The 72,089-nt window shown below is 45.0% G+C and overlaps 3 protein-coding genes and 1 pseudogene across 3 annotated transcripts; 3 read left to right on the top strand and 1 right to left on the bottom strand.

Annotated features, from left to right (window-relative positions):
• The first annotated feature begins 31,505 nt into the window (after nucleotides 1-31,505).
• On the top strand, nucleotides 31,506-34,484 carry LOC125556237 (BTB/POZ domain-containing protein At1g55760-like). Its single transcript, XM_048719009.1, has 5 exons — nucleotides 31,506-31,689; nucleotides 31,820-31,965; nucleotides 32,508-32,608; nucleotides 33,487-34,137; nucleotides 34,267-34,484. The coding sequence occupies exons 1-5, from the start codon at nucleotides 31,568-31,570 to the stop codon at nucleotides 34,357-34,359; spliced, it is 1,113 nt and encodes a 370-aa protein (XP_048574966.1). The 5' UTR covers nucleotides 31,506-31,567; the 3' UTR covers nucleotides 34,360-34,484.
• Nucleotides 34,485-37,168: 2,684 nt separating this feature from the next.
• Nucleotides 37,169-51,203, top strand: LOC125507127 (annotated as a pseudogene).
• A 1,613-nt stretch (nucleotides 51,204-52,816) lies between these two features.
• On the top strand, nucleotides 52,817-54,662 carry LOC125556236 (zinc transporter 2-like). Its single transcript, XM_048719008.1, has 4 exons — nucleotides 52,817-53,318; nucleotides 53,616-53,677; nucleotides 53,789-53,912; nucleotides 54,077-54,662. The coding sequence occupies exons 1-4, from the start codon at nucleotides 52,856-52,858 to the stop codon at nucleotides 54,451-54,453; spliced, it is 1,026 nt and encodes a 341-aa protein (XP_048574965.1). The 5' UTR covers nucleotides 52,817-52,855; the 3' UTR covers nucleotides 54,454-54,662.
• A 1,627-nt stretch (nucleotides 54,663-56,289) lies between these two features.
• Nucleotides 56,290-57,630, bottom strand: LOC125507126 (ras-related protein RABB1c-like). The gene is made up of 6 exons (XM_048671811.1): nucleotides 57,585-57,630; nucleotides 57,085-57,224; nucleotides 56,908-56,990; nucleotides 56,599-56,809; nucleotides 56,450-56,515; nucleotides 56,290-56,361 (listed from the first exon to the last, which is right to left on the bottom strand). The coding sequence occupies exons 1-6, from the start codon at nucleotides 57,628-57,630 to the stop codon at nucleotides 56,290-56,292; spliced, it is 618 nt and encodes a 205-aa protein (XP_048527768.1).
• Between the last annotated feature and the right edge of the window lie 14,459 nt (nucleotides 57,631-72,089).

The raw sequence follows: 72,089 nt of genomic DNA, 5'->3' as shown, positions 1-72,089 counted from the left end.
CTAATCATATCCACAGAGAATGTTGGGTCTTCAAGCAGTCCGGCAAGCTCAACGCCGTACACAAGGGGGAGGATACACCAAGCGAAGACGAGGATGAGCCTCTCAAGCAAGACACTGGGGAACAAAAGAAATTTCCACCAGAAGTCAAAATAGTAAATGTGTTACACGTGATCAAGGGGAGAAACAAAGCGGCACTCCCAAAGAAATATGCCCAAGGGCCTATCGCCGCGGAGTCCTGCCACTTGTCGTCTCAACCGATCACTTTCGATCATCGGGATTACTCAGCAAGTATTCGGCGTGCAGGATGGGCTGCCTTGGTATTAGACCCAATAATTGACGGATACCACTTCACACGAGTCTTGATGGACGGTGGCAGCAGTCTAAACCTGATATATCAGGACACAATCCGCAAAATGGGGATAGACCCAACGAAAATTTGCCACATCAATACCACCTTTAAAGGAGTAACGCCAGGCCCAGGGGCTCATTGCACGGGCTCCCTGCTAGTAGAGGTTATATTCGGCTTCCCCGATAACTTCCGTAGCGAAAATTTAACCTTCCACATTGCTCCGTTCCAAAGTGGCTATCAAGCACTACTTGGACGCGAAGCTTTCGCTCGCTTTAATGCAATACCGCATTACGCTTCCCTCTCGCTTAAGATGCCCGGTCCACCTGGCATCATTATAGTAAATGGAAATATCAAGCGATCCCTGCGTGCCGAAGAGAGTGCAGCTGCCTCGGCAGCCGCACTCTAAAACGGCCTCACTAACTAAAGCATTCGACAGGTCGTCAAGACTACGGACACGGTTAGACGAGTCCGAAGCAGCTATATGTAATTCATACAGGTTTGATGGCCACACCCCCATTACAAATACAAGGGGCTCAACGCGTGCAGACAAGTGGCAATTTTTACTCATCTTGAATTATTCATGGTTTCTTTAAACCTACCTTTTTGCACGACAACTTTTCACCTAAGTTCCTCTCTTTTACAGATGACCATCGTGCTACACCTGTCCAGGATACGACACAATGGAGACACAGGCGCAGATGTGCAGCAGGGACCCGTTCCAAGGATTCTTTTTAGATTAAGACCCTGCGTAAACCTTTCTTACTGTCTCTTGTTGATACACATCCCTCGGATTCTTAGTACTATTGAGAAGGATGCTGGCGTCTTGGCATGTGGCCACGTCAGAATAATGCATGTACCTGGACACCAGGGGCTTCTTACAAAGGGCACTGTTTAGGCCCGGTTTATACCATAAAGACCGAATACCTTAGGGAGTGTTCGGCGTCGCGAGTTTGGCCTTATATGCATCAGCTCCGAATCATGTCTTTGGTCAAATGTTGGGTTTTCCCGGCTCCTGTGTTTTGCTGCCTTACGTTCCGCTCTATCGGCTAAGGCGGCACAAGGAGAACTACTGCGATTGTGCCGCGGGTCATCCGGATGAGCACCTCTGTAGAGAAAGCCGAAAATTGACTGTCATGATATAGCGCGAGACTGGTCAACCACTCAATGACCTATCGGAATGTTAGAATTCCTCCGCCTTAACGAAGGGTTGTTTCCCAGTCAGGCATGTACACACCCCGAATCCGGGAGAGTGCGGAGCCACCAGGGGCTATATAGTAGCCCCGCCTTAGTGAAAGTGTTAAAGCATTATAGTCCGGTTGCCTCGTTCACTGTGCTATCACCTCCTTAATAGGACTAAGACGTTAGGTTAAGTGTGAACACTCGTCTTCTGCGAACACCTCCACATTATATGCGTGGGGGTTGAAGCCGACGACTGCAATCTTTCAGGTTATATACATGTATACATAAACGGCCGCACAGGAGGCATCATATTACTTCCAGGCAAAAGTATAAATACAGCCTTAATAAATTTCATAAAAACATTGTGTTTACAATGGGAATACATGTCACTCAAACATAATATTCTTCGAGCACTGGGCCTCTATCAAACGAGCACCCTCGAGAACTTCTTCGAAATAGTGCTCAGCAGCCACTCGGCCTATGGCCGAACCCTGCGCTGCAACAGTGGTAGCATCCATCTCCGCCCAGTATGCTTTGACACGGGCAAGGGCCATCTGCGAGCCTTCTATACACGCCGACCTCTTCATCGCATTGATGCGCGGCACCGCTCCAAGGAACTGCTGCACTAAGCTGAAATAGCTATTCGGCTTCGGTTTTTCCGGGCACAGATGATCTACGACGGACCTCATGGCGAGTCCGGACAACCTATTGAGTTCTGCCCATTCGGCTAGCTGATCAGCCAATGGAAGCGGACGCTTTGGAACATTAAACTGCGACCAGAACAGCTTGTCCACTTCACGATCTGTTTGATCTCGGAAGTATTTGGCCGCATCGATAGCGCTCGCCGCCAAGTCCATATATGCGTCTGCCGAACTCCACAGCCGATCCAGAGGGGCATACCGCGGATCTCCGAACTTCCTCCGCAGCATAAAGGGCTTCCCAGCCGCAATATCCCCGGCTTCACGCAGCTCCTCCTTCTTCGCTCTCATAGCAGAGCGGGTGTCTTTGGTCGCCATCGTGGCCTTTTCAAGGTCCGTCGCCTTCACTCGGTTTTCTTCTTCAAGGAACTGGTAACGGTCAGCAGTGTCTTTTAACTTTACAGTCATCTTGGCCATTTTCTCTTTGCCCTCACAATGCGCGGCCTTGTCGGCTCTCAACTCTTCGGTCGCCTTCAAAGCAGCCGCATTACTACTCCTTGCTTGTTCTTTGGCTCGGGCAAGTTTCGCCCGAAGGGTCTCCACGGTGGCAGCTCCATCTGCAGTCACAACATATTAAAGATACTGGCATCATGCTGCTCTTATTATGTGACATTCACTAGAAAACATTACTTACCCTGTGCCTCGTCAAGCCGCTTGTTAACAAGCTCGATGTTGGCATCTGCCGCATCCAGTTGCCGCTTTAGTTCGGCAAACTCATTAGTCCGGCTAGCCACCGGAGCTTCAACCACCTGCACATAAAGGCGTTTTGGTTATTACCTGGGACTACGATCCTCTATTCGCCGCCATTCTCGACGACAACCAGAGTCTCAGGGGCTACTATCTACATAGGGCACACCTAAAAAATGTGCGGTACTATCAAAAAGTATATCATTTCACGTACCTCAAAGCCTGTCAGTAGACTCATAAAAGCTTCATGCAATCCGCTTTCGGCGGACGAAATTCTTTCCATCACCATACCCATCAACGTACGGTGTTCTTCTGAGATGGCCGGTCGCTCCAACAGCTCCCTCAGTACGTCCGACCGCATACCAGACGGTGTCGGACTCTTTTGTTTGCTCTCTTCAAGAGCCGGACGCTGGGGACTTCGGGTGACTATAGGATTATCTTCTGGCCTCACTGGATCCGGAGGGGCCTGACGACACTTCAAGGTCGCCCGCTTCTTGAGCGGGGGAGTCCGGGGGAGGCGTTTCACTCTCCATCATCTCCGGAAGAAGATCCCCTGAAGACGAGCTCTGCTGAGAAGGGCTAAGATCCAAACTGCAAGATAAATGCTTCGGTTATTTTCCTCAGAGGTAAGGTAGTATATCTTAACTATTAAAGTACTTTTTGATTACTTACAGCTCGTTAGAGGGCAGATCCCCGCGCGGACTTTGTGCGGTAAGAGCACCCTCCAAGGCAGGACCCTCTGGTGGAGATTTCTTCTCCCGTTTGGAAACCTTGGTTTCCGGATCTTCAGAGGTAGCCTCTTCCTTCCCGGGGTGAGAGAATGTCAGATTCCTCCCCTTGGTTATCCTCCCTCACGGAGGCGCCCGTTCCCTCGGTCGGAATAGGTAGCGGTGGAGGTCCGCTTTCGCCCTATTTATTCCCCCCTTTATCTTCCTTTGAGGGCTCCAGGCAAGGTGCTAGCTCGAGCATCTTTTCCAGTACTGGATTTTCCAAACCCTCGGGAAGGGGGGCCGAACACCAAATCATCTTTGCCTTTGTTAGCCAGTCCTGGTCAAAGAGCAATTTCTCAGAATGACGTCATGATAAATGAACGACGGTGTGTTCGGCTAGAGGATTACTTACTTGGTCGGCGGTACGGTTGCTGCTCAGGCCCACGTCCTCGGTAGTGTCCAGACACTCTATTTGGGGTCCGAAGAATGATTTATACATCTCCTCGTGCGTCAGGCCGAGGAAATTCTGAATAGTGCACGGTCCTTCTGGGTTGAACTCCCACATGCGGAGGGGTCGGCGTTTGCATGGCTGGATTCGTCGAACCAACATGACTTGCACCACCATAACCAGACCGAAATCTCCTTCAAAGAGATCTTGAATGCGGCTCTGCAGTACAGGCACGTCCTTGGCTGGACCCCAGCTCAGCCCTCTGCTAATCCATTACATCAGTCGTGGTGGAGGGCCCGAGCGGAAAGCAGGGGCAGCCGCCCACTTGGCACTTCTGGGAGCTATGATGTAAAACCACTCCCGTTGCCATAATCCAGACACCTCTGGAATGGAACCCTTTGGACATGGAGCTCCAGCGATCTTGCTTATTAATGCGCCTCCGCATGCTACATGTTGCCCCTCGACCATCTTTGGCTTCACGTCAAAGGTCTTGATCCACAGGCCGAAGTGAGGGGTAATGTGGAGGAAGGCCTCACATACGACAATAAATGCCGTCATGTGGAGAAAGGAGTCTGGGGCTAGATCGTGGAAATCTAGCCCGTAATAGAACATCAAACCCCTAACGAAGGGATCCAGAGTGAGGCCTAGACCTCGGAGGAAGTGGGAGACGAACACGACGCTCTCGTCGGGTTCGGGAGTAGGGATGACCTGCCCTCGGGTGGGCAGCCTATGCAAAATTTCAGCGGTCAGGTATCTGGCCTCCCTCAACTTCTTGATATCCTCTTCCGTAATGGAGGAGGGCATCCACCGGCCTTGAAGGCTAGATCCGGACATGATTGAAGGTCCGAAGCACCTGACCTAGGATTTGGGTGTTAGAACTCGAGGCGGGGGAAGGATTCGATTGAGCACGGGAAGGAAAAAAGTAAAAGCCTTGTCCCTTTATAAAGAGGGTGAATATCAAGTGTCCTCTCCGTAGCCGTTTTGGACTTGCCTATAATCTAGGAGTCCTAGACACGGTTGTGTTACCCACGACCGTATTGATGAGAACCCCGTAATTAGGGGAACATGATCTCTGCTTTGACAAGACGTGTCAGGAAACCGCCTCGCGTTGTGTGTGGAGCTAGTTATAAAAACGGTTCGAATAATCACCGAGCCATGGCATGATGTCAGGTTGCCAAAACGTGTCAGCAGATTAAGATTTGTGGAAATATTATTCTCTCTACGGTGGTATGTGGAACTTATTTTGCAGGGTCGGACACTATCCTTGTATTCAAATTCTTCTGTGATGTGTTCGGAGGAGGAACCCGCCTTGCAATGCCGAAGACAACACTGCCCGTCGGACTCATCATCATTGAAGCCTGGTTCAGGGGCTACTGAGGGAGTCCTAGATTAGGGGGTCTCCGGACAGACGGACTATATCCTTTGGCCGGACTGTTGGACTATGAAGATGAAAAATTGAAGACTTCGTCTCGTGTCCGGATGGGACTCTACTTGGCGTGGAAGGCAAGCTAGGCAATACGGATATGTGTATCTCCTCATTTGTAACCAACCTTGTGTAACCCTAACCCTTTCTGGTGTCTATATAAACCGGAGGGTTTTAGTCCGTAGAATAACATACAATCATACCATAGGCTAGCTTCTAGGGTTTAGCCTCTCCGATCTAGTGGTAGATCAACTCTTGTAATACTCATATCATCAAGAATAAATCAAGCAGGACGTAGGGTTTTACCTCCATCAAGAGGGCCCGAACCTGGGTAAAACATCGTGTCCCCTGCCTCCTGTTACCATCCACCTCAGACGCATAGTTCGGGACCTCCTACCCGAGATCCGCCGGTTTTGACACCGACAGTGATCGTGGTTGACGAGCTCCCCCCCCCCCCCCCCCCGCAAGGAGGAGGAGGTCCGGATCAAGGTCAAGTCCCTTGACTCATCCAGGCTTCGCGCACGGTTCGTGTGTTCTTCAACGACCAGGGCTTCGACCTCCGCATCTCCCCCGAGCCACCCTACCACATTGGCCGCCCCTGCATCCTCGGCAATAGCTTCTTGGGGGGAAGCCCAGATGGGGGCGGCGCTGGAGGCCACCGCAGCGACCGGGGCCCTCGCCACGGCCACCCCTCTGGCTAGGACGAGGACGAGGACGACTTCGAGGACAGCCCCCCACGACCAGCCTCCCGCTCTGGCTACCAGGGGCGGGGCTGGGGCCGGCCGTGCCCACGCTGCTGCTCCCCCGTCACCCAATGACCGCCTCGACGCCTCGGACGCAAGCCTTTCAGGTCCTCCCGGCGTCATCGCCCTGATCCTCTGACGGTTTCACCCCTGTCATCTTCGCCTCCTCCCCCACCCAGGTGATGACCCACAAGTATAGGGGATCTATCGTAGTCCTTTCGATAAGTAAGAGTGTCGAACCCAACGAGGAGCAGAAGGAAATGATAAGCGGTTTTCAGCGAGGTATTCTCTGCAAGTACTGAAATAAGTGGTAACAAATAGTTTTGTGATAAGATAAATTGTAACGAGAAACAAGTAACAAAAGTAAATAAAGTGCAGCAAGGTGGCCCAATCCTTTTGTAGCAAAGGACAAGCCGGAACAAACTCTTATAATAGGAAAAGCGCTCCCGAGGACACATGGGAATATCATCAAGCTAGTTTTCATCACGTTCATATGATTCGCGTTCGATACTTTGATAATTTGATATGTGGGTGGACCGGTGCTTGGGTGCTGTTCTTACTTGAACAAGCATCCCACTTATGATTAACCTCTATTGCAAGCATCCGCAACTACAACAAAAGTATTAAGGTAAACCTAACCATAGCATGAAACATATGGATCCAAATCAGCCCGTTACGAAGCAACGCATAAACTAGGGTTTAAGCTTCTGTCACTCTAGCAACCCATCATCTACTTATTACTTCCCAATGCCTTCCTCTAGGCCCAAATAATGGTGAAGTGTTATGTAGTCGACGTTCACATAACACCACTAGAGGCTAGACAACATACATCTTATCAAAATATCAAACGAATACCAAATTCACATGACTACTAATAGCAAGACTTCTCCCTTCTCCTCAAGAACAAACGTAATTACTCACAAAGCATAGTCATGTTCATAATCAGAGGGGTAATAATATGCATATAGGATCTAAACATATGATCTTCCACCAAATAAACCAACTAGCATCAACTACAAGTAGTAATCAACACTACTAGCAACAATCCCGGACTTTGAGACAAGAATTGGATACAAGGGATGAACTAGGGTTTGGAGATGAGATGGTGCTGGTGAAGATGTTGATCGAGATTGCCCTCTCCCGATGAGAGGAGAATTGGTGATGACGATGGTGATGATTTCCCCCTCCCGGAGGGAAGTATCCCCGGCAGGACAGCTCTCCCGGAGCTCTAGATTGGTTCCGCCAAGGTTCCGCCTCGTGGCGGCGGAGTCTCATCCCGAAAAGTTCATTCTGATTTTTTTCTCATCGAAAGACTTCATATAGGAGAAGATGGACGTTGGAGAGCCACCAGGGGGCCCACGAGGTAGGGGGGCACGCCCTAGGGGGGGGCGCCCCCCACCCTCGTGAGCAGGGTGTGGGCCCCCTGGCCTTCATCTTTGGCGAGGATTTTTCTTTATTTATTTTAAGATGTTCCGTGGAGTTTCAGGACTTTTGGAGTTGCGCAGAATAGGTCTCTAATATTTTCTCCTTTTCCAGCCCAGAATTCCAGCTGCCGGCATTCTCCCTCCTTATGTAAACCTTGTAAAATAAGAGAGAATAGCCATAAGTGTTGTGACATAAAGTGAAATAACATTCCATAATGCAATAAATATCGATATAAAAGCATGATGCAAAATGGATGTATCAACTCCGCCAAGCTTAGACATCGCTTGTCCTCAAGCGAAAAGCCGATAACAATAAATATGTCCTCATGTTTAGAGGTAGAGGTGTCGATAAAAATAAAATACGGACATGAAGGCATCATGATTATTCTCATAACAGCAACTTATATAGATTTTGTCGTATGATTACTTATGTTCAAGCGATGATCTATTCACAATGCAAAAGTATAAATCATAAACCTTATTGGGCTCCGACAAACTATAATCTCAGTCATTGAAGCAATTGCAATTTATCATAACATTGGAAAGAGTCTATGTCAGAGCTAAAAAGCAAGTCCACATACTCAACTATCATTTAGTCCTCCATAATTGCTAACACTCATGCAATACTTGTGGTTACTGAGTCTTAATCGGACACAGAGAAAGATAGGGGCTTATAGTTTTGCCCCACAACCTTTAACCTCAAGGGTAATGTCAACAATAATGTTTCATGCTCCCCTACATCCAATTAGATATATATATCATGTTCTTTCCAACATTCTGAGCTTGCCAAAGGATAAAATGAAAAAGAAAAGGTGAAGATCACCATGACTCTTGCATAAGGTAGAAGATAATAATAAAGGATAGGCCCTTCGCAGAGGGAAGCATAGGTTGCCATGCGCTTTTATGGTTGGATGCATAAAATCTCAATGCGAAAGAACGTCACTTTATATTGCCCCTTGTGATATGAACCTTTATTATGCAGTCCGTCGCTTTTATTACTTCCACATCACAAGATCGTATAGAGCTTATTTCTCCCACACCAATCAATCACACATATTTAGAGCAACTTTTATTGCTTTGCACCGATGACAACTTACTTGAAGGATCTTACTCAATCCATAGGTAGATATGGTGGACTCTCATGGCAAAACTGGTTTAAGGGTATTTGGAAGCACAAGTAGTATTTCTACTTGGTGCTGAGAATTTGGCTAGCATGAGGGGGAAAGGCAAGCTCAACAAGTTAGAGGATCCATGACAACATACTTTATCTCAGATATAAGAAAGACATAACTCATTACGTTGTCTTCCTTGTCCAACATCAACTCTTTAGCATGTCATATTTTAATGAGTGCTCCCAATCATAAAAGATGTCAATGATAATGTATCTATATGTGAAAACCTCTCTTTCCTTATTACTTCCTATTAATTGCAACAATGACCAAAGCTATGTTTGCCAACTCCCAACAACTTTTAATCATCATACTCTTTCTATGTGAAGTCATTACTCTCAATAAGATCAATATGAACTTTTCGTTTCTTTTTATTCTTTTTCTCTTTTATTTTATTCTCCCAAGATCATGGCAAAATAATCAAGCCTTTGACTCAACACTAATCTTTATTATATATAGCTTACGGACTCGATTACAAAGAGAGATCATAAAGCAAAGCTCAAAACTAGATCATGCCATAAACTTTATTCTACTAAATCAAGATACTACTAATAGGATCAAACTAAGAAAAACGGTAAAGATAGGAGTTGTGATTGTGATACGATACCAGGGCACCTCCCCCAAGCTTGGCAGTTGCCAAGGGGAGTGCCCATACCCATGTGATTATATCTCCTTTCTCGGTGAAGAAGGTGGTGATGATGTTGGCTTAGTTGATGCCTTAGGCTTCTCCCTTAATTTGCGCTTGAGGACGGCATTTTGATCCCTCAGATCATCAATCTCCCACTCCAGGTTTAATATCCTCTTGCATAGGTCCTGCTTATTTTCCTGCAAGAGACGAAAAGGGATAAACTCGAACTTGGGTTTCTTTACCCTATCAGGGAGACTTGACTTTTTGAATTCCACGTGCATGTCCCCAGGTTGAGGTAATGGTGCTTCATCTTCATCTGAGCTCGTCTCCTCCTTCCCCTTGGGTTCAAAGTCCTCTTCTTCCTTCATGGTCCATCCATCGTGTTCCACATCTCCATAGACCTTGGGATTTGCTAAGTAATCATCCACATAGCTTTCTCCTTCCGAATCCTAGGAAGACATGTTGATTTAATCTGCAACGGGACAACTCGAAACGAAAACAGAGGATATTTGTGTTATACGGGAGTCAAAACCTTCGGGAGAATATATAATGAATTTTTACCGACCAAAATATGTAACGTGCAAGAAAACGGAGTCCAGAAGGCACACGAGGTGTTCACGAGGTAGGGGGCGCGCCCACCACCCTCGTGGGGCCCTCATGTCCTTCCCGGAGTGCTACTTATTTTTCTATTTTTCTAAATATTCCAAAACGGAGAAATATTGCCTTAAAAATTGTTTTGGAGTCGGTTTACTTACCGTACCACATACCTATTCCTTTTCGGAGTCTGAAACGTTCCGGAAAGTGTCCCTTATGTATTCCTTCGGGGTTACGGTTTCAATAATATCAGTTTCAACATTTATGGGATTACCTGAGATATAATGTTTAATTCTTTGACTGTTTACCACCTTCGGATTTGTGCCCTCGAAGTTGTTGATCTTTATGGCACCGGAACGATAGACCTCTTCGATAACATAGGGGCCTTCCCATTTAGAGAGAAGTTTTCCTGCAAAAAATCTTAAACGAGAATTGTATAGAAATACATAATCACCTACATTAAACTCATGCTTTTGTATCCTTTTGTCATGCCATCTTTTAACTTTTTCTTTAAACAACTTGGCATTTTCATAAGCTTGGGTTCTCCATTCATCAAGTGAGCTAATATCAAATAACCTCTTCTCACCGGCAAGTTTAAAATCATAGTTAAGCTCTTTAATAGCCCAATATGCCTTATGTTCTAGTTCGAGAGGTAAGTGACATGCTTTTCCATAAACCATTTTATACGGAGACATACCCATAGGATTTTTATATGCAGTTCTATAAGCCCATAATGCATCATCAAGTTTCTTGAACCAATTCTTTCTTGACCTATTAACAGTCTTTTGCAAAATTAATTTGAGCTCTCTATTGCTCAACTCTACTTGACCACTAGACTGAGGGTGATAGGGAGATGCAATTCTATGATTAACATCATATTTAGCAAGCATTTTACAGAAAGCGCCATGAATAAAGTGTGAACCACCATCAGTCATTAAATATCTAGGGACTCCAAACCTCGGGAAAATAACTTCCTTAAGCATTTTAATAGAAGTGTTATGATCAGCACTACTAGTTGGAATAGCTTCTACCCACTTAGTAACGTAATCAACAACTACTAAAAAATGTGTGTATCCATTAGAGGCAGGAAAAAGTCCCATATAATCAAAGCCACAAACATCAAACGGTTCAATAACAAGAGAATAATTCATAGGCATTTCTTGACGTCTACTAATATTACCAATTCCTTGACATTCATCACAAGACAAGACAAACTTACGAGCATCCTTGAAGAGAGTAGGCCAATAAAAACCAGATTGCAATACCTTATGTGCAGTTCTATCTCCAGCATGGTGTCCTCCATAAGCCTCGGAGTGACACTTGCGTAGGATCTGTTCCTGTTCATGCTCAGGTACACAACGTCTAATAACACCATCTACTCCTTCTTTATAAAGATGTGGGTCATCCCAAAAGTAATGTCTTAAATCATAGAAAAACTTTTTCTTTTGCTGGTATGAGAAGCTAGGTGGTATAAACTTAGCAACAATATAATTAGCATAATCAGCATACCATGGAGTACTACGAGAAGTACTTATAACATTTAATTGTTCATCGGGAAAGCTATCATTAATAGGTAGTGGGTCATCGAGAATATTTTCTAACCTAGACAAGTTGTCTGCAACGAGGTTCTCAGCTCCCTTTCTATCAACAATATGCAAATCAAATTCTTGTAGCAAGAGAACCCATCTAATAAGTCTAGGTTTAGCATATTTCTTTTCCATAAGGTATTTAATAGCAGCATGATTAGTTTGAATAGTTACTTTAGAATCAACAATATAAGATCTGAACTTATCACAAGCAAATACAACTGCTAAAAGCTCTTTTTCAGCAGTAGCATAATTTCTTTGAGCATTGTCTAGAGTCTTACTAGCATAATGAATAACATTTAATTTCTTATCAACTCTTTGCCCTATAACAGCACCTATATCATAATCACTAGCATCACACATAATTTCAAAGGGTAAATTCCAATCAGGTGGCTGAACAATAGGTGCAGAGACTAATGCTTTCTTAAGTATGTCAAATGCTTCTACACAATCATCATCAAAGACAAATGGTGTATCTTTTTGCAGTAAATTAGTCAGAGGCCGGGAAATGTTTGAGAAGTCCTTAATGAACCTCCTGTAAAATCCGGCGTGACCAAGGAAACTTCTTATACCTTTGATGTCCTTGGGACATGGCATCTTTTCAATAGCATCAACCTTGGCTTTATCAACTTCAATACCTCTTTCAAAAACTTTATGCCCCAAGACAATACCTTCATTAACCATAAAGTGGCACTTTTCCCAATTCAAGACAACATTAGTTTCTTCACATCTCTGCAAAACTTGATCAAGATTGCTCAAGCAATCATCAAAAGAGGAACCATAGATGGAAAAGTCGTCCATGAAAACCTCACAAATCTTTTCACAAAAGTCAGAGAATATAGCCATCATGCATCTTCGAAAGGTAGCAGGTGCATTACATAAACCAAAAGGCATACGTCTATAAGAAAAAGGACCAAATGGGCATGTAAAAGTAGTCTTTGATTGATCTCTAGCCGACACAGGTATTTGAGAGAAACCAAAATAACGATCTAGAAAGCAATAGTGTCTATGTTTGCATAATCTTTCTAGCATTTGGTCAATAAAAGGTAAGGGGTAATGATCTTTCTTAGTAGCTTTATTTAATTTGAGGAAATCAATTACCATCCTAAACCTGTGATAATTCTTTGTGGAATCAATTCATCTTTATCATTAGGAACAACAGTAATACCTCCCTTCTTAGGGACACAATGGATAGGACTTACCCACTCACTATCAGCAACGGGATAGATTATACCTGCTTCTAGAAGCTTTAGTATTTCTTTTCTTACCACTTCTTTCATTTTAGGATTCAGACGTCGTTGAGGATCACGAACTGGTTTGGCATCTGCTTCCAAATTTATTTTATGTTGACATAGGGTGGGACTAATGCCCTTAAGATCATCAAGAGTATATCCAATAGCAGCACGATGCTTCTTCAGAGTTTTCAATAATCTTTCTTCTTCATGCTCTGAAAGGTTAGCACTAATAATAACAGGATATATCTTCTTTTCATCAAGATAAGCATATTTAAGATTATCAGGCAAAGGTTTAAGCTCAAACACGGGATCACCCTTGGGTGGAGGAGGATCCCCTAAAATTTCAACACGCAAATTGTGTTGCAGAATAGGTTCCTGTTTAAATAATACTTCATCTATTTCCCTTCTTTCATTCATGAACATATCATTTTCATGGTCTAGTGCTACGTCTTGAGCTTGTGTTGGTTTTCCCCGAAGAGGAAGGGATAATGCAGCAGAGTAGCGTAAGTATTTCTCTCAGTTTTTGAGAACCAAGGTATCAATCCAGTAGGAGGCCACGCTCAAGTCCCTCGTACCTGCACAAAACGATAGCTACTCGCAACCAACGCGATTAGGGGTTGTCAATCCCTTCACGGTCACTTACGAGAGTGAGATCTGATAGATATAATTAATATTTTTGGTATTTTTGTATAAAGATGCAAAGTAAAAAGTAAAGGCAAAGTAAAAGCAAAGCAAGATTAAAGTGATGGAGATTGATATGATGAGAATAGACCCGGGGCCATAGGTTTCACTAGTGGCTTCTCTCAAGAGCATAAGTATTCTACGGTGGGTGAACAAATTACTGTTGAGCAATTGACAGAATTGAGCATAGTTATGATGAGAATATCTAGGCATGATCATGTATATAGGCATCACGTCCGTGACAAGTAGATCGAAACGATTCTGCATCTACTACTATTACTCCACTCATCGACCGCTATCCAGCATGCATCTAGAGTATTAAGTTAAAAACAGAGTAACGCCTTAAGCAAGATGACATGATGTAGAGAGATAAATTCATGCAATATGAAATAAACCCCATCTTGTTATCCTCGATGGCAACGATGCAATATATGCCTTGCTGCCCCTTCTGTCACTGGGAAAGGACACCGCAAGATCGAACCCAAAGCTAAGCACTTCCCCCATGGCAAGAACTACCAATCTAGTTGGCCAAACCAAACGGACAATTCGAAAAGACTTGCAAAGATAACCAATCATACATAAAAGAATTCAGAGAAGATTCAAATATTATTCATAGATAGACTTGTTCATAAACCCACAATTCATCGGTCTCAACAAACACACCGCAAAAATAAGATTACATCGAATAGATCTCAACAAGAGAGGGGGAGAACTTTGTATTGAGATTCAAAGAGAGAGAAGAAGCCATCTAGCTACTAACTATGGACCCGAAGGTCTGAGGTAAACTACTCACACTTCATCGGAGAGGCTATGATGATGTAGAAGCCCTCCGTGATGACGTCCCTCTTCTGGCGGAGCTCCGGAATAGGCCCCAAGATGGGATCTCGTGGATACAGAAAGTTGCGGCGGTGGAATTATGTTTTTGGCTCATGTTCTTATCGTTTGGGGGTACGTGTGTATATATAGGAGGAAGGAGTACGCCGGAGGAGCACCGAGGGACCCACGAGGCAGGGGGCGCGCCCTAGGGGGGGTGCCCCCCACCCTCGTGACCGCCTCTTTTGTTCCTTGGAGCAGGGTCCAAGTCTCCTGGATCACGTTCGGTGAGAAAATCACGTTCCCGAAGGTTTTATTCCGTTTGGACTCCGTTTGATATTCCGTTTCTGCGAAACACTGAAATAGGCAAAAAAAACAGCAATTCTGGGCTGGGCCTCCGGTTAATAGGTTAGTCCCAAAAATAATATAAAAGTGGAAAATAAAGCCCAATATAGTCCAAAACAGTAGATAATATAGCATGGAGCAATCAAAAATTATAGATACGTCGGAGACGTATCAGGCATCCCCAAGCTTAATTCCTGCTCGTCCTCGAGTAGGTAAATGATAAAAAGAGAATTTTTGATGCGGAGTGCTACTTGGCATAATTTCAATGTAAATCTTCTTAATTGTGATATGAATATTCAGATTCGAAAGATTGAAGACAAAAGTTCATATTGACATAAAAATAATAATACTTCAAGCATACTAACAAAGCAATTATGTTTTCTCAAAATAACATGGCCAAAGAAAGTTATCCCTACAAAATCATATAGTCTGGCTATGCTCTATCTTCACCACACAAAGTATTTAAATCATGCGCAACCCCGATGACAAGCCAATCAATTGTTTCATACTCTAACTTTTTCAAAACTTTTTCAATCTTCACGCAATACATGAGCATGAGCCATGGATATAGCACTATAGGTGGAATAGAATGGTGGTTGTGGAGAAGACAAAAAGGAGAAGATAGTCTCACATCAACTAGGCATATCAACGGGCTATGGAGATGCCCATCAATAGATATCAATGTGAGTGAGTAGGGATTGCCATGCAACGGATGGACTAGAGCTATAAGTATATGAAAGCTCAAAAAGAAACTAAGTGGGTGTGCATCCAACTTGCTTGCTCATGAAGACCTAGGGCAATTTGAGGAAGCCCATCATTGGAATATACAAGCCAAGTTCTATAATGAAAAATTCCCACTAGTATATGAAAGTGATAACATGAGAGACTCTCTACTATGAAGTGGTGCTACTTTGAAGCACAAGTGTGGTAAAAGGATAGTAACATTGTCCCTTCTCTCTTTTTCTCTCATTTTTTTATTTGGGCCTTTTCTTTTTTTTATGGCCTCTTTTTTTATTTGGGCTTCTTTGGCCTCTTTTATTTATTTTTCGTCCGGAGTCTCATCCCGACTTATGGGGGAATCATAGTCTCCATCATTCTTTACTCACTGGGACAATGCTCTAATAATGATGATCATCACACTTTTATTTTTGTTATAACTCAACAATTACAACTCGATACTTAGAACAAAATATGACTCTATGTGAATGCATCCGGCGGTGTACCGGGATATGCAATATGACAATGGTGGAGTGTGTCATGATGAACTAGTTGGTGGAAAGTTGCATGGCAATATATCTCGGAATGGCTATGGAAATGCCATAATAGGTAGGTATGGTGGCTGTTTTGAGGAAGGTATATGGTAGGTGTATGATACCGGCGAAAGGTGCGCGGTATTAGAGAGGCTAGCAAAGGTAGAAGGGTGAGAGTGTGTATAATCCATGGACTCAACATTAGTCATAAAGAACTCATATACTTATTGCAAAAATCTAGAAGTTATCAAAGCAAAGTATTATGCGCATGCTCCTAGGGGGATAGATTGGTAGGAAAAGACCATCGCTCGTCCCCGACCGCCACTCATAAGGAAGACAATCAATAAATAAATCATGCTCCGACTTCATCACATAACGGTTCACCATACGTGCATGCTAAGGGAATCACAAACTTTAACACAAGTATTCTTTAAATTCACAACTACTCAACTAGCATGACTTTAATATTATCACCTCCATATCTCAAAACAATTATCATGCTTCAATCTTTTCTTAGTATTCAACACACTCAAAAGAAAGTTTCACAAATCTTGAATACCAAGCATATTATTATTAAGCAAATTACCATGCTATTAAGAGACTCTCAAAATAATTTAAGTGAAGCATGAGAGATCAATAGTTTCTTTAAAACAAATCCACAACCGTGCTCTAAAAGATCTAAGTGAAGCACATAGAGCAAAATTATAACGCTCAAAAGATATAAGTGAAGCACATAGAGCAAAATTACTTAGCTCAAAAGATATAAGTGAAGCACATAGAGCAAAACTACTTAGCTCAAAAGATATAAGTGAAGCACATAGAGTATTCTATCAAATTTTAATTCATGTATGGCTCTCTCAAAAGGTGTGTACAACAAGGTTGATTGTGGCATACTAAGACACAAAGACACAAATAATACAAGACGCTACAAGCAAAACACATATCATGTTGGTGAATAAAAATATAGCTCCAAGTAAATTACCGATGGAAGTGGACGAAAGAGGGGATGCCTTCCGGGGCATCCCCAAGCTTTGACTTCTTGGTGTCCTTGGATTATCTTGGGGGTGCCATGGGCATCCCCAAGCTTAGGCTCTTGCCACTCCTTGTTCCATGATCCATCAAAAGAATTCACCCAAAACTTGAAAACTTCACAACACAAAACTCAAAATAGAAAACTCGTGAGCTCCGTTAGCGAAAGAAAACAAAAGACCACTTCAAGGTACTGTAATGAACTCATTCTTTATTTATATTGGTGTTAAACCTACTGTATTCAAACTTCTCTATGGATTATAAACTATTTTACTAGCCATAGATTCATCAAAATAAGCAAACAACACACGAAAAACAGAATCTGTCAAAAACAGAACAGTCTGTAGTAATCTGTAGCTAGCGCAAGATCTGGAACCCCAAAAATTCTAAAATAAATTTATGGACGTTAGTAATTTATCTATTAATCATCTTCAAAAAGAATTAACTAAATAGAACTCTCCAAATAAAAATGATAGCAGTTCTCGTGAGCGCTAAAGTTTCTGTTTTTTTTACAGCAAGTTCAACAAGACTTTCCCCAAGTCTTCCCAACAGTTCTACTTGGCACAAACACTAATTAAACACAAAAAACACAACCAAAACATAGGCTTTTATTTATTACTAAGCAGGAGCAAAAGGCAAGGAATAAAAATAAAATTGGGTTGCCTCCTAACAAGCGCTATCGTTTAACGCCCCTAGCTAGGCATAAAAGCGAGGATAGATCTAGGTATTGCCATCTTTGGTAGGCAATCCATAAGTGGCTCTCATGATAGTTTCATATGGTATTTTGTTTCTAGGAAAGTGTTCCATGCCCTTTTTAATGGAAATTGAAATCTAAATATTCCCTTCCTTCATATCAATAATCGCACCAACCGTTCTAAGGAAAGGTCTACTAAGAATAATAGTGCAAGAAGGATTGCAATCTATATCAAGAACAATGAAATCTACGGGCACATAATTTCTATTTGCAACAATAAGAACATCATTAATCCTCCCCACAGGTTTCTTAATAGTGGAATCCGCAAGATGCAAGTTTAGAGAGCAATCATCAAAATTACGGAAATCTAGCAAATCACACAAAGTCTTGGGAATAGTAGAGGCACTAGCACCCAAATCACACAAAGCATAAAACTCATGATCTTTAATTTTAATTTTAATACTTGGTTCCCACTCATCATAGAGTTTTCTAGGGATAAAAACTTTCAACTCAAGTTTTTCTTCATAAGATTGCATCAAGGCATCAACAATATGTTCGGTGAAGGCTTTATTTTGACTATAAGCATGTGGAGAATTTAGCACGGATTGCAACAAGGAAATACAATCAATTAAAGAGCAACTTTCATAATTAAATTCCTTGAAATCCAATATAGTGGGTTTAGCAACATCTAGATTTTTATTTCTTTCTATCACACTTTCATCAATGTCATCATCAAGATCTAAATACTCCAAATTTTTAGAACGCCTTCTAGGTAAACGAAGATCATATTCAGTTTCATCAAGATTTATATTGCAAAACAAAGATTTAATAGGGGACACATCAATAACTTTTAGATCTTCATCTTCATTTTCATAGGAATTGGAAGAACACCCTTTAATAAAGGCATCTTTGGAAGCACGCATCCTAGCGGTTCTTTCCTTGCACTCATCAATGGAAATTATCATGGCTTTGAGAGACTCATTGATATCATGCTTAGGAGTAATAGATCTAAGCTTTAAAGAATCAATCTCAAGAGAAAATCTATCAACGTTTCTAGCCAAATCATCAACTTTAAGCAATTTCTCTTCAAGCAAAGCATTAAAATTCTTTTGTGAATTCATAAACTCTTTAGCACTATTCTCAAATTCAGAGGGCATCTTATTATAATTTCCATGAGAGTTGTTGTAGGAATTCCCATAATTATTAGAAGGATTACTATGATATGGCCTAGGATTAAAATTCCCTCTATAAGCGTTCTTACTAAAATTATTCCTACCAACAAAATTCACGTCCATAGATTCATTGTTATTCTCAATCAAAGTAGACAAAGGCATATCATTAGGATCATAAGAAACACTCCTAGTAGCAAATAATTTCATAAGTTCATCCATCTTTCCACTCAACACATTGATTTCTTCTATCGCATGCACTTTTTATTAGAAGATCTTTCAGTATGCCGTTGAGAATAATTAACCATAATATTATCTAGGAGTTTAGTAGCATCTCCTAAAGTGATTTCCATAAAAGTGCCTCCCGCGGCCGAATCTAAAAGATTTCTAGAAGCAAAATTCAATCCGGCATAAAATTTTTGTATGATCATCGACAAATTCAAACCATGAGTAGGGCAATTACGTATCATTAATTTCATTCTCTCCCAAGCTTGTGCAACATGTTCATGATCAAGTTGCTTAAACTTCATAATATCGTTTCTAAGAGAGATGATCTTAGTGGGAGGAAAATACTTAGAGATAAAAGCATCTTTGCACTTGTTCCATGAATCAATACTATTCTTAGGCAAAGACGAAAACCAAGCTTTAGCACGATCTCTAAGTGAAAAAGGAAATAGCTTCAATTTAACGACATCATTATCGACATCTTTTTTCTTTTGCATATCACATAAATCAACGAAGCTATTCAGATGAGTAGCGGCATCTTCACTAGGAAGGCCGGCGAATTGATCTTTCATAACAAGATTCAACAAAGCAGTATTAATTTCACAAGACTCAACATCGGTAAGAGGAGCAATCGGAGTACTAAGGAAATCATTATTATTGGTATTGGTGAAGTCACACAATTTGGTATTATCTTGAGTCATCGCGACAAATAAGCAAACTAGCACACAAGCAAACAAGAGCAAACGGGCAAAAGAGGCAAATAGAGAGGGAGGATAGAGAGAGAGGGCGAATAAAACGACAAGGGTGAATTGGGGGAGAGGAAAACGAGAGGCAAATGGCAAATAATGTAATGCGAGAGATAGGGATTGTGATGGGTACTTGGTATGTTGACTTTTTGCGTAGACTCCCTGGCAACGGCGCCAGAAATCCTTCCTGCTACGTCTCGAGCTTGCGTTGGTTTTCCCCGAAGAGGAAGGGATGATGCACCAGAGTAGTGTAAGTATTTCCCTTAGTTTTTGAGAACCAAGGTATCAATCTAGTAGGAGGCCACGCTCAAGTCCCTCGTACCTGCACAAAACGATAGCTACTCGCAACCAACGCGATTAGGGGTTGTCAATCCCTTCACGGTCACTTATGAGAGTGAGATCTGATAGATATAATATTTTTGGTATTTTTGGTATAAAGATGCAAAGTAAAAAGTAAAGGCAAAGTAAAAAGCAAAGCAGATTAAAGTAATGGAGATTGATATGCTGAGAATAGACCCGGGGGCCATAGGTTTCACTAGTGGCTTCTCTCAAGAGCATAAGTATTCTACGGTGGGTGAACAAATTACTGTTGAGCAATTGACAGAATTGAGCATAGTTATGATAATATCTAGGCATGATCATGCATATAGGCATCACGTCCGTGACAAGTAGATCGAAACGATTCTGCATCTACTACTATTACTCCACTCATCGACCGCTATCCAGCATGCATCTAGAGTATTAAGTTAAAAACAGAGTAACACCTTAAGGAAGATGACATGATTTAGAGAGATAAATTCATGCAATATGAAATAAACCCCATCTTGATATCCTCGGTGGCAACGATGCAATACGTGCCTTGCTGCCCCTTCTGTCACTGGGAAAGGACACCGCAAGATCGAACCCAAAGCTAAGCACTTCTCCCATGGCAAGAACTACCCATCTAGTTGGCCAAACCAAACGGATAATTCGAAGAGACTTGCAAAGATAACCAATCATACATAAAAGAATTCAGAGAAGATTCAAATATTATTCATAGATAGACTTGATCATAAACCCACAATTCATCGGTCTCAACAAACACACCGCAAAAAGAAGATTACATCGAATAGATCTCCACAAGAGAGGGAGAGAACTTTGTATTGAGATTCAAAGAGAGAGAAGAAGCCATCTAGCTACTAACTATGGACCCGAAGGTCTGAGGTAAACTACTCACACTTCATCGGAGAGGCTATGATGATGTAGAGGCCCTGCGTGATGACGGCCCTCTTCCGGCGGAGCTCCGGAACAGGCCCCAAGATGGGATCTCGTGGATACAGAAAGTTGCGGCGGTGGAATTAGGTTTTTGGCTCCTGTTCTGATCGTTTGGGGGTACGTGTGTATATATAGGAGGAAGGAGTACGCCGGAGGAGCACCGAGGGGCCCACGAGGCAGGGGGCGTGCCCCCCACCCTCGTGACTGCCTCTTTTGTTCCTTGGAGCAGGGTCCAAGTCTCCTGGATCACGTTCGGTGAGAAAATCACGTTCCCGAAGGTTTTATTCCGTTTGGACTCCGTTTGATATTCCGTTTCTTCGAAACACTGAAATAGGCCAAAAAAACAGCAATTCTGGGCTGGGCCTCCGGTTAATAGGTTAGTCCCAAAAATAATATAAAAGTGGAAAATAAAGCCCAATATAGTCCAAAATAGTAGATAATATAGCATGGAGCAATCAAAAATTATAGATACGTTGGAGACGTATCATGTAGCAAATAGTGTTCTAAAGGATCACTAGGAGGTACGGCAATAAAAGCAAGACCAATAATTTCATCCTTACTAGGTAATTCTTCCTCACGATGTTGTTTACTAAATTTAGAGAAATTAAACTCATGAACCATATCATCCAAGCCAACAGTAACAACATTCTTTGTGCAATCTATGGTAGCATTGACAGTATTTAGGAAGGGTCTACCAAATATAATGGGACAAAAACTATCTTGTGGGGAACCAACAACAAGAAAATCAGCAGGATATTTAGTTTTCCCACACAAGACTTCAACATCTCTAACAATTCCCATTGGTGAAATAGTATCTCTATTACCAAGTTTAATAGTAACATCAATTTCTTCTAACTCAACAGGTGCAATGTCATGCATAATTTCTTTGTATAAGTCAATAGGTATTGCACTAGCACTAGCACCCATATCACATAAGCTGTGATAACAATGATCTCCTATTTTAACAGAAATAACAGGCACGCCTACCACATGTCTATGTTTATCTTTATCACAAGGCTTAGCAATTCTAGCAGTTTCACCTTCGAACTGAATAACATGCCCATCAATATTATCAGACAAGAGATCTTTAACAATAGCAATATTAGGTTCTACTTTAACTTTCTCAGGAGGTGTATAAGTTCTAATATTGCTTTTACGAACAACAGTTGAAGCTTTGGCATGATCCTTTATTCTAACAGGGAAAGGTGGTTTCTCAACATAAGAAGTAGGAACAATAGGATCATTATAAGTGACAGTTTTTTCTTCAACTTTAATAGGTGCAGCTACTTTTACTTCTATGGGAGGATGATATTTAAACCACTTCTCCTTAGGGAGATCAACATAAGTAGCAAAAGATTCACAGAAAGAAGCTACTATCTCAGAGTCAAGTCCATATTTAGTGCTAAACTTACGGAAAATATCAGTGTCCATAAAAGATTTAACACAATCAAACTTAGGTTTCATACCTGACTCCTTACCTTCGTCGAGGTCCCAATCTTCAGAGTTGTGTTTAATTCTATCCAATAAATTCCATCTGAATTCAACAGTCTTCATCATAAAAGAGCCAGCACAAGAAGTATCGAGCATGGTGCGATTGTTATCAGAAAGTCGAGCATATAAATTTTGAATAATCATTTCTCTTGAGAGCTCATGATTGGGGCATGAATATAACATTGATTTAAGCCTCCCCCAAGCTTGAGCAATGCTTTCTCCTTCGCGAGGCCAGAAATTATATATATAATTGCGACCACGATGAACAAGATGCATAGGGTAATACTTCTGATGAAATTCCAACTTCAGTCTTTTATAGTCCCATGATCTCATATCATCATATAGCCTATACCATATCAATGCGTCTCCCTTCAAAGATAAAGGGAAGACCTTCTTCTTAGCAACATCATGGGGTATACCTACAAGCTTAAATAATCCACAAACTTCATCCACATATATTAAGTGCTCATCAGGATGCTTTGTTCCATCTCCTGTAAAAGGGTTAGCTAGCAGTTTTTCCATCATACCCGAAGGAAATTCAAAGGGAGTTTCATTTTCAATAGGTTCAGTAGGTTGAGGAGCAACTCTTTGCTCTATTGGATGGGGTGAAGATACCCCGAACAAGCCCCTCAAAGAATTACTTTCCATAGTAGCAAGTGACAGTAAATTTCAGCACACTATATAAATTTTTCCTTACCAAATTCCACCTACCAAAGGCACTACACTCCCCGGCAACGACGCCAGAAAAGAGTCTTGATGACCCACAAGTATAGGGGATCTATCATAGTCCTTTCGATAAGTAAGAGTGTCGAACCCAACGAGGAGCAGAAGGAAATGATAAGCGGTTTTTAGCAAGGTATTCTCTTCAAGTACTTAAATAAGTGGAAACAAATAGTTTTGTGATAAGATAAATTGTAACGAGAAACAAGTAACAAAAGTAAATAAAGTGCAGCAAGGTGGCCCAATCCTTTTTTAGCAAAGGACAAGCCGGAACAAACTCTTATAATAGGAAAAGCGCTCCCGAGGACACATGGGAATACCGTCAAGCTAGTTTTCATCACGTTCATATGATTCGCGTTCGATACTTTGATAATTTGATATGTGGGTGGACCGGTGCTTGGGTGCTGTTCTTACTTGAACAAGCATCCCACTTATGATTAACCTCTATTGCAAGCATCGGCAACTACAACAAAAGTATTAAGGTAAACCTAACCATAGCATGAAACATATGGATCCAAATCAGCCCCTTACGAAGCAACGTATAAACTAGGGTTTAAGCTTCTGTCACTCTAGCAACCCATCATCTACTTATTACTTCCCAATGCCTTCCTATAGGCCCAAATAATGGTGAAGTGTTATGTAGTCGACGTTCACATAACACCACTAGAGGCTAGACAACATACATCTTATCAAAATATCAAACGAATATCAAATTCACATGACTACTAATAGCAAGACTTCTCCCTTGTCCTCAGGAACAAACGTAATTACTCACAAAGCATATTCATGTTCATAATCAGAGGGGTAATAATATGCATATAGGATCTGAACATATGATCTTCCACCAAATAAACCAACTAGCATCAACTACAAGGAGTAATCAACACTACTAGCAACCTACTAGCACCAATCCCGGACTTTGAGACAAGAATTGGATACAAGAGATGAACTAGGGTTTGGAGATGAGATGGTTCTGGTGAAGATGTTGATGGAGATTGCCCTCTCCCGATGAGAGGAGCGTTGGTGATGACGATGGTGATGATTTCCCCCTCCCGGAGGGAAGTATCCCCGGCAGAACAGCTCTGTCGGAGCTCTAGATTGGTTCCACCAAGGTTCCGCCTCGTGGCAGCGGAGTATCGTCCCAAAAAGTTCCTTCTGATTTTTTTCTCATCAAAAGACTTCATATAGGAGAAGATGGACGTCGGAGAGCCACCAGGGGGCCCACGAGGTAGGGGGGCGCCCTAGGGGGGCGCCCCCACCCTCGTGAGCAGGGTGTGGGCCCCCTGGCCTTCATCTTTGGCGAGGATTTTTCTTTATTTATTTTAAGATGTTCCGTGGAGTTTCAGGACTTTGGGAGTTGCGCAGAATAGGTCTCTAATATTTGCTCCTTTTCCAGCCCAGAATTCCAGCTGTCGGCATTCTCCCTCCTTATGTAAACCTTGTAAAATAAGTGAGAATAGCCATAAGTGTTGTGACATAAAGTGAAATAACAGTCCATAATGCAATAAATATCGATATAAAATCATGATGCAAAATGGACGTATCACCAGGCTGACCTGGGCCTGCTCACTCCGACCTCTTCCTCGGCGGCCGGTCTCCAAATGGAGCCTCCGGGGCGATAGGGTCGTCCCCGGCCCCGTCCCCCAGTTCTCCCACTGGAGGTGCCCCGCCCGGACGTGGGGTCGGCCATACAGCCTCCGTAGGCTGCTATGACTCCGGCTCCGCTGGCTCCGCGTGGCGCTCCCTGCTCGGTGTTCCCTGCTCCTCCCTTGGTGCTTCCGTGCTCCGCTGCCGAGGAACTGTCGGTGGTGGTGATCACCCCGGTGCTCCCCCGCCCTCCCCCTCAACGGCGGCCCTCTCCAGGAGGGGCAGATCAACCTCAACCCTGGTGACTTCCTCACGCCGTAGTGCTCGGATCAAGGCGGCCAGACCAGTGGGTAGTCCGGCTCTGCCTATCCCCAAGCAGGCGGCACTCTGGGCCGCTGCCCGGAACCTCGAGCCAGGTACCATGTCCATCCCGGCCACCTCTGCTACATGCTCCTTTTCTGCTTTGGAGTCGGCTCCGCTTGGCCACGTCGCTAAGGTGGTGGCGGACTCAACCATAGTGTTTCGGGGGGAGGTTGCCCCCCGCTAGTTCAGATTGAGGCCATCCGTGCATGGGAAATCCTAGATGCTCGCCTCGCCGAGGCCCGTGCACAGGCCCCGCCTCCCTCGGGCGCGCCCTTCGGGGCTGGCCCGAGCAACCCTCCCCGTGCGGCAACCGCTCCGAATGAGATCCATGGCCGCACCCGCTCCCGCACCGCTGCCCAGAGCGCCTCACTTGTCTTGGGGTCAAGCAGCCCCCCGATGGATGCGTGATGCGAGCCCTCTTCTGGAACATCCGCGGTTTCGGTGAAGATGGTCGATGCCACCAACTTATTAAATACATGTGAACCGAGTGAATCAACATTGTGGCCATTCAAGAAACGATGCGTACGGAGTTCTCCCTATCGGAACTTGAGCATTTGAGCTCTGACCTATTTGCTTGGCACTGGCTCCCTTCTAGTGGGAGCACGGGCCACTCGGGTGGCATCCTCCTAGGAGGAAAGGATGCACCTTTAAGGGGGGCAGCATGGACCGGGGCGAGTTCTTCGTTAGCATGAAGGTTTTTGAGCGGCCCCTAAACTTCAAATGGGAAATCATTGCGGTTTATGGTCCGGCCGATCACCGCCATTCGGAGACCTTCCTCGCTGAGCTACGTAGGAAGGTAGTGGCCTCCCAGCTACCGGTGGTAGTGGGCGGCGACTTCAACCTCATCCGGATGGAAGAAGAAAAGAGCAATAATTTAGTGAACTTTCCTCGGATGCAAATGTTCAATGATTGCATCGCAGACATGGGGCTTCGTGAGCTCGATCTGGTTGGAGCCAGGTTCACTTGGACAAACCGCCAAGTTGATCCGACTCGATCAGTCCTCGATCAGGTCTTCGCCTCCCCTGAGTGGGAGATTCGTTACCCCCTAGCATCGCTTCGGGCGATCACACGGATTGGTTTAGATCACGTCCCCCTCCTCCTCTCTTCGGAGAACGAGTGCCCCCCTGCCACCATGCTTTCACTTCGGAACCTTCTGGTTGCCTCAGCCTGGATTCACCACCGCGGTAGTCGTCGGGTGGCATGAGGCGCGTGATGCCCCCCACCGCTCCCTTTCAGCCGTGGATTCGTGGCATTTCTGCGCCAAGAGGGATCGGCAATTCATGAAAGGCTGGGGTGCCAACATGGGTCGGGACATTCGTGAGCGTAAGAAGGCCCTTCTGTAGGGCATCCAGGCCCTTGATTTGCGGGCTGGCATTGCTGGCCTCTCGGCCGACGAATGGATGCTTCGGTGCGACCTGGAAGACCAGCTCACGGTCATCTACACGGACAAGGAGGCCTACTGGCGCATGCGGGGTATGCAGAATTGGGTCCTCAAGGGGGACGCTAATACTACCTATTTCCAGGCCATCGCTAACGACCGTAGACGCCGTAACTCCACCCCCTCATGTGGGATGGAGCGACCCTCCTGCAGCGGCCGGAGGACATCCGGGCCCATGTAGATAGCTTTTACAGAGACCTATTCTCTGCCTCCCCTCGGGGAGGTCTTGCCCTAGCGCAAGACATTTGGCCTGCGCACAGTTGCATTTCGCCCTCAGATAACGCAGCCCTCATGGCACCATTCTCCGAGGCTGAAGTTTGGGCGGCAATTAAGGGCATGAACCCATCCTCGGCACCCGGCCCGGATGGCCTCCTAGTGAAGTTCTTCCAGACCTTCTGGGAGATGATTAAACCTCACGTGATGGACCTATTTGATGAGTTCTTTTTTGGGTCCATCGCCCTAGCCCGGCTGAACTATGGGATAATCACCCTCGTCCCCAAAGTGACTGGGGCCTCGGACATCCGTCAATTCCGTCCGATTACGGTGATTAACGTCATCTTCCACATCCTCGCGAAGGGGTACGCCATCAGGGTGGCCCCTTTGGGCGACCGGATCACCCACCCTGATCAGTCAACCTTCATCCAGGGGCGCTATATCCTTGACGGAGTCTTGGTGTTCCAGAAGCTCTCCATGAGGTGCACTCCAAACATCTCAAGGCAGTCTTCCTGAAACTGGATTTCCACAAGGCTTATGACACAGTCAGTTGGACCTTCGCCCGAAAATGCCTAATCTGTAAGGGCTTCGACGACCGGTGGGTGACCAGGGTGACGTAGTTGGTATCCTCGGGTCGCACCGCGGTGAACATTAATGGGGAGATCGACCCATTCTTCCCCACATTCTGTGGGGTGCATCAGGGCGATCCCTTCTCCCCGTTCCTGTTTAACATGGTCGTCGATGCTCTGGCTGCCATCCTTGATAAGGCCAAGGCTGCGGGTCACATTAAGGGCATAGTCCCACACCTTGTTGGGGGAAACGGGATTTCCCTTCTCCAATATGCGGATACCACCATTATCATGGTGGAAGGTTCAGTGAGTGATATTTCGAACCTCAAGTTCCTTCTGCTGTGCTTCCAGCAGATGTTAGGCCTTAGGATCAACTTCGACAAGAGTCAGGTGATGGTCTTGGGATACTCCCAAGACGAGCGACAGAGCATTGCAGATCGGCTTAACTGCCAGCTCGGGTGCTTCCCCATGACTTATCTGGGGATACCCATTAGTGACTCCCGGCTCACGGTGGCTGAGCTGTGCCCCACGGTGGGGAAGCTCCAGCACCGCATCAAGCCCTGGCAGGGTCGGTGGCTCTCGAAGGCAGCCCGTACGGTGCTCATCAACTCGTCCCTCTCCAGCCTACTCTTATTCATCATGAGCTTCTACAGCCTTTCGGAGACTCTTCATAACGAGATTGCCACTGTTCAGGGGCGGTTCTTCTGGGCCGACGAGGGCGATAAGCAAAAGTATCACATGGTTCGGTGGTCAGAGATCTGCAAACCTTGCGACCAGGGCGGACTCGGGATCATGTCCTCAAAATGCATGAACATTGCCCTTCTGACTCGGTGGCTCTGGCAGATTGCCAACGGAGATGGTGGTCTGTGGCTCCATATCATTCAGCAGAAATATCTCCGCGGCCAGCCTCTCGCCTTCTGCCAGCGGTCTGGGGCTCCCAGTTCTGGCAATCCATCATTCAGCTCCTTCCTGTCCTCCAGATCGGGACCTCGATCGAGATTGGGTCCGGCACCGCCACGCTGTTCTGGTTTGATAGATGGACTGGCGACAGCCCCTTGCGGCCCGCTTTCCGGACTTGTTCTCCATCGCGGCGGCCCCGCGGATTTCCGTCGCGACCGCCCTTATTGACTTAGGGCAACTCGCGTTCCAGAGACCTTTTGGCACGGCTGAGAACGTGGACTGGCAGGAGCTGCTTAACTGCATTGCTCTCCACGAGCCAGATCTCATGACGGAAGATGACCGCTCCAGATGGCGACTAGAGCCTTCTGGGCAATTCTCCACCAAATCTCTCTACATGACCATCGCCCCCTCGCTTGGCCATGAGGCGCTCACCTCCATCTGGGAGATTCGCCTCCCCCTGAAAATTAGGATCTTATTGTGGCAATGGATTCGCGGTCGCCTCCCATCCGACGTAGAGGTCCTGAAGCGCAATGGCCCTGAGGATGGGCGTTGCCCGCTATGCGGGCCTGAAGAAGATTCGAACCATATCTTCTTCACCTGCGTGTCCGCGCAGTTCCTATGGAGTTGTTTCTGCAAGTTAGTGGGTGGAAGCTGGGACCATAACAACTCCCCCGCTCTCTTTTCCGAACTTCAGGCGATCCCACTCGCGGCGCGCCACATTAGGTGGCTGGCCATTGGGGTGCTTACCTGGACGCTGTGGACTGTTAGGAATAAACTTGTGATTCAGCGTATATCTATTCGTCATGCTACTGACGCTTTGTTCAAATGGTATGGTAACTTGCAGCTTTGGCGGCCGCTTAGCCATCCCAGGGAGAGAGAGACGCCATCACCTCCATTATCACCCAGCTTCGCGCGATGGCTCTCCGGATGGCTCCACCGCTCCCCCCACCACCACCGGAACCAGATTAGATCATCGTCTTCACGCCTCCGCCACCGCCATGTTTGTGTTGTTTCGCCGCTCGTTTGTGCTGGGCTTGTTGTGATGTGCCCACAGCTGAACTTGGGTCTGCCTATGTTTGTGCGTGTGTGTGTTGGACCTTGCCTGCGGTGGCTTTGTGGTGTGTTCAGTTGTGACCTTGACTCTGTATGATTGATGGTTGCTTTATTTATAAAGCGGGGCGAAAGCCTTTTTTGGCAAAGTACAAGACATGATCATGTTCGTGGAGGGGATCTTATGGCATGTACAATGGTGTTATTTTAGGACTGCCACGTAGGATAAATGATGAGGTGAAGGAGATGATCTCTTAGCACAATATGTCTCATCATATTTTCAGAAATAACTAGTTATTGAAGATAAGGCTAAGAAATGACCCATTGTAGACATTTCTTTTTGTCATCTCTAAATTACATGCAAGACTTAAGATGAGACTATCTTATCAACCATTGTACATGCCCTTAAGCTATGCTAACTAGGTTAAGGACTTGTAGTAATATTTCTATTTATATTGTTGCAACGCATGGATATTTTTGTTGGTAAAAGAAACCGAAATGAATCGGTAGCGCGTAGACTTGAATGCCTCGTCACCCAGCCGCCCGCCGCCGCCGCCGCCCTCCCTCGTCGTCCCCCCGCCGCCAATACATGGACGGAGAGTAGCAGATCCAGCACCCGCCGATCCCGTCTGCCCCAGCCAGCCCCCTTCGCCCCCGCCGTTTCCCTCCGCCCCTGCCGTGTCGCGAGCTGGAGCGGGAGCTCCTCCAGCTGCGAGGAGCTGGCTATCATGATCGAATGGGGAAGGAAAAGATAGTGTGGACTACACAGGAAACTGACTAGTGACCATGAGGGGCTTCAGTGTGGTCACTTGCACCTACTCCAGTGAAGAAACACATCGTCGTGGTCATCTGACTCACGAGGAGTCCCGACCACGTCGTGCCCGGGGCCGATGGGGCGGCCGGTTGTTGCGGGTAGGGGGAATAGCCACGAGATCATTCAGCCCTTCCTTACCGAGCGACTCTGATGAAGAGGCACTGTCCTACTGCTAAGCAGCGAAGACCATGCCAATCTTGGTGACCCTCTTCTCCAGATCCGGATATCAAGCGACTAGGTTGTCGAGCTTGGCGGTGTAGGACTTGACAGCGACCATGTTCGTGCGGAGGTCGACGCAGAAGTCCTTGAGCGCGACGTTGAACCACTAGAAGTACTCCTCTTTCAACGAATCAATGGCTTCTAGATGAAGACGAACCCGCTGAAGGCTCCTGGTCTCCATGAATTGTGATAGCGCAAGAGGAAGGAGTGGTGATTGGTCTCTAATACCAAATGTTATGATTCCAGTGGCCTTTCTGTGTATGTGTTCCACATTCTGATGAATTTGAGTAGTTGGTAACGATTACAATCACAAATTCGGGTTATACAAATGAGGAACAAAACAAAATGAACACGAAGAATAGCAAGTTGTGTCGTAACCACTTTATCCTGGTCCACTGGATGGCATCTTCTTTCGTGTGGAAGGGAATAAGTAGCGAAGAGACTGCGCTGGGCCTAAACTACACCTAGTCGGGGTCCAACCACACGAGAGTTGGCCATGCGACCCTGGTCGACGAGTTGGCAAGGTCGCTGCCAGCTGGGGCCGCCATGTCAGGGATGGTGACAACATTTCAGTCACCAAGTGTTTTTTTTTTTTGAAATGGAACACAACGATTCCATACTTCACACAGGTCCAGCCATAGTGCTGGGCAAGCGGCAGTTACCAAGTTGGCAACAAATATATGGATGGAAGTTTGGCAAGACAATTAAAACAGAGAGGAGGGGAAGGAACCTCGCCAGAATTTTATGGTGAAACAAATACTTGCCCAAAGCTAAACCATTTAATCGTTCCTCCCAAAAAAAGGAAAAGCTAAACCATTTAATCAGCACAGCCAAGTTTTGGAACACTACAATTAGCGTGATAACAGCATGCCCAGGAAACCAAGGCCAGCGTCAGCGAGGAGCAAGATCTCTCTCGTCTCGAATTCCACCCCGTAATTTCCTCACCTACCCGCACGTCCCCGTGCACGTACCCCCTAAACCGTTTTAGCCTTTCTGCTTCCTCCCTCCTCCCTCCTGGCTCCTGCCATTCGAAATCTGACTTTTCCAGTTCTAGGGTTCTTCTCTCTCAAGTCTCAACAGCACGCCGCCTTTCACCAGACAAAGAACAAAGTTCCATCCGAGGGATGTCGAGACCGGTCCCGAGGAACGACGTGGAGATCGAAGGAAGATTCGTGCTGCTGGAGCTCGGACCCCATGAGCAAACCAAGAGATCCAGGAAAGAGTTCTCTGTCGGGAAACGGAGATGGTATTGCCGCTCCTCCTATATATTTGCCTTTATTCTTCGTTCTTCAACAAAATTCTTGCAGCGGACGGGTTTTCGGTTGGTATTTTTGTTCTTTCCAAGTGTTCCTAATCGTTCCGTTTGAATTGTGCAGGCAACTGTCTGCGGTCCGAGTCGACGAGCATACTTCGGTGACGCTTTCGACATCTTCACTGTTTTGGGACAAATGCTTGGCTTCCGTTACCCTAAAACTGGTGCTCTTTCCTGAAAATCAACCGGTGGTAATTCATAATCGTCAAGGTAATATTTTCTTGTGTGAACTATGGTTAGCACCGATCAATGTGTAGCCTATTTCCCCTATCTTGCTATGAAATGTTCTCCTCAGACGACGGATAAATAACTAGAGCCGTTCGATCTAGAACCGAGATTTGTTCGGGTATACAAAAATGACAGGATCTTTATCAGGCCGTCATTGACACTTGAGACTAAACACTCAACTAAATGTCTTGTACTACTTCATAAAACTAGATATATTGTAAACTACTCTTCTCGGGTCTATTTATTGGTGGATTAATCACTCTAATCATGTTGACTCTTTCGTTACAAACAATGTGTATGACATGATACTTATCCGTGGCCTACCTGTTTGCAATGTTTACTCCATATCGTGGTTCTAAATCTCAAACAATATACTGTATTTTTTTTTCTCTTTTTAGACTTTGTATTTTCCACATACATGCATTTGCAATTGGTAATTTCGAACGGCTTTGTATCACTTATTTTACGTCTTTAACATGGGCAAAAAATTTCTAACATTACTGACAAGTAGTACACACATGCAGAAGTTGACCTACCTCTCAATGGTCCTCATACATGGACAGTGACAGATGGATGTAAATCTACAAGATGCTTGGTTGAGATCGAGTTTCGCAACATTACTGAGGTAAAACTCACATATTTTTCCTTTTCCTTTTCTTCCTTAAAGTACAGATGGCTATTTGTCAACTTCTAATATTATACTCCCTCAGTCCGAAAATAAGTGTCTTAATTTTTTATTAACTTTAGTACAAAATTGTAATAAAGCCGAGACACTTATTTTGGGACGGAGGGAGTAAGAGTCTAAGTCAGTCCCTTAAACTTTCTTTTTCCGGATACTCTTGAGCTCTCCGGATATTGTAAGAGTATAAGTTAGGGACTAAGACTATTCAACATCATAATTGAAGGACTTTCTGATGGTCTAGGGATAAGAAATGTACATGACACAAAGTTGAAGAGATTCAATGATAACTTCCTCATTCCTCTGATTGTGCAAAGAGATGGAAATCACCAGATTAGGGCTCACAATAGAGAGAGAAAAAAGTCACAATGGAGAAATGAGGAAGACACAAAGTAACTTCACCACCATCTATGAGTAGTCTTTAGCCTAAATCTGGCAATTTTGAGATTCAGTAAAATACAAAATAACATAGAAAAACAGAACACCCACAAATTCTACTATATATCACCTGAGTTTGTCAGTGTGATCGAATTTGGATTTCAAATTATAATGTTGTCAAATTATTTAAAATAATGTTCCTTCACCAATTTAATTTACATCACATGGATGATTGTACTTAAAGGCTAGATTGCGTTGAGTTTAGAGAGAATATCCCTCATATATGAATGGGACCGAATGTATGTCATTGCCCGCGCACATCCGTTTCTTGCTTTGTTTAGATGATTTATTGTCTGAATAAAGTGGAACCTTAAGGACAACATTGCAGCAGCAGCGCATATTACTGCTAGTGTAACGAACTAACGATGCAGTTTTCTGTATTACAGTATGGCAAAACAGAATCCTTTTTGCGCTCTACACAAATGAGGACGGCGTCAGTGGAGCAAGCCCAGTCTGGCGTCGCGCGCATGCTGCGAGAAGGCATCCTCACCGACATCACCGTCAACGCGGCCGGCGGCAGCATGAGGGCCCACCGCGCCGTCCTGGCCGCGCGGTCGCCGGTGTTCCTGAGCATGTTCTCGCACAACCTCAGGGAGAAGGAGCTCTCCACGGTGGACATCTCCGACATGTCCATCGACGCGTGCAAGGCCCTGGTCCGCTACCTCTACGGCGACGCCAGGTCCGAGTGGGAGCTGCTGGAGCACCGGAGCGAGCTCGTCGCCGCCGGCGACAAGTACGGCATCGCCAACCTGAAGAAGGCCTGCGAGGAGAGCCTGAGGGAGGATGTGGGCGTGGAGAACGTGCTGGACAGGCTGCAGATGGCGCACACCTACAGCCTGCCGGCGCTCAAGCGGACGTGCGTCAGGCTGCTCGTGGACTTCGGGAAGATGTACGAGATCCCCGAGGACTTCGAGGCGTTCATGGCGGCGGCAGACCAGGACCTTGCTGACGAGATCCGCTCGACCGCAATTCTCAGAGGGAGAAAGCTCGCGGCCAAGGAGAAGAAACCTGCAGCTAAAAAGACTCGGCGCCCCAGTGTGAGGAAGTCTCCGCCTAGCAAGGCTTCAGGCAGCAGCATTCTGGCTAGGAGGTCCAAAGTCCCGACGTCCACGCCTAAGCTGGATGCGAGCAACACCGCGGGAGGTAAACGGGGTCGCCGGCGGAAGTCCACGCCAAGCCAGGATTCCGATGGCGGCGCTCCGGATAAACGAGCCCGGCGGCTCAATGTCCGGCTTGCAGGCGACGAGTGGGCCAAGTGAATTGTGCCCGCTTCGTCTGTTACAAGATTCCCATTCTAGGTCTCGCAAGTGTTTGCTCAAACGTCTGTGCAAGCGGTTCAATGTCGGGGCTTTGTAGGCGATGAGTGGGCTAGATGAGTACTGCATTCCCGGTTCGTGAATTGCATAAGTATAAATTGTGTTGCCCAAGCTTTGTGCATCAGGGTGTGATGGATTGCATGTTTCCTTTTTTTTGTTTGACAAAAGATTGCTAAGTCCATTTATGATCTGTATTTTTTAAAAGAAATACACATGCCCGACTTTATAAATAAAGCCACGCAGAGTTAATAACCAACATAACAATACGAGGATGCAAAGTTAACCACCGACTACTGCGGAAATCCCCGCTGCTTCTGCTACCTAGGCGAGAAGTCGTGCTCTTGTCTGGAGGTCTGCCCAGCTCAACGCTTACATCGACGTTTCCTCCATATCCGGGTGCTGCCTGCGATGTTTAAAGTCCTAGGGTCGGTCCTAGGCCATGGCAAAAGGCCTAGGGCCCAATACATCTACACACCCAAATAATATTTTTAAATGTGATTTAAAGAACATAACGGCGGAGTGGGGGCATATGCCCCCCACCTTCCGCGCACACTTAACCATGTTGTATTTATTCAATAGTTATTTATAATTGAGTACATTTATCTTATAAACATTATTTGCATCATATAATTACATATAAATGATGTATTAAGACTTTATTTGCTAACTAAATTACAACTTTAATGTTTATGCCTTTATAATAATTATACTTCCTCCGTTCCATAATGTAGTGCCTATAGATTTTTGCAAAAGTTAAACACTACAAACTTTCACCTTATTTATAGAGAAAAGTAGGTACATCATTGAATATACCATGAGTTTTATTTACGCAATATGTTAAAAAAATTGCATGCACAATATTTGGTTTATTCCTCTAAAATAATGTTACAGTATGCTAATACAAAAGTAGACACTGTCTGGCACACGGTGCAACCAACATGTGGTGCTACCTCCAGAACGACCAGTATTAGCTAAACAATGAGCAACACAATTTTGGTGATGATCTAATTTCTGCGGAATAAACCTACGCGGTTCGAGGAGCCTCTTAATTTCCAGAATCAAATGTCCATGAGCAGATTTGTCCAATGACTCGTTAGTTAATGCAGCAACCAGGACAGAACAGTCAGATTGAATAATAATAGGAAGCCCCGTCCTCTGCAAACTGATTGAGATACTTTCCAAGTTCCAACATGGCGCTGATTTCGGATTCTAGAGCATCTTTGCAATGGAAGAGATATCTGTAGGCCGAGATAATATCTGTCCCTACCGAGTCTCTATGAACCATATCCGTACCTGCCAACCCAATTTTCTTGACATAAGAGCCATCAGTTGATAGAGCAACCCATCTAGCTGGCGGTTTAGGCCAGGGTAATTGTTTCTTTCTAACAATGGTAGGTTCAACAGGGAGATCAACCGCCGGCATCTTCCCTTTAATAATTTCCCCAATATCGTAATTTGTTCTTAATATGCATAACACGTCTGGAATTGCCGTCGAGATGTGATCCATAAGATTGCGTAAAATACCGAATCATTAAAAAATGTCACAAAATATTCAAGGATACATCTCCATTCAACAATTGATAAACATCAACGGTACACATCACCATTAAAGGGGAATATGTCTTATAACAACCTGAATTTGTATATGTATAGCACAAATTTTCTCTGAAAAGCTGATATCACGATATTCACAATCTTCCCAAACCCCCGCTCAAACCTAAAGTGACATCCCTTCTTCTTTTTTGACGTTGTGACATCCCTTCAGTAGTGGCTTGCTTACAGAAGATGTTGCTGGTCAGTAGTTGGAAATTCTTCAATCAGATCTTAATCCTTTAATTTCCCTGGCTAACAAAGTACAGTATGCTTTATTAAAGCAATCGAACGTATAGGCCAGACGGTAAGAAAAATCATTGATAAAAAACAATTTATGTGCTAAAGCATAGCCAAGTAACCGCCATTTTTTCTTAATCAAATACTCAATGCTCCAGCCAGTTTCCACATAGAAAGGCACATCAAGCAAATCAGCTTTTGTGTAATGTCTTTCTGGAGTACAATTTTTATTAAAAATTGGACATAACTTAAAATGGGTAGTAAGAAAAAAATTGAGGGTCAAGACCAGCACAACAGAGAGAGGATACAGATGAAACATATTGACAAACCAAGAAAATGTTGTGCTTGTAAAAAGTATTATATGGAGCCCCAATTATGGCCACCGAAAAAGACTTGCTGTAACACGCGCTATGTTCCCCGTCCCCTCAGATCGATGCTGGTTTAACATTTTCAGGGGGAGAACCATGAAGGTTTAGCCACGCGTTGTTTGATGCCAACTCTGACACTTGCAAAAAAAGAAGAGAAAACTGCGGGCAGATTTCGGTCACTAATTAGTTGGCAATAAATATTTTGCATGCGACTCTAAAAAATACATATTGCTTTTCATGCAAGTTTGCAATATAAATGAAATGGAGACGAGGAGGGAAGAAATCTCGCTGGCGAATCAAATATTTCGTGAAAAAAGAATGCCCAGGAAACGAATTCAGCGTCAAGGAAGGAACAATATCTCGCTTATCTCAAACCCCAGCGCGTAATTTACTCACCTACCCGCACATCACCGTGCACGGACCCCCTAAACCGTTTTTGGATGGCATCTGCTTCCTTCCTCCTGCCATTCGAAATTTACGGTTTCCAGTTCTAGGGTTACCGGCCTTCTTCTCTGAACAGCACGCCGCCTTTAATCAAAAAGTCCATCCGAGAGATGTCAAGATCGACCACGGGGAGCGACGTGGAAGTTGAAGGAAGATTTGTGCTGCTGGAGCTCGGACCCGATGAGCAAATCAAAAGATCCAAGGAAGACTTCTATGTTGGGAGCTGGAGATGGTATTGCCGCTGCTCCCCTTTTCCCTTATGCTCCTTTCTCAACAAAATTTCTAGCGGAACACTATATTCAATTTTTTTAACTCAACACTATATTCTTTGCTGTTATGGTTATACTCTCTCGGTAAACTAATAGTGATCTAAACGCTTTTATATTAGTTTACAAAGGGAGTACACCTTACAAGGATGATTTCCAAAAGATAGGGGTACTGCTACTGTAACTTGTAAGTGCTTATAACAGACTAATCCGATTTCTGAAGGAGAATCCTGCGGTGGTGGTTGTTGTGGGCTAGGATCCCCCAGCATCCGATGATTACGCATTATTTCTATATATTTTTTTCCAAATACTATATGGTTTCCAAATACTATATTTTTTTCATACCTTCTCGGAGCAAGACTGGGCTCAGCGCTACGCGCTTGAGGCCCAGGTCGAGTCCCTCCTTAGAGCTGAGGAGGAGTACTGGCGTAGACGCGATGGTATCAAATGGACGCTCAAGGGTGAAGTGAACACTCAATATTTTCACGCCTATGCTAATGGCCGTCGCCGCAAATGCGCCATTCTGCGCTTGCAATCTGAGCAGGGGCTCCTTTTGCGGCAACAGGATATCGTCCGCCACATTTACGAGTTCTACATCCAACTTATGGGTTCCAGGGAGGAATCCCGCGCCCGGCTTAGGGCGGATGTGTAGGACCCTGCGTTGCGGGTCACGGACGATGAAAACGAGGGCCTGGGATTGGCCTTTACCCCAGAGGAGATTGACAAGGCTGAAGTAAATATGCCCTAGAGGCAATAATAAAGTTATTATTTATTTCCTTATATCATGATAAATGTTTATTATTCATGCTAAAATTGTATTAACCGGAAACATAATACTTGTGTGAATACATAGACAAACAAAGTGTCACTAGTATGCCTCTACTTGACTAGCTCGTTAATCGAAGATGGTTATGTTTCCTAACCATAAACAAAAGAGTTGTTATTTGATTAACGGGATCACATCATTAGGAGAATGATGTGATTGACATGACCCATTCCATTAGCTTAGCACCCGATCGTTTAGTATGTTGCTATTGCTTTCTTCATGACTTATACATGTTCCTATGACTATGAGATTATGCAACTCCCGTTTGCCTGAGGAACACTTTGTGTGCTACCAAACGTCACAACGTAAATGGGTGATTATAAAGGTGCTCTACAGGTGTCTCCAAAGGTACATGTTTGGGTTGGCGTATTTCGAGATTAGGATTTGTCACTCCGATTGTCGGAGAGGTATCTCTGGGCCCTCTCGGTAATGCACATCACTTAAGCCTTGCAAGCATTGCAACTAATGAGTTAGTTGCGGGATGATGTATTACAGAACGAGTAAAGAGACTTGCCGGTAACGAGATTGAACTAGGTATTGGATACCGACGATCGAATCTCGGGCAAGTAATATACCGATGACAAAGGGAACAACGTATGTTGTTATGCGGTCTGACCGATAAAGATCTTCGTAGAATATGTAGGAGCCAATATGGCATCCAGGTCCCGCTATTGGTTATTAACCGGAGACGTGTCTCGGTCATGTCTACATTGTTCTCGAACCCGTAGGGTCCGCACGCTTAAGGTTTCGATGACAGTTATATTATGAGTTTATGAGTTTTGATGTACCGAAGGAGTTCGGAGTCCCGGATGAGATTCGGGGACATGACAAGGAGTCTCGAAATGGTCGAGACGTAAATTGATATATTGGACGACTATATTCGGACATCGGAAAGGTTCCGAGTGATTCGGGTATTTTTCGGAGTACCGGATAGTTACGGGAGAAGCAATGGGCCTTGATGGGCTTTAGTGGGAAGAGAAAAAGGGCCAAGGGGGCTGCTGCGCCCCCTCCCCTCTAGTCCGAATTGGACTAGGGAAAAGGGGGCCGGCCACCTTTCCTTCTCCTCTACTTCCTTCTCCCTTCCTCCCCTCTTGGTGGACTCCTACTAGGACTTGGAGTCCTAGTAGGACTCCACATCCTGGCCACACCAAGCCTTGGCCGGCCTCCTCCTCCTCCATCCTTTATATACTGAGGCAAGGGGCACCCTATACACACACAAGTTGATCCACGTGATCTTATTCTTAGCCGTGTGCGGCGCCCCCTGCCACCATAGTCCTCGATAATATTGTAGCGGTGCTTAGACGAAGCCCTGCGACGGTAGTGCATCAAGATCGTCACCACGCCGTCGTGCTGACGGAACTCTTCCCCGACACTTTGCTGGATCGGAGTCCGGGGATCGTCATCGAGCTGAACGTGTGCTAGAACTCGGAGGTGCCGTAGTTTCGGTGCTTGATCGGTCGGGCCGTGGAGACGTACGACTACATCAACCAAACGCTTCCGTTGTCGATCTACAAGGTACGTAGATCATACTCTCCCCTCTCGTTGCTATGCATCACCATGATCTTGCGTGTGCGTAGGAAATTTTTTGAAATTACTACGTTCCCCAACAGTGGCATCCGAGCCTAGGTTTTATGTGTTGATGTTATATGCACGAGTAGAACACAAGTGAGTTGTGGGCGATATAAGTCATACTGCTTACCAGTATGTCATACTTTGGTTCGGCGGTATTGTTGGATGAAGCGGCCCGAACCGACATTACGCGTACGCTTACGCGAGACCGGTTCCCCGACGTGCTTTGCACAAAGGTGGCTAGCGGGTGACAGTTTCTCCAACTTTAGTTGAACCGAGTGTGGCTACGCCCGGTCCTTGCGAAGGTTAAAACAGCACCAACTTGACAAACTATCGTTGTGGTTTTTTGATGCGTAGGTAAGAACGGTTCTTGCTTAGCCCATAGCAGCCACGTAAAACTTGCAACAACAAAGTAGAGGACGTCTAACTTGTTTTTGCAGGGCATGTTGTGATGTGATATGGTCAAGACATGATGAGATATAAGTTGTTGTATAAGATGATCATGTTTTGTTGAAGTTATCGGCAACTGGCAGAAGCCTTATGGTTGTCTCTTTATTGTATAAGATGCAAGCGCCAAATAATTGATTTACTTTATTGCTATGCGATAGCAATAGTTGCAAGAGCAGTAGTTGGCGAGACGACCATATGACGACACATTGATATAGATCAAGATGATGGAGATCATGGTGTCATGCCAGTGACGATGGAAATCATGACGATACTTTGGAGTTAGAGATCAAAGGCACAAGATGATGATGGCCATATCATGTCACATATTTTGATTGCATGTGATGTTTATCTTTTATGCATCTTATCTTGCTTTGATTGACGGTAGCATTTTAAGATGATCTCTCGCTAATTATCAAAAAGTGTTCTCCCTGAGTATGCACCGTTGTGAAAGTTCTTCGTACTGAGACACCACGTGATGATCGGGTGTGATAGGCTCTACGTTCAAATACAACGGGTGCAAAACAGTTGCACACGCGGAATACTCAGGTTATACTTGACGAGCCAAGCATATACAGATATGGCCTCGGAACACGGAGACCGAAAGGTCGAGCGTGAATCATATAGTAGATATGATCAACATAGTGATGTTCACCAATGAAACTACTCCATCTCACGTGATGATCGGGCATGGTTTAGTTGATTTAGATCACGTAATCACTTAGAGGATTAGAGGGATGTCTATCTAAGTGGGAGTTCTTAAGTAATATGATTAATTGAACTTAAATTTATCATGAACTTAGTCCTAGTAGTATTTTGCAAATTATGTTGTAGATCAATAGCTCGCGTTGTTGTTTCCCTGTGTTTATTTTTTATATGTTCCTAGAGAAAATTGTGTTGAAAGATGTTAATAGCAATGATGTGGATTGGATCCGTGATCTGAGGTTTATCCTCATTGCTGCACAGAAGAATTATGTCCTTGATGCACCGCTAGGTGACGGACCTATTGCAGGAGCAGATGCAGACGTTATGAACGTTTGGCTAGCTCAATATGATGACTACTTGATAGTTTAGTGCACCATGCTTAATGGCTTAAAATCGGGACTTCAAAGACGTTTTGAACGTCATGGAGCATATGAGATGTTCCAGGAGTTGAAGTTAATATTTCAAACAAATACCCGAGTTGGGAGATATGAAGTCTCCAACAAGTTCTATAGCTAAAAGATGGAGGAGAATCGCTCAACTAGTGTCATATGCTCAGATTGTCTGAGTACTACAATCGCTTGAATCAAGTGGGAGTTAATCTTCCAGATAAGATAGTGATTGACAGAATTCTCTAGTCGCCATCACCAAGTTAGTAGAACTTCGTGATGAACTATGATATGCAAGGGATAACGGAAACGATTCCCAAGCTCTTCGTAATGCGGAAATTGACGAAGGTAGAAATCGAGAAAAACATCAAGTGTTGATGGTAGACAAGACCACTAGTTTCAAGAAAAAGGGCAGAGGGAAGAAGGGGAACTTCAAGAAAAACAGCAAGCAAGTTGCTGCTCAAGTGAAGAAGCCCAAGTCTGGTCCTAAGCCTGAGACTAAGTGTTTCTACTGCAAACGGACTGGTCACTGGAAGCGGAACTACCCCAAGTGATTGGCAGATAAGAAGGATGGCAAAGTGAACATAAGTATATTTGATATACATGTTATTGATGTGTACTTTACTAGTGTTTATAGTAACCCCTTAGTATTTGATACTAGTTCAATTGCTAAGATTAGTAACTCGAAACGGGAGTTGCAGAATAAACAAAGACTAGTTAAGGGTGAAGTGACGATGTGTGTTGGAAGTGGTTCCAAGATTGATATGATCATCATCGCACACTCCCTATACTTTCGGGATTAGTGTTGAACCTGAATAAGTGTTATTTGGTGTTTGCGTTGAGCATGAATATGATTTGATCATGTTTATTGTAATACGGTTATTCATTTAAGTAAGAGAATAAATTGTTGTTCTGTTTACATGAATAAAGCCTTATATGGTTACACACGCAATGAAAATAGTTCGTTGGATCTCGATCGTAGTGATACACATAATCATAAATTTGAAACCAAAAGATGCAAATTTAATAATGATAGTGCAACTTATTTGTAGCACTGCCGTTTAGGTCATATTGGTGTAAAGCGCATGAAGAAACTCCATGCTGGTGGGCTTTTGGAATCACTTGATTATGAATCACTTGATGCTTGCGAACCATGCCTCATGGGCAAGATGACTAAGACTCCGTTCTCCGGAGCGAGCAACTGACTTATTGGAAATAATACATACTGATGTATGCGGTCCGATGAGTGTTAAGGCTCACGGCAAGTATCGTTATTTTCTGAACTTCACAGATGATTTGAGCAGATATGAGTATATCTAGTTGATGAAACATAAGTCTGAAACATTTGAAAAGTTCAAAGAATTTCAGAGTGAAGTGGAAAATCATCGTGACAAGAAAATAAAGTTTCTACGATCTGATCGCGGAGACAAATATTTGAGTTACGAGTTTGGTCTTCAATTAAAACAATGTGGAATAGTTTCACAAACTCAGGCCACATGGAACACCACAGCATAATGGTGTGTCCGAACGTCATAGCCATACTTTATTGGATATAGTGCAATCTATGATGTCTCTTACCGATGTACCACTATTGTTTTGGGGTTATGCATTAGAGACAGCTGCATTCACGTTAAAAGGGCACCATCTAAATCGGTTGAGACGACACCGTATGAACTATGGTTTGGCAAGAAACCAAAGTTGTCGTTTCTTAAAGTTTGGGGTTGCGATGCTTATATGAAAAAGTTTCATCCTAATAAGCTCAAACTCAAATCGGAGAAGTGCGTCTTCATAGGATACCCAAAAGAAAATGTTGGGTACACCTTCTATCATAGATCCGAAGGCAAGATATTCGTTGCTAAGATGGATCCTTTCCAGAGAAGGAGTTTCTCTCGAAAGAAGTGAGTGGGAGGAAAGTAGAACTTGATAAGGTAATTGTACCTTCTCCCTTATTGGAAAGTAGTTCATCACAGAAATCTGTTCCTGTGGCTACTACACCAATTAGTGAGGAAGCTAATGATGATGATCATGTAACTTCAGATCAAGTTACTACCGAATCTCGTAGATAAACCAGAGTGAGATCCGCACCAGAGTGGTACGGTAATCCTGTTCTGGAGGTCATGCTACTTGACCATGACGAACCTACGAACTATGAAGAAGCGATGGTGAGCCCAGATTCCGCAAAATGGCTTGAGGCCATGAAATCTGAGATGGGATCCATGTATGAGAACAAAGTATGAACTTTGGTTGACTTGCCCGATGATCGGCAAGCAATTGAGAATAAATGGATCTTCAAGAGGAAGACGGACGCTGATAGTAGTGTTACTATCTACAAAGCTAGAATTGTCGCAAAAGTTTTTCGACAAGTTCAAGGTGTTGAATACGATGAGAGTTTCTCACTCGTATCTATGCTTAAGTCTATCCGAATCATGTTAGCAATTGCCGCATTTTATGAAATCTGGCAAATGGATAAACAAAACTGCATTCCTTAATAGATTTATTAAAGAAGAGTTGTATATGATACAACCAGAAGGTTTTGTCAATCCTAAAGGTGCTAACAAAATATGCAAGCTCCAGCGATCCATCTATGGACTGGTGCAAGCATCTCGGAGTTGGAATATACGCTTTGATAAGTTGATCAAAGCATATAGTTTTATACAGACTTGCGATGAAGCCTGTATTTACAAGAAAGTGAGTGGGAGCACTACAACATTTCTGATAAGTATATGTGAATGACATATTGTTGATCGGAAATAATGTAGAATTATTCTGCAAAGCATAAAGGAGTGTTTGAAAAAAAATATTTAAAGAAAGACCTCGGTAAAGCTGCTTACATATTGAGCATCAAGATCTATAGAGATAGATCAAGACGCTTGATAAGTTTTTTCAATGAGTACATACCTTGACAAGATTTTGAAGTAGTTCAAAATGGAACAGTCAAAGAAAGAGTTCTTGCCTGTGTTGCAAGGTGTGAAATTGAGTAAGACTGAAAGCCCGACCACGGCAGAAGATAGAAATAGAATGAAAATCATTCCCTATGCCTCAGCCATAGGTTCTATAAAGTATGTCATGCTGTGTACCAGATCTATTGTATACCCTACACTGTGTTAAGCAAGGGAGTACAATAGTGATCTAAGAGTAGATCACTAGACAGCGGTCAAAATTATCCTTAGTGGAATAAGGAAATATTTCTCAATTATGGAGGTGACAAAAAAGGTTCGTCGTAAAAAGTTACGTCGATGCAAGTTTTGACACAGATCTGGATGACTCTAAGTCTCTATCTAGATACATATTGAAAGTGGGAGCAATAAGCTAGAGTAGCTCCGTGCAGAGCATTGTTGACATAGAAATTCGCAAAATACTTACGGATCTGAATGTGACAGACCCGTTGATTAAAATTATCTCACAAGCAAAACATGATCACACCTTAGTACTCTTTGGGTGTTAATCACATAAATAATGTGAACTAGATTATTGACTCTAGTAAACCCTTTGGGTATAGGTCACATGACGATGTGAACTATGGGTGTTAATCACATGGTGATGTGAACTCTTAGTGTTGAATCACATGGCGATGTGAACTAGATTATTGACTAGTGCAAGTGGGAGACTGAAGGAAATATGCCCTAGAGGCAATAATAAAGTTATTATTTATTTCCTTATATCATGATAAATGTTTATTATTCATGCTAGAATTGTATTAACCGGAAACATAATACTTGTGTGAATACATAGACAAACAAAGTATCACTAGTATGCCTCTACTTGACTAGCTCGTTAATCGAAGATGGTTATGTTTCCTAACCATAAACAAAAGAGTTGTTATTTGATTAACGGGATCACATCATTAGGAGAATGATGTGATTGACATGACCCATTCCATTAGCTTAGCACCCGATCGTTTAGTATGTTGCTATTGCTTTCTTCATGACTTATACATGTTCCTATGACTATGAGATTATGCAACTCCCGTTTGCCTGAGGAACACTTTGTGTGCTACCAAACGTCACAATGTAAATGGGTGATTATAAAGGTGCTCTACAGGTGTCTCCAAAGGTACATGTTGGGTTGGCGTATTTCGAGATTAGGATTTGTCACTCCGATTGTCGGAGAGGTATCTCTGGGCCCTCTCGGTAATGCACATCACTTAAGCCTTGCAAGCATTGCAACTAATGAGTTAGTTGCGGGATGATGTATTACAGAACGAGTAAAGAGACTTGCCGGTAACGAGATTGAACTAGGTATTGGATACCGACGATCGAATCTCGGGCAAGTAACATACCGATGACAAAGGGAACAACGTATGTTGTTATGCGGTCTGACCGATAAAGATCTTCGTAGAATATGTAGGAGCCAATATGGGCATCCAGGTCCCGCTATTGGTTATTAACCGGAGACGTGTCTCGGTCATGTCTACATTGTTCTCGAACCCGTAGGGTCCGCACGCTTAAGGTTTCGATGACAGTTATATTATGAGTTTATGAGTTTTGATGTACCGAAGGAGTTCGGAGTCCCGGATGAGATCGGGGACATGACGAGGAGTCTCGAAATGGTCGAGACGTAAAGATTGATATATTGGACGACTATATTCGGACATCGGAAAGGTTCCGAGTGATTCGGGTATTTTTCGGAGTACCGGATAGTTACGGGAGAAGCAATGGGCCTTGATGGGCTTTAGTGGGAAGAGGAAAAAGGGCCAGGGGGCTGCTGCGCCCCCTCCCCTCTAGTCCGAATTGGACTAGGGAAAAGGGGGCCGGCCACCTTTCCTTCTCCTCTACTTCCTTCTCCCTTCCTCCCCTCTTGGTGGACTCCTACTAGGACTTGGAGTCCTAGTAGGACTCCACATCCTGGCCACACCAAGCCTTGGCCGGCCTCCTCCTCCTCCATCCTTTATATACTGAGGCAAGGGGCACCCTATACACACACAAGTTGATCCACGTGATCTTATTCTTAGCCGTGTGCGGCGCCCCCTGCCACCATAGTCCTCGATTATATTGTAGCGGTGCTTAGGCGAAGCCCTGCGACAGTAGTGCATCAAGATCGTCACCACGCCGTCGTGCTGACGGAACTCTTCCCCGACACTTTGCTGGATCGGAGTCCGGGGATCGTCATCGAGCTGAACGTGTGCTAGAACTCGGAGGTGCCGTAGTTTCGGTGCTTGATCGGTCGGGCCGTGGAGACGTACGACTACATCAACCAAACGCTTCCGTTGTCGATCTACAAGGTATGTAGATCATACTCTCCCCTCTCGTTGCTATGCATCACCATGATCTTGCATGTGCGTAGGAAATTTTTTGAGATTACTACGTTCCCCAACAAAGGCGACCCTTGGCATGAAATCCGACACCGCACTCGGGCCGGATGGGTGGCCGGTGGCGATGTTCAAAAGGTTTTGGCAAGTGCTCAAAGGGCCTATTTTTGACGTTTGCAATGGTTTTATGCGGGGTACAGTAGATATCTCTCACCTAAACTTTGGGGTTCTCTCTCTGATCCCCAAAGTTCCGGGCGCGGATCATATTAGGCTCTTTCATCCCATAGCGTTGATTAATGTTCCGTTTAAAATTTGTGCTAAGGCTTGTTCGACTCGCTTGTCTCCGATAGCTCACCGTATTATTAGTAGGAACCAATCGGCTTTTATTCGGGGGCGCAACATCTTAGAGGGGCCGTTGGCCCTCCAAGAGATTGTGCACTCCCTAAAACGCGCTCGCCAGCCCGTGATTCTCCTAAAACTTGATTTTGAGAAGGCGTACGATCGCGTGAACTGGGAGTTTCTCCGTCAGGTCCTCCTGGACCGGGGATTCTCGTCGGTTTGGGTTCATCGCATGATGCAGTTGGTCTCGGGGGGCCAAACGGCGATTGCGGTGAACGGAGAAGTAGGGAACTTTTTCCGCAACAAGCGTGGGCTACGTCAGGGGGACCCAGCCTCGCTGTTGCTGTTTAACTTTGTAGCGGACGCCTTGGGCGCCATGCTCGACAGAGCTCGTTTGGCTGGCCACATCAGGGGAGTGGTGGACAACCTGATCCCGGAAGGAGTGTCACACCTGCAATACGCGGATGACAGACTCCTCCTTTTCGAGCCCGACACACACAGTAACGCAACGGTCAAGGCCATTCTGTTGTGTTTTGAACTCATGTCGGGGCTTAAAATCAACTTCCACAAGTGTGAAGTGGTGTCCATAGGGATGGACGCGCCGAAAGTCAGCGGGTAGCCAACTTGCTTAACTACAAACTTGGCCAGTTTCTGTTCACTTACCTCGGCCTCCCGATCGCGGCGAAGAAATGTTCGATCGCCGATTGGGAACCTCTCACCTCCAAGGTAGCGGGCAGGGTGTGTCCGTGGAGAGGTAGATTTATGTCTTCAGGGGCTAGACTAATCTTACCCAACTCCAGCCTCTCATCCTTACCTATGTTCGCCATGGGTTTGTTCTTGCTGGCGGGTGGGGTACACACTAAGTTGGATACCCCGCGGTCCCATTTCTTTTGGGAAGGAGCGGGACCCAAACGGAAATACCATATGGTCAAATGGCAGGCCGTTTGCAGACCTAAAGCCTAGGGGGGCCTTGGGATCATCAACTCCAAGCTGATGAATATTGCACTCATGTGCAAATGGATCTGGAAGATGTCTCAGGGTGAGACTGGCCTCTGGATCGACCTCCTCCGTGCGAAATACTTCCCGAACGGGAATTTCTTCGAGGCGGCCTCTCGTGGGTCCCCCTTCTGGAACTCCATTCAAGCCCTAAAACCCTTATTCGCCAGGGGCGCGAAGTTTGGGGTTAACAACGGGCGCTCCACGCGGTTTTGGCTAGACCTTTGGATTGGCCACCAATCCCTATGGTCGGAGTTTCACCAACTCTACTCCATTGCAGTCGAGCCCAACCAACTGGTTGCTTCGGCTCTTAGCTCCTCCCCACCCTACATCAACTTCAGAAGAGAATTATCGGGGACGGAAATGGCGGAGTGGGACCGCCTTCGGGATTTGATCGCGGATGTTCGCCTGTTGGACTCCGCGGACACGGTCTCTTGGAGACTTTCGGGCTATGGCAAATTCTCTGTCAATTCCTTATACAGAGAGCTGACCCGCGGCCAGGTCCCTTCGGCTGCCATGGGGCTTTGGAAGGCTAAAATCCCTCTCAAGATCAAGGTCTTCCTCTGGCAACTCTGCCAAGATCGCCTTCCTACCTCTACCAACCTTGCTAAGCGCAACGGCCCCGCCTCCGGCCCTTGTGCTTTGTGTGGGGTTCCGGAAGATGCTGACCACGCTTTCTTCCGATGCACTTTGGCGCGCTTTGCTTGGAGCGCGGTCCGTGAGGCCGCGGGGGTGGATTGGGATCCCCGCTCCCGAGCCGCGCTAGTGTCTTCTTTGTCATTGGTTCATGGCCCGGCTCGTCGGGTCATGTGGACGTGTGCGACGGCCATGTTATGGGCTATCTGACATATTCGTAACAAGTTTACTATTGAGGGCGTATTTCCCTCGCATCCCGCTGACGTTATCTTCAAATGCATCGTTTTCTTGCAGCAATGGGCACCGCTGGGCAGACAACAGGACTCTGATCTTCATCGCCAAGATCTTTGCCGTCTTCGCTTAGTTTACGCCGAGTCCCGCACTCCGTCGTCCGCGCCGTCTGCTGTCGCATAGGGATGGGCAGCCCCTTTTGGTTGTAGTTTCAGCCGAGCCTGCGTGCTCGTTTCGCTAGGCCGGACGTGCCTTGTAACGTACTTTATTCCTTCTCCGGTTGCTGTTTTCAAGACCTGCTCGTCTTTTGTCTGGTGCCGTGTGTTGGTCATGTGGTTGTCATACGCTGCCTATGTTGTGGGCTTTATTAATTTAAAGCCGGACGTCCCTGACGTCTATGTTCTAAAAAAATTGTGTAGGCACCTATCCGCAGTCCGAACGAACGGGCATACTTCAGTGACGCTTTCGCCATCTTCACGATCTTTTGACAAATACGCTGCCTCTGATTCCCTGAAACTTATACATTTTTCTGAAAATCGCCCGGGCGTGGTTCAAAACCTTGAAGGTAAAATTTTCTAGTGTACACTATGGTCATCCCTTTTGTGCAATCGGAAAAAACAAATTTTAAACTGTTTATGGTTTGGTTCACAAATATAAGAGTAAGTTTTGTGGATCCACGCGTAGTTTGCAGAAATATCGTGTGTGTGTGTGTGTGTGTGTGGTTTTTGGTTTTGCTATTCAATTGATGAATAACTAGTATCGTTCGATCTAGAACAAAGAGTACATGTATAAAAAGAATGAGAGGATCTTGATCGGATGGTTATCAACACTCAATACTAAACATTCGAAAGTGGTTTGTAATTAGCAGACTGCACTTCTTTATCATTAATTTAACCGAAAGGGTTCTGTCTATCAGAGTCTAATCATGTTCACCTTTCTTTTGTGAGTGTGTATGGCGTGATATTTACCGATAGCCTTCTCTTTCCTGCCAGAAAGAGACGCATTGATCAGTCTTGTGAACTAGGTCCCTTAAGACATAACATGCTTAATCACTCAAATGCGGATAACAGTTTCTAATTTCGTACTTCTGGGTTTTTTTACAATATATATGTCTTTGTGATGTTTACTTCAAATCATGGGTCCTAAACCTCAAACAATTTACTGTAATTATTTTTGTCCCTTTTTAGTGTTTTGGACTTTGTACTCCCTCCGATCCGACATAGAGGTTGTGTGAATTAATTCGGATTGGAGGGAGTATCTTTTTCCAAGTATATTGGTGCGCTTTTGGTATTTACAAACCACTCTATTTTGCTAATGTACGTCTTTACTCTTTAACATGGGTGGATTTTTTCAAACGTTGCTAACAAGTAGCACACGCATGCAGTGGTTAGCGTGCCTCTCAACTGTCCTTATACATGGACAGTGACCGATGGATGTAAATCAAGAAGATGCTTGATTGACATCGAATTTATCAAAATGACTAGGGTAAAACTCATATTTCCTTTCCTTCATTTTCATTTTCTTCCTTAAAGCAATTGTGTGAATTTTGAGCTTGCTATCTAAATACATTGAGACCTTAAGGACAGCGATGAAGTAGGAAGATATATTACAACTAGTGTAAAATGAAGTTTTTTTTTGTTATACAGCGTGGCAAACCGGAGTCTGTTTTGCGCTCTAGGGAGATGAGGACGTTGGTGGAGCAAGCACAGTCTGGTTTTGCGCGTATGCTGCGAGAAGGCATCCTCACAGACATCGCCATCAACGCCATTGGTGGCAGCATCAAGGCCCACCGCGCCGTCTTGGCCACGCGGTCACCGATGTTCTTGAGGATGTTCTCACACAACCTCAGGGAGAAGAAGCTCTCCAAGGTGGACATCTCCGACATGTCCATCGACGCGTGTCAGACCTTGGTCGGCTACCTCTACGGTGTCATCGCGTCGGAGGACGAGCTGCTCGTGCACCGGGGCGAGCTGCTCGCCGCGAGTGACAAGTATGGCATCGCGGACCTCAAGAAGGCGTGTGAGGAGAGCCTTAGGAGGGACGTGAGCACGAAGAACGTGTTGGAGAGGTTGCAGGCGGCACACACCTACGGCCTGCCGGCGCTCAGGAGGACCTGGGTGAGGCTGCTTGTGGACTTCGGGAAGATGTACGAGATTCCTGAGGATTTTGAGGAGTTCATGGACGCCGCGGACCAGGATCTCATCGACGACATCCGTTCGACTGCAACTCTCAGTGGGAGAAAACTTCCGGCCAGAGAGAAGAAGACTGCAGCTAAATTGACTCGGCGCCGCAGCTTCTAGCAAGGCTTCGTGCAACATTCTGGTTCAGTGCTCCAATGTCCGGACGTCCACGTCTAAAGCTGGATGCGTGCAACACTGCAGCAGGTAAACAGGGTCGCCAAACATCTCAGCATCTTGCCAGGATTCTGAAGGCGGCACGGATAAACGGCCTCGGTAGCCCAATTTCCGGCTTGCTGGCAGTGAGTGGGCTAAGTGAATTGTGCCCGCTTAATTTGTCAGTTACTCCCCCTGTTTCGAAATAACTGACGTAAGGAGACAAAATTTTGAACTGAAGTATTTACATGATAATACTATACATTGTTGCCTTGCTGCAGCATATTTTCATTCTAGCTCTAGCACATGGTTATTTGCTCAAACGTGTGTTCACGCCATGAGTGTGATGATAATATGATGTTATATGAGCTGCTCAATGTCGTGGGTTAAATGACTTCCTGGTTCATGAATTACATGAGTAAAATTGTGGGGTAACAATTCTGATTGGGCAACCGACGTCACTCGGGTCGGTCGCCTCTAGCGAGAGCTATGACTTCGTATATTCATTTGCACGCAACTGCATCATTATCTCTCTCTCTCTCTCTCTCTCTCTCTCTCTCTCTCATGCAACATTTTCTTTTTGAACCAGGCTCTGTTCCTTTTCATTAACAACTTAATCAGTACGAGAACAATGTCTAGGAAGGGAAGAAGGAAGAGTGAGTTCAATACATTGGCAAAAAAAGCCACTGCATGTGCCAAATACATGTCATAGGGCAAAAACCTATCAACAGCAAAACCTACATTTAGGAAAGTTTCTCATAGGGCAAAAACCTATCAACAACAAAAATATCTGATTTTTAAAAGGAATCTTAGCAGTCACAGCGAGCCAAAAGGCTCTCAAGCAACACATATGAGGCAGATTGGTTCATGCATGCTACCTATACTGGTACAATAATTTTTCCACTTTAAATAATTGAGCACCAAAAAGGAAGAGATGCACATGAGCGGAGCCGTGTCAAAGTGTACAAATCCCGATTTTATGGCCTCATGCTTTATATAGCACACAAGTCCAAGATCAAGTCGTTGAAGTAGGACCAGCCGTCCCCGACCTCCCATGTTCTCAATCTCGGCCTTACCATTTTTCATCTTGGAGTACTGGTCGCCATTATGGTGTATGTGTTCCATACCCCCCCCCCCCCCCCCCCCCCCCAAATTGTTAGCCCATGGAGTGCGGAGCCGTGTCGAAGTGTACAATCCAGATTCTAGGGCCCAAGGATTTACGTGGCACATAAGTCCAAGGCCAAGCCGTTGAAGTAGGATCACCTTTATTGACATCAACTAGGCCCCCCCAAGCCGTCGATATATAACTTGATCAAGCTAGGCCGCAAACTGTTGGTTGCAGTAAAATTGAGATCGACTCAGACAGCGTGGAGGTTGTCGCGGCATTAAAAAATGGTTCTTCTTCTTCATTGGTCACTGCCGTTTTCGACGACTGTTATTTTAAGTCTTTAGTTTTCGGCATGTTATCTTTGATAATTGTAATAGAGAGAGTAATCATGTAGCTCACGAACTGGTTAGACTAGCTAGATTTTCTCCATCGAACACTTGGTTGGAATATGCAGTGATTCCTTTGATTGTAAACGATGCAATGGTTGTTATGACTGAATAAAGGAGGATTTGATTGTCAAAACGAGAACAATTTAAGAAGAGAAAGAGTACTAGCCCGAGAAGAAGTGTACTCCGGCAACACGTGGGCCCACACATCAGCTCCTTGCAAGCTTCCCGCCCACGTATAAATCCCCTCCCCGTCCTCGGCTCCTATCTACCTTCCGCATGGTTCCCGCACTGCCCAGCACAGCAACGGCACGCACGGGCATGGGCATGGCATCGGCCACCAGCTCCCGCCACCTCCTCCTTCTCGTCCTTTGGCTCAGCGCGTCCGCGAGCACTGCCTGGGCCCATGGAGGTGGCGGACACGGCGACGGCGACGCGGACGGCGGCGCGAAGGCGAAGCCGGATCTGCGGGCGCCGGGGCTGGTGGCGGTGAAGCTGTGGTGCCTGGCACTGGTGTTCGCGGGCACCCTGGCCGGCGGCGTGTCCCCCTACTTCATGCGGTGGAACGAGGCGTTCCTGGCGCTGGGCACGCAGTTCGCCGGCGGGGTCATCCTCGGCACCGCCATGATGCACTTCCTCAGCGACGCCGACGAGACCTTCGGGGACCTCGCCCCCCACAGCGACTACCCGTTCGCCTCCATGCTCGCCTGCGCCGGGTACGTCCTCATCATGCTCGTCTCCTCCGTCGTCGCGCGCGGCCCCGGCCGGACCGCCCCGAGTGCAGGTGAGCAGCAGCAGGTCCCACGTTCTCCGCTGAAACTAACTGCTATATCTGCGCATACACCAGCTGGCCGGCGGTGTAAAGGTGGCAGCTGCTCGTCGGGTTAAATGCAAATTTGCTCCCTTTCTATTCCGGGGCGGGCGCTACGTGCTACGTGATTGGCAATCTTTTTTTTTTTTTGAAGGGGTGATTGGCAATCTTTCGATGCGCATTTTCACGGTCTTATCGTTACTCCTGCGATCTTATTAGTCATGGTTTAAACGTTCACTTGAGAATCCAACCCTGTTTACAAACTTCCAGGAGCGCTGGAGGAGGGCAAGCTGAGCAGCACCGATGACAACAGCATCGAACCACAAACATCTGTAAGTGCAGCCTCCGAGTCCGGTGTTGATTTGGCAGTCGTTCAGACTACCACACAGCTCTGTGTACTCGCGCGTGCAGTATGTAATAACTTGGCGGTGCCGCGCGTGCAGGACGCGCACGGACCGTCGACTGCATCCATGCTACGCAACGCGAGCACCATCGGCGACGGCGTGCTCCTCATCGCCGCGCTCTGCTTCCACTCCGTCTTCGAAGGCATCGCCATTGGAGTTGCCGGTAAGACAGAGACAGAGCTTGAAATTTCCTGGATTTTGACTGCCATGAATGAGAGGATCTCTGCATCTTACTAGATGTGTGTGTACCTCTCGACCCTGCTTCAGTCACTGATTTTCATGCCTACTTCTACTTGATCCGGTCTTCGAATCGGCGATTACTCGCAGAGACGGAAGCCGACGCGTGGAAGGCGCTGTGGACCATCAGCCTGCACAAGATCTTGGCCGCGATCGCCATGGGCATCTCGCTGCTCCGGATGCTCCCCGACCGCCCCCTCCTCTCCTGCTTCGGCTACGCCTTCGCCTTCGCCGTCTCCAGCCCCATCGGCGTCGCCGTCAGCATACTCGTCGACGCCACCACGGAGGGCCGGGTGGCCGACTGGATCTATGCCATCTCCATGGGCCTCGCCACGGGCATCTTTGTCTACGTCTCCATCAACCACCTCCTCGCCAAGGGGTACAGGCCCCAGAGGCCCGTCGGCCGGTGGCTCGCCGTTGCGCTTGGCGTCGGTGTCATCGCGGTCGTCATGATATGGGACGCCTGAATGTGGTTCAGGATAACTAGAACCATTTACCTATGGATGTAAGCATATTGTCCTGCTAAGCTAGTTGGACACCAGATTTGCAGTACCAGCTGACCAAATGAAGCAGCTAATGACAGATAAACATGCGCGCTTAATCGCTGGTTGATAAACATCCACAATGACACAATGTTAAACATCCACAATGCCACACACGACCTACCTACATGCTTCATTGGCTTCCTGTGCACAAATTATCTGTACAATGTTGCTACGTCACTTGTCACTACAAATTATCTGACCTTGATGCTTTTCTATCCCTTTGCCAAAAAAATCAGAATATCAGCCTCACTCATGTCCAGGATAGAATCAACTGGAATTGGACGTCTTCAAAACAATACTCTGCCAGCTCGGCCTACTCGTGTCAATTCATTGGATCCGTTTCTAGGCCAGACCTTGAGATGACCTGGAGGCTGAAGATTGAGAGGAAAGTAAAAAAAAAATCATTTGACCTTGGCGCAAAATCGACTTCCCACTAAAGACAGATTGCGTGCCCAAGGGCCAAGGCTCCGGTCATAACAATGTGTGCTCCTTCTGCAATCAGAAGCTTGAGGAGGTGTTTGGTTCAGGGACTTTTTAGTCTCAGAGACTAGAAAAAGTCCCTAAAAAGTCTCTAGGAACCAAACGGGAGGGACTTTTTCTACAGGGACTAGAAAAAGACTTTACTGGAGAGTCTTTTTTTATTAGTCCCTGAGACTAGAAAAGGTCCTAGGATTTCTGAACCAAACACTCCCTGAGTCTGCAGACAGATTGCGTGCCCAAGACTCCGATCATAACAATGTGCGCTCCTTCTGCAATCAGGAGCTTGAGTCTGCGCTGCACCTCTTCAGCACTTGCACTTTTGCCCAGGAAGTTTGGTTCAAACTGCACTATACCTTGCCACAACATTGTCTGATCTTTCCTAGCTCTTTGGACTCCATCCAGACTTGGTGGCATTTCTGCTACCAGGGCCCCAAGAAGAACACTGCCGCCACGGCCTACTTTGCGTGGCACATTTAGAATGAGCGAAACAGAAGAGTATTCACCAGAAAATGGGGTGATCGCTTTGGTGAAAGCTGATTTAGAAGTGATAGCTGTAGCTCTTTAATGTAGTTGTTTCATGCCGCATCTCCAATAACTGCGTTCTCTTCCTTACCTCTGCTCCTTCCTGTAAATTCCTAATCTTCAATGAAAAGGCAGGGCACCTGCCTTTCAGAGTCAATTTTTTTATTTCATCAAATCCTCACTTATGCTTATTAAAAGTCCCCGCAGCAACTCGTGCGGTGTCTTTTTTTTTGCAGAAAAACTCGTGCGGTGTCGTCTAGTTTTTATACTGAATACTAGTATGTGCTAGAAATGCCTGAGTTTGTCTTTTTTGTGTACCCAACACCAAAATGTATTTCATCATGAAAGTTTACAAAAATTAGTATACATCCATATGTATGTGTGTGTTTTTAGAAATTTTTAAAACTTAAAAATCATGTTTCATCATGAAAATTTACAAACTAGTCTCTCTCCCTCCCTTCCTCTCTCTCTCTCTCTCTCTCATAGTTTTGAATTTTTCAATATCCAGGCTCCATGGAGCCGGGAGCCAAAAGCAATTTCCAAGTTCTCGCTCTCGACAAGACAAAAAGTATAGCAAAGTAAAAATCAAGACACTAGAAAAAATATAACATTGAAAGACTGTAAAACGCTTTACATCATTTTAAACTGCCAAGTGATCTACATATATACTACAGATTTGCACTAGTATCAAACATCATCTGAGAGACGGAACTGTGTCGTCCAAGTTATGCTCAGCCCTCAGCTGCTGCAGCAGCCTTAGGCTCCAGACGGCAGCGTGTCCCTGTCAAGGTTGCATAATTCATCAACTCCGGGCGTGACACCACTACACTGCAAGAGAGACAACAGTGGACAAATTAACCCGATAATCTTGTTTTAAAAAAATTAACCCGATAAGCAGCTGCTAGCAGACACTCACCTTGGAGAGATCGATGGCGCCTTCCTGGATCTTCTCGTACACCATGGACGTGCTCTGAAGGAATGCCTGCGTGCATAGGTCAGGTCATGTCAGAAAAATGCCATGGTGAATTGCGCGCCGCCGCGATGCGATTCGGTGCGTCGAGTTACCTCCTCCACGTTGTGCCGGGTCCTGGCCGAGGTCTCCATGAAGGCGAGGCCGTTCTCCTTGGCGAACTGCTCGCCCTCTTCCGTGCTGACGGCCCGCCTCTGACCTAAATCTGATTTGTTTCCGACCAGCATGATGGTGATGTTGTTGTTGCCGTCCGCCTGCTCCCTCATTTCTTCCAGCCAGCTCGCGACGTGGTTGAAGGTTTCCCTCCTGCTCATCACCAGAGGAAAGGATCGACATTCTTAGTCTACTGGTAAAATTCTAAGACGACAGCAACTTAAAATGCATGCTTAATCTGGTGAATGTACCTGGTGATGTCATAAACCAGGAGAGCCGCGGCCGCACCTCTGTAGTAGGATTTTGTGATTGACCTGAAAGCCTCCTGACCTGCCTGCATCATGCATGCAGATCACTTCAGTAAAGGTTTGACAGTAGGGAATGCACTTAGTTTCGTTTGAAGGTTCATAGCGGAACAACTTACGGACCGTGTCCCAGATCTGAAGCTTTATTTTCTTCTTGCCGATGGTGACCATCCGCTGCCCAAATTCGACGCCGATGGTCAGGTCGTGCACGGGCTGGAACCGCTTGTCGGTGAACTGCAGCAGGAGGCATGACTTTCCAACTCCTGGGACAGCAAATTCATAATTAACATGGTCATGGTTGCTTCTTGGCTTCTGGCCTAGGCCAACGCAAGCATATACAAGGCTTTCTACTGAAAAGATAAAACCCTACAGTTGCGTCGATCGAAACTGTAGCCATAATATAGCAAGTACGATCCGAGCCGCGCGGCAGCACGTTGTTGGACGGCGGCCGTCGATGAAAAAGGAACAAGATTTCGAGTTTCTACTTATAACCGGAAGTGGATTCGCGTACGAGATCACGCAACAAACCGATGATAAAATCAGGGCACGATGGACTAGAAACGAAAGAGAGCAGATGGACATCGGGAGCGCGCCGGCGCGGGGTCGAGAAGAAGGGCACGCACCTGTGTCGCCGACGACGATGTACCTGAACTTGTAAGCGAACGACATCGCTCCCAAATTCAGAGTCCAAGCACCCGGGCGCTGCTTCTCGCTTTAGATTTGATTCGACGGCGACGGCGCACACCAAATCTTTTTTTGTGTGTGTGAAAGTACCGAACGCCTCGTCCCACGTTCGATTATCTAGCGCGATTCTCCTTCCCCGTCGATCTCCCTAATCCCGTTTTCCTTTTTTTTTTTATTCTAGAAGTTTGTTTTTTCTCTAGTCTCGTACTCGTACTATGTGATCCCGATCGTAGCGCTGTCCGTTTCCTTTTCTTATCCGTGGTTTGTTTTTCTCTCGTACGTGGGCACTTCTCTAGCTTTTCCCCCCCTTTCTTTTTCTGCGGCTGTTTTTTCCCTCGTGCGTGAAAGAACTTCTCCCGTTTCCTTTCTCTTTGGACTCCCAGACCGAACGACTTCTTCGTACTCCAGCGAAAAAAGCCCAACTAGGTTTTTGCTGTGCCAGATTAAAGCCCGGATTTTCCTGTGCTACAAAACAAAAATGTCATCAGACTTTTTTAAAGCACAAAAAATGCCATGGGTAAAAAGAATTTGTTTTTTTGCAATGACCCAAAAGAAAAATAGTCAATGGCAAATGCCATTGCAGTCTTTACGAATTTACATAAAAAGGTCACGCGATTTAAACGTTGCCATTGCAGTTTTGCAAATGTCACCCCACTGCAAAAACTGTTCAGCCGCGTCGTTCGCAAATGTCATCCCGGCTGGCGAATGGTCACTGGCTATTGGTGCTTTATAGTTATCGAGGAAACTCTTAAACCTTCAAACTCGTGGAGTCAATTTGAATCGAATGAACTCCTAATACTCAAGTTGCCACCTTTTTAACTTACTGATACCCGACAATGTCAACCAAGTAGCTGTTTGGCGCATGGGAAAATTGGGATCACACACCACTCTTAGTGACTACACGGCCCCATATGTCATATTCATGTACCACCGGCAACTCCCTGCAGATCCGCCACATCCTCATACCCCCTCGAAGCCACACCTCACCTCAAACAGGTACGCGGAGGCTCTCCATAGCCACTATCATGGGCAGATCTGGGCCCCGGGCAGCCCAGGCAATGGCCTGGGGCGTGAAAAATTTCTCAGCCTATATATCTAGAGAACAAAAAAACTGGCCTGAGGCGCAGCCCACTTCCTACTCCTCTTGCCGGGCCATTGAACAAAACACTGGCCAGGGGCGCAGCCCACTTCATCAATTAATAAAAAAGTGAATGAGAACAAGAAAGACACAAAAGCCTGAGCTGCTAGTGCGTTGCGTACGGGAGTCTTTTTGTCTAGAAAAGAAAGATGACCCATCTTAGCTAGTTGATGAAGAGATTTCTCTTGCTAGTTGCCACTGTTTTCAAATCCCATTTTCTCGTGCTAGTTTTTTTGCAGGGAATTTCTCTTGCAAGTTGTCACTATTTAAGGCTTGATTCAAACATGATCTTTAATTCTTTCCCTTTTTATATTGTTTTACTTACTTTTGTTGTTCTGCAGAGAAGATAAATGTGGAATCCGATTTAGTAATTCACATTTTGCATTTGTTATTAAACCTGCTAAGTTTTTTTAAAAAAATTACTTGAATACACTGATTTGTATTTCAAAATTTATAATTTTTTTGCCGGAAAACTTTTAGTCTATTCATCTTCAAATATAGCAGTACAATGAACACTAAAAATAATAAAACTTACATTCGAGTTCATAGACCACCTAACGACGACTACAAGCACTGAAGCGAGTCAAAAATTGTGCCGCCGTCATCGCCCTCCCTCGCCGGAGCTGGCATGTAGTAGATAGTCGGAAGTCGTCGTACTAAGGCCTTATAAGACAAGCGCATCAAATACAACCACCGACTGAATTGTGTGAGATCCGCTGAAGAAACACCTCCACACCCTATCCGACAATGCTAGACGCACCTGAAGGAAATATGCCCTAGAGGCAATAATAAAGTTATTATTTATTTTCTTATATCATGATAAATGTTTATTATTCATGCTAGATTGTATTAACCGGAAACATAATACATGTGTGAATACATAGACAAACAGAGTGTCACTAGTATGCCTCTTCTTGACTAGCTCGTTGATCAAAGATGGTTATGTTTCCTAACCATAGACATGAGTTGTCATTTGATTAACGGGATCACATCATTAGGAGAATGATGTGATTGACTTGACCCATTCCGTTAGCTTAGCACTTGATCGTTTAGTTTGTTGCTATTGCTTTCTTCATGACTTATACATGTTCCTATGACTATGAGATTATGCAACTCCCGTTTACCGGAGGAACACTTTGTGTGCCACCAAACGTCACAACGTAACTGGGTGATTATAAAGGTGCTCTACAGGTGTCTCCGAAGGTACTTGTTGGGTTGGCGTATTTCGATATTAGGATTTGTCACTCCGATTGTCGGAGAGGTATCTCTGGGCCCACTCGGTAATGCACATCACTATAAGCCTTGCAAGCATTGCAACTAATGAGTTAGTTGTGGGATGATGTATTATGGAACGAGTAAAGAGACTTGCCGGTAACGAGATTGAACTAGGTATGAGATACCGACGATCGAATCTCGGGCAAGTAACATACCGATGACAAAGGGAACAACGTATGTTGTTATGCGGTCTGACCGATAAAGATCTTCGTAGAATATGTAGGAGCCAATATGGGCATCCAGGTCCCGCTATTGGTTATTGACCAGAGAGGTGTCTCGGTCATGTCTACATAGTTCTCGAACCCGTAGGGTCCGCACGCTTAACGTTCGTTGACGATATAGTATTATATGAGTTATGTATGTTGGTGACCGAATGTTGTTCGGAGTCCCGGATGAGATCACGGACATGACGAGGAGCTTTGGAATGGTCCGGAGGTAAATATTCATATATTGAATGATATGGTTTGGCCAAGGGGTCAGGCCCATGGGGGCTATAAGTCGGTGCAAAAAGAGTTTTGCGGAGGCCAGGGGGCCAAACGCCGGAGACCCTGGCGTCTGGCCCTGGGCCAGACGCCGAGGCCCATGGCGTCTAGGCCAGACGCCAAGGATTGTGGCGTTTGGTCCTGGAGTCCGAGTGAGACTCTTGCCTTTCGGACAAAACCGACTTTGAGGAGGCTTTCGCTCCAAGTTTCGACCCCAGGGCTCAACATATAAATAGAGGGGCAGAGCTAGCACCAAAGACACATCAAGAAACACCAAGCCGTGTGCCGGCAACCCCGTCCCCTCTAGTTTATCCTCCATCATAGTTTTCGTAGTGCTTAGGCGAAGCCCTACGGAGATTGTTCTTCACCAATACCGTCACCACACCGTCGTGCTGCCGGAACTCATCTACTACTTCACCCCTCTTGCTGGATCGAGAAAGGCGAGGACGTCACCGAGCCGAACGTGTGCAGAACTCGGAGGTGCCGTGCTTTCGGTACTTGGATCGGTCGGATTGTGAAGACGTACGACTACATCAACCGCGTTGATATAACGCTTCAGCAAACGGTCTACAAGGGTATGTAGACAACACTCTCCCCTCTCGTTGCTATGCATCACCATGATCCTGCGTGTGCGTAAGAATTTTTTTGAAATTACTACGTTCCCCAACAGCACCATCAGGATGGGGGCTAGGCAGGGAGAACCTGATTCCATCTTTAGGGAGACGCCACCATCTCGCTTCCTGAGTAGGACATAAGCCCTAAAAAACTCAAATAAATGTCTAAAAACAGAGTCCTCCCGCCGGCAAGGGCCGGGATCCACCACGCCCCATGGACTAAAGCCACAGGGGACGAGGCAGAATGGCGCCGCCGCTGCTGTCGGGCGGCAGGAACCCTAGTCGCCCTTGGAGGAGAGACATCATATGTCTTTCTTTATTGCATGCAGTCATAGGAGGCTCATATCAATCAATCCTTTGATTTGGTACCATTTTTTGTATCATTTATATGTTAGATATTGTCTTTTAATATGTTTTACTTTATTAGTTAAACTGTGAATGAACAAATACCGCCATTGAATATTGTGTTTGGATTTTTATTAGTTATAACTTAACTTTATATGCCTTGAAACCAATGTTTTAAATAGCGGGATATAGCATATAGCGGCGATCCTTAAAAACGGCTATAGATGAGCTATAGCGAGGCTATAGCGGCAAATTGCATATGAAATCATTTAGCGACAACATGCTCAAACTGCTATAGCGGAGCTATAGCGGGGCTATAGCCGGCTATTTAAAACTATGCTTGAAACTGGATTTTTTTTACACTTAGTTTCTCGCCTAGGGTGTCAGCCAATCCTGGCTCCGCCACTGGCCACTATGGTAGACTAGAAGGGACTAGAGGTGGTCTCCGATAAGGAGGCCAACGACATCATCGTTGGTGGGCCAAACGCGTTCATGCTCGTGCTTGTCGCCCTTCAACTACTATGCCACGGATAGGGCTCGAGCATGGATGATGCCACATTGTACCCACCTCGACTTGGGCCCGCCAGTTTGTCGCCCTTATTGTCGGCCTTTGTCATAGAGCTACTCTGGTGTCCAATGAACCATAGCATGTTGCCATGTATAGTCTCCTCTACATGATGCGGTATGTGTGGCCTCATCCCCTACAACTCCGGGTCATCAGCACCTGTCTCCACTCTATTATTCCAATCCGCCTCACTAATCCCATCCAACATAGACACATTGTGTTCCCGACCAAGGCCCTACATCCTTCCCAATCTCGTGCTCGCGGGACAATCCAACAGAAGGCTGCTCCAAGATTGATCATGCAACGTAGCAAGGCACGACCACCAATAACCTCTCGCTGTCTTAATGCAATGCGGGAGCTCCCCGCCCTCTGACGAGGTTCCGTAAAAAAAATAACCTCTCGCTGCACCCCATTTGTTTCGGTCGACGCTCTCGCCGACCTCCTGGGCGGTTGTTACCCACGTCCTCCTCGACTACATGTCATCGCCAAATTGAACATGCACTCGTCAGCTAGCCTGCTTATTGACTTGCATCAATAAGTACAGGTCGCCAATTTCACGGATCGGGAGTTTAGGGTTCAATTCAGTCCGACCTTAAGAGTTAAAGGTTTAAAACGGGCTTCTCTTTTTATATGAGCATTGCAAAACTTCTGCTATTATCAGACTTGCACTAGCATAAGCTTGTATTAAAGTTGAATTGGATTAGTAGTATACCAAAACCAATGCACTTTGCAATGCTAAGAAGACAAACTCGAGCAGATATGCAACACTGCACTTGCATAATTGCAGGGCCATGGAAGAACTGATACAATACTTTGTAGCGGCAAAGCCATGGCCGGATTTTGAAAAATGAAAGTTAGAACGATAGATATTAGGAGGAGAGCAGCTGGAGGACATGTTGCGATTAAAAAAAACTATTAATATGTACTCTTATATTTTTTTTACGGAGAAAGTACTTATATAGAATATTTCTTGTTCAAAACATCAGTTAGGTACTACTCCCTCCGTTCCTAAATATTTGTTTTTCTAGACATTTTAAATGGTTACAACATACGGATGTATGTAGACATATTTTAAAATGTAGGTTCATTTATTTTGCTTCATATATAGTCACTTGTTGAAATTTTTACAAAGAGAAATATTTAGAAACGGAAAGAGTACGGAGTAGTCAGTTGTTGATTCGATTGAGTTGCATGTAGAGGCGGGTGCGAGGTTCGAGACTCCCTAATTATATTACCCGGCATTTACAATGCTTAAGCGCTTACCCAGGCGCTTAGGAAAAGAAAATAAATATTCTTTGTCTTAGCGCCTGGTCTGCCGTCCATGCTTCCAACGCTGGAATTAATATATGGGCGCAACACAAAGTAGAAAAAGAACGAGAAACACCCCTAGCGTCCGGTGACTCCTGTTGCGCCGACGCTAGCTGATTTACTGGGATTGAATGGGATTCTATTGAAACTACCGTGAATTAGATCCTAGCGCCCGTGCTAAGCACCTTCATTGTAGATGGGGCGCTAAAGACAGGCGCGAGGATCTGATTCCCAGCCGTTTGAGCGAAACCCCGTTCGATCCGAGGAAATTGTGAAGCGTTGACGCAAAATCAGCCACCGGGCGCTAGCCCTTTTTCTCTTCCGTGCAAGGACTCAAGCATGTGTCGTATAAGGGCATGTACCATGCCCGACGCTTGTCCAGGCGCTTATAGACGTGAAGAAAATAGTATTAAATTAAAAAATATCTAAGCATCCATGTCTTCCAACGCGAGATGCTAAACAGCCGATGCTAATTGGATGCTAATTTGAACTGGCCATGCACCGCATGCAGTAGAGAAAGGAGCGAAGCGCCTGATGCCTCTCTTTGCGTCGATGCAGTGCCCGGCGCTGGAATTTGACGGCCTCAACCGCCGAACGACCAGGAATTTAACAGGAAAGGAATCCTCTCCAAGCACCCAGCGTTGAAGATGCCCTAAGCATCTCTACCTTATCGCTGGCGTTGGAGGACAAGACGCTAACGGCCGCTGCTACGCGATTATCCTTTTCTTAATTTCCTTAAGCGCCAGTCCAAGCACCCAGGCCTTCCTAGCTCGTTTTTCAATGGATAAGCAATGGAGGCCAATTTGGGAAAAGCGACGAGCAAAGATTAACTAGTCACGGGGCTATCTACCTTCGTAACCAAACATAGCTTTTCATAAACTGATTATTCATAAAAACGTAGATAAAGCCGATTTTCCTAGAAATCGGCTTAAAACGCATTTTCTATAGGACGCGACTAACCACTAGTCGACTGGTGGTTAGCGACAAATCCGCACGATCGAAAACCTGTGTCCCTCCCCGCGCGTGACCCACTTCGGCAGCCCCACCCACGACCCAGCCTTCTCTCGCGAGGCCCACCGTGCGCAACGCATTGAGGCCCAAGACTGTTAACACAGCCCCTTTGGCCCACCTCCCCCCTCCTGCACGTGACTTACCACCCCAAAACCTAGTTTCTTACCTCCATCGCAAGAAATATACACCTGCCCCGATCAGTTCTCTCCTCTCTCCCCGACGCGCCTCCATCGCCGGCGACCTCCGCCCTAGACCTGATCCACCAAAAAAAAGGAAACCGCGAAAAACATCACCAAAACACAAGGATTTGAGGGAGGGCCCCGGTTTACCGCAACAACATCACAGGGGTTACATCAGTTCGTCTCTATTTCGTCATAATTAGGCAAAAAAGAAAGGAGGTAAGTGATTCAACCTCTATACACCTGCTGCATTTGCATTTCATACCAATAAAATCAAATTCCTCGGTTGTAAATTGAGTTACCACTCAAATTCAGTCAGGTTACCAACAAAAAGATTGACTAAATTTTCCTCTTTTACAACCAAAAAGTTGGTAAAATTGGTCCATGTTCCTACCTACAGATTACATCATTGATTTACCTCATCATTAAGTTACCAACATAAACGCATATAGGTTATCATCATCAATCTGTCAAGCTATCTTTTTTGGAGCATGTTAGAAATACATGTATGAATTTTCTCATTAAAACTGACATACCATCTCGAATGAATATAGATTACCAGAATGTGTACATTGAGTAATCAGCATCCTTTAAGATTTATTCAACATAAAAAAAGATCATTTTCTTCCTTTTTATATTGAACAAACCCATGTCAGAACAAGTTATCATGCTAATTCATTACAAATTACCAGGAAAACTCAGAACCAAAGGTGCAAAAAACACTACAAGAATACCATGTGTTGATTTACATTGTTGCCACCAGACTTTTTTGATAAGAAATGATGTTCATGAAATGAGGTTGATAGAAACTATTGCTGTCATACTCCCATATGCTGGTTACTGCCAAAACGATACCTGTTACAAAAAAGAAGTAATGAGTGCAGTAAAAGGAAAAAAATATAGTTGTTGTGAAAAAATAATCAAAATTGCTTGTAAGTGTGGAAAATTAATGGATGCAATCACATGTGCTAGCAGGTGCTGCAACACAAGAAAATGGCGCATGACAACGGGGATAATGTGGATATCATTATGAGTGGTGTGGGGACAAACCAACAGTGTGAATATGCACACACGGCAAGCTTTGGTTCTGCCAAAACAGATGAAGGTAAAACATTTACCATGCCACCACATTTTTGTACACAAACTTGTTACCATCGTACTTGAATTGCAACTACCACCCTATGTTATTTACAACTATCACATTCACCATGAAACAGTTCATCAATCACGTAGCTTGATGCGCACAGGTTACCATGAATTTAGGTACAATTACCACACTTACTGCATACGAATTATCATGCAATCTGTATTACAATTGGAATTACATGCTTTCACTTTACAGCTACAAAAAACATCTTAATGCATGCAAACTTTACCAAGAAACTGGAGTACAAGATACCACTAGTTTTGGCGTGTAGAAAATATAACACAAATTAACAACTTTCAATCACATTACAGGTGCTACATCTAGAAGCAACCCGGTGGTTCGAGAGACAAGCAAAGAACCGACTACTAGCAGCATAGGGGGGAGAGAAAACTTCTTTGATCATTCAGTCAGCGAGCCGGCGAGTCCAGAAACAGGAGGAGAGAATGCTGAACAGGGAGACAAAAATACCGAGGCATACTCCACACCGAAACCTCCTGATGAAACGATGAAGTTTGATACTTTTGAGGAAGCTTATGAACACTACAGGCAATATGCACTGAGACATGAGTTTGGAATGAGACTGGAATACAGAAAAACAATTAAAGACAATACTGTAAGCAGAGTCCTCTTGGTTTGTGGGAAATACGGCAAGCCAAAAACAAACAAGGAGGAGAAAGAGGATGTGCAGGACCCAAAAGGCATCCTGAAGAAGAGGAAAAGAGGGAAGGTTGTGAGGTCGGGATGTCCGGCCCACCTTTACATCACCCACACGGATGCGTGGTGGAGAGTCAAACGCTTCAACGACGACCACAACCACCCTCTAATAAGAAAGCCGTCCTTGACAAAGTTCCTATCAACACATAGGAACATTCCAAAAGATGAGCAGGACTTCTTGAAGATATTGCACGGATGCAACATAGAGACAGCAAGACAGATGCAACTAATGTAATGGTTCTACGGGAATCCTAAAGATGTACCATACACAACAAAGGACATCGCAAACCAGCGAGCTAAATTCCGGATGGAGTACCGCAATGCTGATGTGGGGAGCACAATCTCGTACTTCCAAGATATGAAGGCACAAGATCCAGATTTCTATTGGAGAATAAAGCTTGATGATGAGGACAGAGTGGAAAATTTATTTTGGATAGATGGTGCGTCGCGCAGGGCATATGCTAGATACAATGATGTCATCTCATTTGACACAACATACATGACAAACATGTACAAAATTCCATGTGCGCCCTTCATTGGCATTAATAACCATGGGCAGTCAATCCAATTTGGTTGTGGGTTTGTTCGAAACGAACTATCTGGTAACTTTGTGTGGCTGTTTAATGCATTCTTGCATGCAATGGGTGGAATTGCGCCAAAGAACATAATAACAGATCAAGATTTTGCAATGAGGAGTGCTATTGATGAGGTGTTCATCGGGATAGTACACAGGAATTGCCGCTGGCATATAATGAAAAAAGCACAAGAGAAGCTTGGGAAGCTGATGGCTGACAATGAGCCACTAAACAATGCATTCAAGGATTGTGTTGACAACAGCCTGGCTGGTATTTTACTTCCCACCCCTCACTAACTTAAAACACAGAAAAATGGGCACATAGAAAATGGGTTTAGATGCATGATAACAACAGTTACCATCTAACAAGGTGACAAGTTACCAGAGGATTATAGAAAAATTACCTACATTAATTGCTTTCTGTACTACCCCTATCATGTTCATGTTTGATGTACACATTTCAGTTGTTCACCCCACTACTTACAACAAAAACTTTTCAATCACCAGCTAGTGCTGATTGATATGAGTATCTTTTTGTTGCTAGTTAAAAATGATGCTTCTACTACACACAGAGTGGTAATCGCTTTGGAAAAAAAACTTATCCTGTGTGCAAAGTACTTACCATGATGCTTGAACTAAAGTAACCAGGTGTGTGTGACAGAATTATCAACAACAGTGGTGTTCCCTAGTTACCAAATATGTTTGAACCAATGTTACCATCCTTCAAATACTTGATGTTACCATGTTTATGTTATGAATGCAGTTGAGGAGTTTGAGTACAAGTGGTGGGTGGTGATGGAAGCGTATGGCCAGACCGACAACGAGCATTTCCAATGGTTGTGGGAGAACAGGAAGTGTTGGGTCCCGGTATACTATATCACGATTTTTTTCCCATTCTTGCAGACCACGGCAAGAAGCGAGGGTTTTAACTCTGTGCTCAAGAAGTATGTCAACCCAAACAACTCACTGGTCGAATTCGCACAACAGTACACTGCGATACAGGATAAGGTGATGGCTAGCGTGTCAAAAGAGCAGTTGGAAACAATGTACAAAGAAACCGAAATGTACTCGATGAACCCGCTGGAGATGCAGGTGCGGGGGCTGTACACACATAACTTGTTTTGCAAGTTCCAGGTGGAGATGAAGGTGAAATCAGCATACAGATGCGACGCATTGGATGATGGTACTTTCAAGGTCAGCTCAGTGCGGGGGATAATACCAAAATATGGAGACAGAGACTACCATGTGCAAGCAAACATGGTTGAAGAGACATACTCGTGTAGTTGCTGCAAGTTTGATCGTGACGGTCTAGTGTGCGCGCACGTACTACGAGTTATGGACCAAATTGGGGTATACGAGATACCTGAAAAGTACATCCTAAAAAGGTGGACTTGGGATCCAGAGGAGGATCTTATTCAACCTGATTTCGAACAGCCAACAGTTAAGAAGTCGATGCCAGAGGAGGGGAAAAGCGTCATGCGATACACGTCAATTCTTAAAGAATTTAAGGCATCGGCCAAAGACGCTTTCCTAACAGATGACGGGACCAGATTGGCAAGAAAACACCTGTATAATTTCAAGGAGGAGCTTGAAACCCTAAAGAACAATCAACTTAAAAAAGCAAGAAAGGAAAAGGAAGAAGCAAAAGGATCGTTTCAAGGACAGGCAGATTCCTGCTCGATACCTGTGGGGCGGATGAATGAAGACAACCCCGTCACACAGCACCAAAACGCCCCCCATGCAAGACATCCAGAGAAACCAGCCACACAGCAAACAAGTGCCACTAATGTGCAGCGACAGGAGAACACCGCCACACAACAAGAAAGTGCTACTAATGTGCAGCGAGAGGGTAACCCTGCCACACAGCAAGAAAGTGTGTGTGTGACGATACATACTAGCAAAAACAATCATGCTTTTGTCATCCAGCCCCCACATCCTGATGCAGCTCCGTCCTCAAACACAAAGTTGATACTAGACCGTCCCAAGACTACAACAAAGGGGCGACCAAAGTCAAAAAGAAAGCAGTCAGGTTTTGAGATTGCAAAACCCAAGCCAAAAAGGAAATGTGGTGTGTGCGGAAGTCTGGAACATGACAAACGCACATGCAAATCTCCCCTAGCAAGATAAAAATGAAGAAGGTGCTATTAAAAAGAAAGATGGTGTCTACAATTTTTTCATGGACCATAATGTGCAAGCTACAAGCCCCAATAACATTCCAGTTATCAGCATTGTATCATGGATTTATAGTTGCTTTGTAATGCAAAAAGTGTATATCTATAATTTAAGCAAGCTATCAGTACCCTATTCTGCCAGTTACCAGCAATGTATGATGAAATTGACATGGATTTGTAAATCCAATATTTTTATATCTACATTTTTTGAAGGCTACCAGCACTGCATTGTATTACTTATGAACAAAAAATTAGGCCTTCTTACACTTCTAAAAATTGCTTATTAACAAAATATAATCACAGTAGTGAATTTATCATATAGTCAGTGACTTCGCACTGTGTATACTATAGTAAAACAGCATGTCAACACTTTGCTCCATGGCATTGTCGATGACAGATTCATACAAAAAAGTTATCAACACATTTTGGTAGAAGTTATCACACAGTAGTAAAAAAAATATCACCTCATCACCCTTTGCTCCATGGCATTGTCGATGACAGATTCATATAAAAAAGTTATCAACACATTTTGGTAGAAGTTATCACACAGTAGTAAAAAAAATATCACCTCATCACCTGCTGCCGAACAGATGACAACGCCGATGACAGATTCATATAAAAAAGTTATCAACACATTTTGGTAGAAGTTATCACACAGTAGTAAAAAAAATATCACCTCATCACCCTTTGCTCCATGGCATTGTCGATGACAGATTCATATAAAAAAGTTATCAACACATTTTGGTAGAAGTTATCACACAGTAGTAAAAAAAATATCACCTCATCACCTGCTGCCGAACAGATGATAACGCCACTGTTTGCATTTGTTTTGATAATGATCTAACCACCTGAATGTCATAATTTTCCGGAGAGCTGGAATTTGTTCCTGAGTTAAGGCTGGAACATTTTTGCCATCCCACACCTCAAGGTACGTGCAGGCAAAAAATCCGCAATCAATGCTGAAACATTTGTGATGAAAAAAACAACACAAAATCAGTTTAAATTGAAGTTTTGTGACCAGATCAATAAACAGGGATGAGAAACATATAGTGGGGTGTTAAAAAGAGAGTGAATAATCCACAACTAACCCATTATCCTGTTTGAACACATCAATGTACACAAGTTCATAGTCCTGAATCTGCTTATGCGAGTCCTTGTAATTTATCAACCAAGCCTTCTTTATAGCGTTCATGTATCTTGTCGCATGCTCGAGAAGAGAAGGACTATCTTGTTCACGCAATGAATCTAGAACTTCAAACCGCTTCGCCCTAAGATTTAGTGACAGCACATATCAATGCCCGTCATCTGGACCGAGGCCCAACTTTTGCAAAGCAGGGAATAGCAGCTGCAAAAAATTAAAAGGCAGTAAGCATAGAAGGAGTTGGAAAAGAAACAAAATTACCAAGATAACAAATGGTCATGAAATTCACATGGGAGGCAACTAGAAAAAGAAATTATCAGGGCAGAAAGGTCAAAGTTGCCAGTGTGCATGAAAGAGGTTATCATGACATGAAGAACAAAACAATATCCCCAGATAACAGTAAGTTACATGATATTAACAGGAAGTTACCAAGACACTAACTGTAAAGTTACCAGATCCAGCAAACATAACATACCTGATCCTGGTGACTAAGAATGTAAGACTTGTCCCGTCAAAAATACTTCAATACACACTTGGATTTGAAGTCTCCTATCGACAGATACACAGATAGCAGCCAAGGGAAGATGAGCCTGTTTGGCGTTTCCTTATACCGGAGAATGCGAACATGTAACTCGGCAATGCTGGTTGATAGTTTCCCAACTCCCTTCACACAATCGGCAAGCTCACTGAGGGTGACCCACCTACCATCAATGTCGATAACCCTAACACTACAAAAAACAAAAAAAGATTTAAAAAAATACATTTCAAAAAATGGCACACAAGTAATGATTTATGTTAAAAAAATGAGAAAAAGGATGAAAACATACTCTTTAATCTTAGAGTTGGAATCAGTAGTATGCTTGATAACTTCATTGTAAACATACTCTTCCTCCTCGCTCGGTGTGAGGGTGGCAAAAGGCGGGAGCAGGTATTTGGACGGGTGGGTGACCCTAACTTTCCGAATAAAGGATTTAGGGGTTGAACTGCGTACTAAATGCTCTGTGCGAGGTGGTAACTCTGGTGTAACATGTTGGGTTATGTAGTAATTTCAAAAAAAATTCCTACGCACACGCAAGCTCATGGTGATGCATAGCAACAAGAGGGGAGAGTGTGATCTACGTACCCTTGTAGACCGACAGCGGAAGCGTTGTGACAACGCGGTTGATGTAGTCGTACGTCTTCACGATCCGACCGATCCAAGCACCGTTACTCCGGCACCTCCGAGTTCTTGGCACATGTTCAGCTCGATGACGATCCCCGGGCTCCGATCCAGCAAAGCGTTGGGGAGGAGTTCCGTCAGCACGACGGCGTGGTGACGATCTTGATGTTCTACCGTCACAGGGCTTCGCCTAAGCACCGCTACAATATGACCGAGGTGGAATATGGTGGAGGGGGGCACCGCACACGGCTAAGGAACGATCACGAAGATCAACTTGTGTGTCTAGAGGTGCCCCCTGCCCCAGTATATAAAGGAGCAAGGGGGAGGGGGCGGCCGGCCTAGGAGGGGGCGCGCCAAGGGGAGTCCTACTCCCATTGGGAGTAGGACTCCTTCCTTCCTTGTTGGAGTAGGAGAAGGGGAAAGAGGGGGAGAGGAAGAAGGAAAAGGGGGCTGCGCCCCTTGTCCAATTCGGACCAGAGGGGGGGCGCAGGCCTCCTTCCTTTTGGCCTCTCTCCTCTATTTCCGTATGGCCCAATAAGGCCCATATACTCCCCGGCGAATTCCTGTAACTCTCCGGTACTCCGAAAAATACCCGAATCACTCAGAACCTTTCCGATGTCC

The sequence above is a fragment of the Triticum urartu genome, chromosome 5 (assembly GCF_003073215.2).
Source record: "Triticum urartu cultivar G1812 chromosome 5, Tu2.1, whole genome shotgun sequence".
Lineage (NCBI taxonomy): Eukaryota > Viridiplantae > Streptophyta > Magnoliopsida > Poales > Poaceae > Triticum > Triticum urartu.
Note: the sequence above shows the minus strand (reverse complement) of the source record. Positions and strands in the feature narration are given on the sequence as shown.

Bases quoted from the DNA above. Each gene is read 5' to 3' on its own strand.
- LOC125556237 (XM_048719009.1), top strand. From the start codon at position 31,568: ATGTCGAGACCGGTCCCGAGGAACGACGTGGAGATCGAAGGAAGATTC. The intron at 31,690-31,819 runs GTATTGCCGCTC...TGAATTGTGCAG, and splicing joins TCTGTCGGGAAACGGAGATG to GCAACTGTCTGCGGTCCGAG. The intron at 32,609-33,486 runs GTAAAACTCACA...TCTGTATTACAG, and splicing joins AGTTTCGCAACATTACTGAG to TATGGCAAAACAGAATCCTT.
- LOC125556236 (XM_048719008.1), top strand. From the start codon at position 52,856: ATGGGCATGGCATCGGCCACCAGCTCCCGCCACCTCCTCCTTCTCGTC. The intron at 53,319-53,615 runs GTGAGCAGCAGC...ACAAACTTCCAG, and splicing joins CCGGACCGCCCCGAGTGCAG to GAGCGCTGGAGGAGGGCAAG. The intron at 53,678-53,788 runs GTAAGTGCAGCC...CCGCGCGTGCAG, and splicing joins GCATCGAACCACAAACATCT to GACGCGCACGGACCGTCGAC.
- LOC125507126 (XM_048671811.1), bottom strand. From the start codon at position 57,630: ATGTCGTTCGCTTACAAGTTCAGGTACATCGTCGTCGGCGACACAG. The intron at 56,810-56,907 runs GTACATTCACCA...GGTGATGAGCAG, and splicing joins CTGGTTTATGACATCACCAG to GAGGGAAACCTTCAACCACG. The intron at 56,516-56,598 runs GTAACTCGACGC...CTATGCACGCAG, and splicing joins CCCGGCACAACGTGGAGGAG to GCATTCCTTCAGAGCACGTC.